The sequence below is a fragment of the Lolium rigidum genome, chromosome 5, assembly GCF_022539505.1.
Source record: "Lolium rigidum isolate FL_2022 chromosome 5, APGP_CSIRO_Lrig_0.1, whole genome shotgun sequence".
Classification (NCBI taxonomy): Eukaryota; Viridiplantae; Streptophyta; class Magnoliopsida; order Poales; family Poaceae; genus Lolium; species Lolium rigidum.
Genome location: NC_061512.1, coordinates 227856996 through 227929084, shown reverse-complemented (window position 1 = coordinate 227929084; position 72089 = coordinate 227856996).

Here is a 72089-nt window from a genome sequence, read left to right as displayed (position 1 = left end):
TACGGTGTCCGCGTTGGTGCGAGCATCTACGCCATGGACTTCATCAACGACAACGCGGGCTGCTTCGCCAACGGCGGCGTCTTCCCAAGAACGGCCGCATCATCGAGTTCGGCGGCCATCGCGTCTACTTCGGCACCGTCCCCGTGCGCCGGCGCCTCTCGCCGGTGCTGGTGGCACCGGACCCGCCAAGATGGCTCATGGCTGGCCGCGCCGCCGGCGGCGTCGAGGTAATGATGACCGGTGTGGCTGGTGCGAGGAAAGGAGGTTGCGGCCGAAGGTGCCGGTCGCGCGGTTTCGACCCGTGCGGCTAAGCCACCGGCCGGAGCGCGGCGCGAGCGCAGCGGGAGCATCATCCGCGCCACCGGAGACACCGCCCGGGCGGCGATGAACGTCCTCGCCACCCCCATCGCGCAGAACATCGATCCGGCAGCGGCTCGAGGCGGAGGCTGGAGGCGCAGCGCCGAAGATGCCTGGAGAGCGGCAAGGACATCGTCGGGGCGCAGCGCGAGCTGAACCTAACCGTACGTGAGTATAACGCTGCCCATGGCTTTGCTTACGTTAGCGCGCATGCTGCTAGGATGCCGGAAAACCGGCTAAAGCTCGCAACCTAGATCAAGATTTGCGCAAAGAGATTCTTACCGGCAAGAGCGCCTGCGCATCCGTTAGTATCGTGGAAAAGCCTAAGTATAGCAGCCCGGATAAAACTATAAAAGCTGCTAAGGCCGGCTGTAGAGCCGTGCGAGTCGCTTTCCGGAGAGGCTTTGGTAAAGCAGACAAGAGCGTGTTAGAGAGCTGCTGGAAACCATTGAGCAGCAAAATGCTGAGCAGCTGGCCAAGCTGAACAAGGCAGCGGCCTCAAAATCCGCGCGTTCAACAAAGAATGCCGGTAGCAAATCCCATGGGCAGGCTTCGTCCCCCCATCCGGATAAAAGGAGAGAAAAAGAAGTGAATGCGCGGCAGAATGATCGTGTACGATCCGGTTCTTGCCGGAAAGCAACAAGCCGGGCAACACGATGCCGGTAGAAAAAGCCAAGGGGCGAAGCGAGGCTACGCCAGAGGCTATGCCGGAAACAATCATGCCGGTAGATATGAGACCGGGCAAAACTATCGAGCTGCAAGGGCAGCGTACGAGGAGGAGGAAATAGATCCCCCAAGGTATCGGCAGGCAAGGGCCGCGGTACCGGAATGTCACGATGAAGCCGATTCAACGAGACCGGCGAGCATACCGGAACCCATTGGGAGAACGCCCGGGAGAGAGATACTTACCGGAACGGGATGCGAGGCACCGTCCGGATAGAGTATACTTGTCGAGAAATGATCGAGGAGGAAGGTCCTCCGGGTCCAAAGTGTTTTGGCCCAAGGATCATGAAAGAAAAACCACCCGGTTCGCAACTTTATGTTGCCCCGTGACACAAAGACGTATGACGGCACCACGAAGCCGGAAGATTGGCTCGCGGATTACGTGACCGCGGTATACGTTGCGGGCGGTGGAGGAACCGTAGCGAGGAGGAGGAAACCGGCGTTGGGCCGTGAGGATCATACCATCGTTTTTGGTTGGACCGGCAAGAATCTGGCTAAACAACTTGCCGGCAGGAAGCATAAATGGCTGGCTGGATTTTGAGGAGGCCTTTGTGAGCAATTTCAGCAGCACCTATCAGAGGCCAAACAGGCCGCAGCAACTTGCTCTGTGCGTGCAGCGCCCGAACGAAACAGACCGGGATTATCTAGCCCGGTGGAACACCACAAGGAACTCCTGTGAGGGGGTGATCGAGGCACAAGCCATTGCTTGGTTTAGCAGTGGATGCAGAAGAGGTTCACCGTTGTGGCAAAAGTTGCGGCGCAACATGCCGACAACGTTAGCAGGAGATGATACGTGTGGCGGATAGCTATGCGTTGGGAGACCCAACGCAACCGGCGAGTGCAACCGGAGCCGGAACAGCTGCGCCACGAACAACACCGGGACAACCGGAATAACAAAAGAAGGGAAGATTTTCCCGGATCGAAGGTACGGTCCGCAGCAAGTTGCTGCTGTGCAGGAAAACTTTGAGGCCAGCGACAGCCAGAGGCAAAAAACCGGATCGCAGCCATGGGCGGGTCCTAAGAAACAATGGGTGGAAAAGAAACCCTGGGTCCAGAAGAAGAACTGGCAAGAACCCGCGAAATACACCATGGAAGCTGCCATGGATCAACCTTGCCGGTGGCACACGCCGAATCCGAGCACATCCGTCAAACCATCCGACGAAGGATTGTACCTGGACCAAGTACTTGATGCAAAAGGAACAGGTGAAAGATGCGCGGCCACCGCAAGACATGCCGCGGCAGCAACAACAGCTACCGCCACCACCACCACTTACCGGGGCAAACGCCTTACCGGTGCAGCCGGACCGGCAAGCAGTATCCGAGCAAGTTAACCGGGTGGAGCAAAATGATAACCAGCCACCTCCACCGGCACCTTTAGGCCGGAATGTTTACGAAGATCCGCATCCGTGCTGTGTTGTCTTTGTCACCGAGCCAACAGACCGGCAAAGTGTACACCGGCGCTCCATGGAGGTCAATGCTCGTGATGCCGGCGGTTCCCAAGTACATGATGTGGTCCAATCAGGAAATTACCTGGTCATCCAAGGATCACCCAAAGATCATGCCGAATCCGGGTGGATATGCTCTTGTTGTGGACCCGATCATGAAAGGGCCGCAAACTCGAGTGAAGTTCAGCAAGGTGCTCGATAGACAATGGCAAGTAGCATCAACATCATGTACAAGCACACCATGCAAACGCTGGGCATAACAGAAAACATGCTTCAGCCAACGCGCACAACGTTCCATGGGATCGTCCCTGGCTTGTCCTGTGCCCCGATAGGAAAAGTTCGGGTGGACGTGGCATTTGGAGGACGTGACAATTGCCGGGTGGAAAATCTGGAGTTTGAGGTGGTGGATCCGGGACGAGTCCCTACCATGCATTGCTCGGGGAGACCGGCGTTGGCTGCTTTCATGGCCACCACTCATACGGCTTACCTCAAGATGAAGATGCCGGCACCTCGTGGGCCATTGACTCGTGGTGGGAAACTATAAGATCTCACCGGAAATCGCATCTGCCGGATCAAACCTAGCGAGAATCGCCGGTGATCGCGGAGGAAAAGAAAAGAATGCGGACAGTACATTGCGTCGGCTCAATCCTCACAAATGAGTTTGGCGGCAATGAGTGAAAACATGGGCACACCGGCATTCAAGCCAACCAATGAAACAAAGAACATTGTGCCTGGATCCGGCTACCCGCAGCGCACCGTTCGTATCGGCGCCGGCCTTGATCAAGCATAGGAAAGCGCGCTCGTCAGCTTCCTCCGTGAGAATCGGAATATCTTTGCCTGGTCAACTGATGATTTGGTAGGTGTTCCGAGGGAGCTGGCTGAGCACTCTCTAAACGTCCGGAAAGATGCCAAGCCGGTGCGGCAACCACTGCGTCGGTTCGCTGAAGACAGAAGAAAGATCATAGGAGAAGAAGTAACCAAGCTGCTTGTTGCCGGATTCATTGTGGAGGTCACGCACACAGAGTGGCTGGCCAATCCGGTAATGGTTGAAAAGAAGAAAGATGAGAACCTGGAGGCAAAAGCTCCGAAGGTGTGGCGCATGTGCATCGACTACACCAACCTGAACAAGGCTTGCCCAAGAGATCCTTTTCCTTTGCCACGAATCGATCAAGTGATTGATTCAACTGCTGGGTGTGAGTTGTTGTCCTTCCTGGATGCCTATTCCGGTTTCCACCAAATTCCCTTAAAAAAGGAAGATCAAATAAAAACTGCGTTCATTACCCCGCACGGGGCTTATTGCTATGTCACTATGCCTTTTGGGTTGCGCAACGCTGGTGCGACGTACCAGCGCTGTATGCAAAAATGCTTGTTTGATCAAATTGGAAAAAATGTGCAAGTCTATGTGGATGACATCGTGATAAAAACTAAGGTAAAAAACACTTTAATCGATGACATCCGGCAAACATTCGATAACCTAAGGCGGTTCCGGATGAAACTCAATCCGGCAAAATGTACCTTTGGTGTCCCCGCCGGCAAGTCTGCTCGGTTTCCTGGTTTCAAGCCGGGGCATAGAGGTTAATCCGGTAAAGATCCGGGCGATAGAAAGAATGGCTATCCCTCGAGAGTTAAAAGATGTGCAAAAGTTTACCGGAAGCTTGGCATCGCTGAGCCGGTTTGTAAGCAGGTTGGGAGAAAAAGCTCTGCCACTCTATGCTCTCATGAAGAAATCTGACACGTTCGTCTGGACCCCTCAGGCAGACGCAGCGTTTAAGGAGCTAAAAACGATGCTAGCCACAGCACCCATACTGGCTTCACCTCTAGAAAGGGAGCCTATGCTGTTATACATAGCAGCAACAAACCGGGTTGTGAGTGTAGTGGTTGTGGTTGAAAGAGAAGAGGAAGAAAAAACCGTCCAGAGGCCGGTATACTACTTGAGCGAGGTGCTCTCCCTCTCAAAACAAAACTACCCTCACTTCCAGAAAATGACTTATGGCGTGTACATGGCCGCCACAAAACTCAAGCACTACTTTGAGGAGCACCCCATGAAGGTGGTGAGTGAAGCACCAATTTCCGACATCATGTGCAACAAAGATGCCAGCGGCCGGATTGCAAAATGGGCGATCCAGATATCACCGTACGTGCCGGTATATGAAAGAAGAGATGCCATAAAATCACAGGCTTTGGCTGATTTCCTTGTTGATTGGGCGGAGATGCAATACAAACCGCCAGATCAGAGGATAGAATACTGGAAGATGCACTTTGATGGATCTAAGCTCAAGGAAGGTCTAGGTGCCGGTGTGGTGCTTACTTCACCAAAAGGAGACCACCTCCGGTATGTTTTGCAAGTACATTTCAGGGCATCGAACAATGTCGCTGAATATGAAGCTTTGATCCATGGGCTTAAGGTCGCAAAAGAAATCGGTGCACACCGGATCATTTGCTATGGCGATTCGGACCTTGTGGTACAGCAGTGCTCAGGAGATTGGGATGCAAAAGACGCCAACATGGCCTCGTACCGGTTTCACGTGCAAAAGATTGCCGGATTCTTCGAAGGATGTGAGTTTCACCATGTGCCGCGAGCAGAAAATGAAGCCGCGGATGCTTTGTCCAAGTTGGGCTCATCTAGGCAAGAAATTCCTCCCGGATAGCTTTGGCTCACCTAAGAGTGCCATCGATCAAGCCGAGCCCGGAATCGAATCAATTTTTGTACCGAAGTCACACGTAGTACCCATGGATATCGATGAAGGGAACCCGGGGACTGCTCCGGCAAGCTCGGGGACTGCTCCGGTAGGCTCGGGGACTGCTGTACCCATACCGGAAGAAACGATGCTGGTAGATAGCATGGAGATAGATGCACCGGTGTTTTTGGTTCGAGAAATACCATCATGGGTTAAACCTATTAAGGAATTCCTGATCGACGGCACCTTGCCAGCCGACGAAAATGAATCAAGGAGGATACAAAGAAGGTCCAAAGCTTACACATTCATCAATGGTGAGGTGTACAAGAGAAGCGTTACCGGTGTCCTTCAAAGATGTGTGGAACCGGAGGAAGGAAAAGAAATGCTTGAGGAAATTCACCAAGGAGAATGTGGGCATCATGCTTCATCAAGGGCTTTGGTAGCAAAAGTATTCCGGCATGGGTTCTATTGGCCCATTGCTTTGGAGGACGCTGAGGATTTGGTAAGAAAATGCAACGGCTGCCAGAGGTACGCCAAGCAAAACCATACCCCGACATCCGGTTTAAAGACAATACCGCTAACATGGCCATTCGCTGTTTGGTGCCTTGACATGGTTGGACCATTCAAAATCGCAAGAAGCGAGCATGACTCACATCTTGGTCATGGTGGATAAGTTCACCAAGTGGCTGGAAGTAAAACCTATCGCAAAGTGTGATGGGCATACAGCTGTGAAATTCTTGAAAGATGTCATTTTGCGGTATGGATACCCGCACGAGCATCATCATCGATAACGGAACCAACTTTGCTCAAGGTGAGTTCAAAAGGTTCTGTGAAGAAAAGAACATCCGGTTGGATTTGTGCTCAGTGGCACATCCACAGGGCAATGGCCAAGTAGAAAGAATGAATGCCTTGGTGCTTTCCGGTATCAAGCCTAGACTCATTGATGCGGTGGAAAAGTCACGGGATGTTGGCTTCGATGAGCTACCATCGCATCTGTGGAGTATAAGAACAACTCCAAACCGGTCTACCGGATACACTCCCTTCTTCATGGTTTATGGAGCGAAGCGGTGATACCAACCGATATCATCCATGATTCACCAAGGGTACAGCTCTATACCGAGCAAGAGGTCAAAGAGGCCGAGAAAACGATGTGGACTTGCTAGAAGAAGCAAGAGAGCTGGCTTTGGCAAGAACAGCCATTTACCGACAGAAACCTAAGACGCTATCATAACCGGAAGGTTAACCCAAGAGTTTTCCGGGAAGGAGATCTTGTGCTTCGCCTGGTGCAGCGCACTGAAGGCCGGCATAAGCTTTTGCCACCGTGGGAAGGTCCCTTCATTGTAAGCAAGGTGCTTCACAATGATGCATACTACTTGATAGATGCACAGGAATGGAAGAAAGGAAAGGCGGACGAGTCCGGCGAGGAGAGCAAGCGTCCATGGAACGTAGCTCGTTGCGTCCTTTCTACTCTTGAAGTGGTGGTGTAAGAAGTTCCTTTTTGTACCTTATATGCTATGAATAAAAGATGCCGGAACCTTGAGTGAATCTCGGGGACTACCCCAACTTAAGTTGCATGTAACTTGTCTATTTTTTCAGTTTACCGGTTGCTTATTGAATGTTTTTTCTTTCCGGTTTAGTAGTGTGCTAAATCCTACCGGAGTCTTCGACTCTGCTGCTGTCCGCAAACCGGCTTCATGGCAAGCAAGATAAACCGGTAGGGGATAAGCACATGAACTGCGAAAAGGGAAAGCGAGGAAAGAACAATCTCGAAAAATTTAATTAACCCCGGTTAAACCGGTTTTTTGCAAAATTTCAAAGTTATTTCTAAGTTCAAGAAGATGCTTGTTTGGTGAAAGAACCTTGTGCTCATACGCCAAAGAACGCCCAGAGAAGGCAGGCAGAGCCAAGGCAAAAGAACCAAGTATGCATCAAATTGGATGCGGAAGCAATTGAGAAATCTTTGCAGTGCAGGATAAAAGCGGAACCAAAAGCAAAATATGTTAAGGCAAACTCATAAGTACTTAGCTACCGGTATAACTTACCGGCAGGAAATGTTGTAGCACAACCACAGGCAAACTTAAGTTTTACATCATAAGCCCCGGCATTCCGGGCGAATTTAACTGAGATATTGTCTTAAAGCAACAGGACCAACGGATATAATGAGCAAACACTTCAAAGGAAATCATCATGCAGCAGGGGCTTCCGGAGGAGCATCGCCGGCACCAAGCATCGCCCAGGACCTCTTCTTCGGCTTCACCCTCCTCCTCGTCGAGATAATCCGTGACGCCGTGGAGGGGAGGGATGAAGGTGCGCATGTCGGCATACTCCGCGATGCGGTACGCGCGATCCCCGCCGCTTGGCGGAGAGGATCGGGTCCAGATCCGTTCTGCGCCTTCGCGCACGCCGAAGGGCGTCCGGATTGAGCTCCGGTACCAGGGAGCGAGGCGACGCGGAGGGCGGAGTCCGCTCCGGCGCGGGCGGCGGAGCACCGCCACTCGCGGATCCTCCTGCCGGCACCTTTCGGACGGTCGTTGATGAGGGAGAAGGTGTCCGGCACCTCCTCGCCGAGGCCATAAAGTCCTGTATAGCTGGGTAGCTACATCGTGGATGTCCGAAAGATTGCGGTCTATGCAGCGCATATGGGACACCCGCGCGTTAAGCGCGACCGGATGGTCCTTGGGCGTCCATGGCACGGTAAGATCCGCTTGGCCTTTGTCCCCTGCGCCGCGCGTCGACCTTCTTGACGGCATACCTCTGCGAGTCCGGAAAGAGGCCTGTGCAAAGAAAGAAAAGCTTAAGGAAAAGAGTCCGGAAGAAAAAGAGACCGGAAGAAAAAAGAGACCGGAAGAAAAAGAGACCGGAGAGAAAAGAATCCGGAAGAAGAGAGACCGGACGGAAAGATAGCGGAAACAAAAATGGGGTCGAAGGAAAAAAGGCTCGTATGCAGTAGTCAAAGTGTAAAAGAAAACAACTTACGGAGGGCAAGTGTGTCGGTCTGCAGGATCAGCTGATCGCACTCCTTGTGCCCCTCCTCCAGCCGCGCGGCCTTCTCCTCGACACCCTTCCGGGCCTTGGCCATCTCCTCCAGCTCTGCCCGCAACACCACAGTGGCATTGCAGGCATTCTCCAGAGCTTCGTCCAACTTGGCCGCTGCGGTCACTTCAGCGGCCTTGAGGGCCTTGGCGTGGTCAAGCCCCGACTGAATCAACCGAGACTTGAGCTCCCGGTAGGCTGGTCTTGAGGGCGTTTAGCTCCTCCCTGGTGCTGCCGGCTGAGCTCATCCTTCTCCCCTGTAACCGGAAAAATGAGTGTTAGCAAGGTTACACTAGTAAAACTGAAAAGAAACCAAGTTCAAAGGAGAAAGGAAAAAATAGTACGTTGGGCCGTGGCGAGCTGCTCCTTGAGAGCATCGATGGAAGCTTCCGGGATCACCGTTGAACGAAAATTGTAAATATCACAAGGAAAAGAGGTTTCCGGTAGCAAAGATGCCGGTGAAACGAAAAACTTACCTTGGCACTTGTCATGTGCCTCAGCGAGCTCCCGGTGCTCCCATAAAAGCTCCTCGAAGAGGGCCTTCCGAGTGTCAGCGGTGACCTGTTCAAGAAAAAGAAGAAATAAGGTAAAATTTTGCGCTAAGAACAAAGTTCTTAACCCGAAACTCGGGGATCGGCGAGTGCCGGTTTTGCGTTTCTAAGTTAAGTTTTGCGCTAAGAACAAAGTTCTTAACCCGAAACTCGGGATCTGGCGATGCCGGTTTTGCGCATTTCTAAGGTAAATTATGTGTTAAGAAGAAGATGTTTAACCCGAAACTCGGGATCGGCAATGCTCGGTTTTGCGCTAAAAACTTAAGTTAAGTTTTGCGCTAAGAGCTGCGCTCTCACCACAAAACTCGGGGACTGGGAAGATAGACAAGAGAGAAACCGGCATGAAACTAAGGAAAAGATAAAGCAGAACCGGAAACGAAGAAACCGGCAAAGGTTGAAAGTTAATAGAACATACCGTCAGATTGTTCGTGGAATCGTACCACGCGCTGTCAAGCTCTTTTACGGCAGCCCGGAGCCGCATGAAGTGCTCCTCAGAACACCGATCCCCGACAGGATCAGGTGCCGGCAGCCGATCCTTGCCCATGCCGCGGGTCGCCGGAGTGATGTCCGCGGCGTTCCACTTTGGGCATACGGCGGGAGGTGCCCCGAGGTCCCGGCCTTGGCGCTGAAACTCCGTAATGCGGCCGAGGAGGCCGGTGGCCTTCATGCTCGGCGCTTTTGGCAGCCTTGGAGACGTGCAGCACCAAGGGCTGCCGGCCGCCCGAAGGGGCGCGGAGGCCGTCGCCTTCCCCTTGATGAGCTTGGAGGGCTTGGGCGGCGGCGCGGTAGAAGAGGCCCCGGAAGTCTTAGCCGGCGGCGCGCCGAGAGCGGCCTTGGAGGGCTGGGCGCGAGGAGCCTCGAGGCGGAGGCATGAGGATGGTGCGTGGAGAAGGGGAGCGCTAGGAGCGTCACCCGTCTTGGAGCCTTCCGGCACGGAAGATTCCGGCGCGGAAGTTGTCTTTTCGAGGACGGGAGGAGCAAAAGGCTCCGCCCGCCCGGCAGCTTCTTCTTCTCCGGCGCCGGTGTTGCTGGCGCCGGTGTCTTGGTGTTCCGGGAGGAAGGAAAGATCCTCCTCCGTGCGGTGACCTGACAGTGAAGGGGCCGCACGCCCCGAATTTGTTGCGCCCCCCGAAAGAGAGGCAGAGGTGTTGCCGGCACCAGATGGTGCCGGGCTTGAACGAGGAGGAGGGGTTGAGGTCCTTGCGGATCCCTCAGAGCCCGATGGCCTTGGGCCAAGCTTGAGAGCGGGGCTGAGAAAAAGAAAAAAGACAAGTGGTTGAGAAGAAGCAACCGGAAAAAGAACTTAGCAAAAAAGGAGGCAAGCCGGAAAATGAAATTACCCGGAAGCGGTTGGCATCGCTTTGCGCCCGTAGCGGCGCACGCCCACTTCTTTCTCCCCCACGGGCTCCGTCCGGAAGCGCTTGGAGGGAGGAGCATGGCTGGAGCCGGCAGTAGATGCCGGCTGCTTGTTCTTCTGGCCCTGGGCCATGAGTTTGTCCACAAACTCAGTGCCGGCCTCGGCGCGCGAGGGCGGCACGCGCTCGTGGATCTGTGAGTTGGATATGGCTAAGAAGCAATTCGCAAGAAAGCGATAATGGCAAAGTATAAGAAGCCGGAAAAGAAAATACCTCGAGCACAACCAGCTCCTCCGGATTTCCGGTGGGCTCCCGGCGGGTCCCGGCCAAGGCGCGCAGCCGGAGTCTTCCCCATCTTCGGATCCTTCCAAAAGATGTAGGGATCCGGGTCGAAGGAGTCAAAGGCACGCTTCCGGAGAGGTCCTCGCGGCTCTGCACTGGATAGAGGGGAAGCGGTCCCCGGCTCCGAAACAAGGTAAAAAAGATGGTTAGCAAAAGCGGAAACTTACCGGCAAAGACAACCCCAAATTGCGCAATCTCTTACTTCTTGGGTCGGACGGTTAGAGAACCGAGGGAAGGAGGCCCCATTCCCACGCAAAAGGCATAGCAGTTTGACAAATCTGCTTGGCCTTGAGAACAACGTCTTTCTTGCTCGAGAGCGCGGCCTGTGATCTTGGTAGGATCGCTCGGGCCATACATCTCGCTCATCCTATGTGCGCGGCGCTTCGGAGGAAGCACCGGCGCGATATGAAAGTCCGGATGATATCGTCGAACAGATGTTGGTCTCCTTCTTCGGAGAGGCCAAGAAACGCACTACCCGGTTGGTTTCGGCGTGTTCCGTCCTTGGGTTGTAGCTCCAGTTGGTTCCTACTGGGGGCCCCGCTTGATATGGAGGGAGATTGATGCGATCGGCGCGGCCGGTGTTCTTCACGTAAAGAAAGTTCCTTGCCGGGTGCGGCAAGACTCGAGGCCGGAAAGCTTAAGAAAAGTGCTCCCTTGGCGGGAGCCGACGATGCGGAGCCGCATCTGCACGGGCGGCTTGGGCTTGGGGATCTCCTTGCCCCGGACGGAGTTGATCCGCGAGGTTGAAGAAACGGGCAAACGTCTCACGAGTGGGACGAATGCCGATGTAAGCCTCCATGAAGGTGGCATAACAAGAAAGATAGAAAAGGGCGTTGCCAGGAAGGTGGTGAGGTTGGAGATCGTAGAAATCCAGGAAATCCCGGAAAAAAGTAGAGGCAGGAAGGCCGAAGCCGCGCTCAAAGTGAGCGAGAAAAACAACATGCTCGTCGTCTTCCGGATCCGGTTCGATCTCGTTATCCGGAATCCGGCGGAGCAACTCCTTCCGGAATCCTCCGAGACCGGTACAGCCAATCGATCTCAAACTCGGTAACGTAGGAGCCCATCCGGGCTCCGCGGGTGGTTGGGGAAGGCTCCTCGCCGGAAGATTGGCTGGAGCTGCTAGAGGCTTGACCGAGCCATCGGCCTCTTGGCTACCGGAAGCTTGGCTAAAGCTACCGGATTCTAGGTGGCCGCCGGACTCTTGGGGTCACCGGGATTCCTGGCTGGTTGCCGGAATCGGTTTCCATTGGATCTGAGGCCGTAGATTCACCGGGAGAAGGTCTACGGCGCTTGAGAGAAAGAGAAGAAGAGGATGCAGAGGAAGATCCCTCGTCAGACATCGCAAGGATGGGCGGAGAAACAGGAATCCCAAACTTCAACCCCGTGTGAAGATCTACGAGTAAGAAGAAAACCAAAGAAAAGGAGCAAATAAGAACACCAAAGGCTCAAGATCTGGAAAGCAAGCGAACGGCGAGTAAAGCGAAATTGATACCAACCTTGAGCGGCGCGGACGCTGAGGGGAGTGTTTGCTGGCGGTGGAGCGGCTCTGCGGTCGCCGGCGAGCTCCGCCGATGGCGAAGCGGAAAAGCTCGCGAAGAAGCACAAATGCGGCGGACGCGAGGAAGGTGCTGCCAAAGAACTCCGCACGGCGAAGTTCGGCGGAGGGGCGGCGTAAGTTCGCCGGGCGCCGGAGCTTGAACGGGCGACGGCGGACGGAGAGCGGCGGAGGCGCAGAGGCGTGGAGCTCTGTGCGCGAAGGAGGAGAATGCGAAGAAGATGAAGGGGAACGGGCGGTTGTGCTTATATAAGAGAGAGAAAGTGGGCAGCGAACCGCTGGCCCACGGTGGTTCGCCTCGCGGCCCGTGACGGTTCGCACCTTGGGCTGCCACGTGGCGAACGGGTACACGCGCGAGAACAGTGGCCACACGTAGGCGCACATGGGATCCCGAAGAGGTAGTGGGATCCGCTGCGGTGCATTAAATGCGCGCGCGGGAGTCGAAACGATGTGACAGCGGACACTGGCGCGTCGATTACGGTGCGCATGTCAGCGACAGGCGCGGGGCCCGATATATTCTCGACTTCGCCGAGGAAGGAGCAAAGACACGTGGTGCCGGAAAAAAGAGATGCCGGAACGAGCCTTGCAAAGAGAAGAAAAGGAACAAGGGTAAAGGTGCCGGAACTAAGCTCAAGAGATGAGTGACTAAACCGGTATCTTAGAAAGATGAAAACTCTGGCATGGTCCGTAGGATAGAATCCTCCGGGCTATACCAGCTTCGGGGACTAATGTTGGGGGGATAACCCCCGGTATGCCAAAGGCATGCCAAACCGGATGGTTTGAGCCATCGAGATACCGGTTTAATGTTCTTGCCGGAAGCCTAGTAGGAATCCGGGAGAGCAAGGCTAAGCCGGTATCCCCAAAGGGTATGCCGGGACCCGGTATAAAAGATACCGGAAAGGAGAGCCTGTCGGCGGGACTGGTCAAAGATTCTCTTCGCAGCAAGAAGACAAGGATGAGCTAAGCCAAGTAACTTTATTCGAGCCACCGGCGCCAAAGAGAGAGGTGACGGAGAAAGAAGCCGGGGACGTCGGCTTCTATGATAAAAGAAGGCCCCGGTGTCATCTATGATTAAAGTAGCTTTGTACGAGTAGCCGATTAAAGTAGCTTTGTACGGTAACTCTGTAAAGTAGTTTGTCCAGTCAAAGATGCCATTAGGGTTTCTTGCAGTGTAAGCCACCCTCTCCCCTATATAAGGAGAGGGGGCAGCCCATCTTCACGGGCAAGTAGGTACGCGTGTATGTAGGAAGGAAAAGCCTGTAACTTGTATGAATCTATGAACATGGTGATCTAGAGGGAGTTCTTCCTTGTGTCTTTCTTCTTCAACCTCTGGCCTTGGCCAAGTTCTTGAGGAAACCATCCGGAATCTCTTCCCACCTGATCGCAAACCCTCCCCCGAATCCTCTTGCGTCCATTCGGCCCCAATCTAAGCCATCCTATGGCATCTGCTCGTTCACCACGACGACATTCTCAGACTACCAAAATATATCACTATATTTCCTTTATGAAGGGTATTCTGCAGTTTTTGTCGGCATGCATACCATCTTTTTTAGCGGCGCAGACAGTGCAACAAAAATAAAATAAGACGCATATCTACTGAATATGAACTCAATGTTGACATAATATATCTAAAAGCTATCTATTTGTATTAAGTGATAGAAAAAACCATAATTGGTTATAAATAATTTTTTATTTAATCTAAAAAATCCATATCACGATGTTAAGAAATACTCTGGAACACCTGAACGTTCTGTCCCCTCTCTCAACTTCAGTTAGTGCTAACCTCCTATGCAATTTCAAGCATGGAAGAAAATATACAAATACATGAAGTTAAAAACCTAGTAGAAAATGGAAAGGATGATAAAAATAGAGGCTTCCGACCGGAGAGAAGCCCGCTGAGGAAGGATAACACCACGTCAACTTCAGACACTACCAGAATACTCAGTAGACTGCAGCATAGCAAGGTTTTCATATCCACCTAAACCAGATGCAACCGGCATGGCACGGCTGGTTGCCGAAGTCTGCCGACAGGGTACACACACCACGCTTGTGGGCAGCTTCAGTTGGTTCATCCTCTTCTCCCACGCCTGCAGCATTACCGTCTTCAGCAGGTAATTCTTCATGATGCCAGGTTCATGTTTCTCATTACCGTCTTCAGTGCGCATTTTACGAAACAAGTCAAAATGAGATCGTTATTCTGCTGTAGGTGCTTGTGCCAAATCTACATCAAGTTCATGAGAAGGTCACGGTGGTAGGTGGTGCTCTAATATTTCCAATGAATAACATATATATATGCACATGTTGTCCACGGTAAGCTAATAGATTCAGACCAACACATATATGTATGCATATGTGTGTCTAAAAAAATAGAGCTTGATTTATACACGATGCAGAGCAACATACATGCCAGATAAATCAGGATTGAGACCTGAGACCCTGACAATGTGTGTAATTTACTATCTGAACAAAATGCCAAAATGGAGAATTAAAACAGAACTTATTCCAGATCACAAACCAGGAAACAACATCGAATACATTTTTCTTTCTCAACACTGATCATTCTACTGTAAATTAGAACAAGTTATAGTAGAGTAGAAAGAGAGACATAGCAAAGAGAACTAATTTAGTAGTAATGCCATAAGTTCAGAGCATTACCTGTAGCATGTAAAGCAGATCAAGTATGATTAATTAAATTATTATTCATGTAGAAAAAGAAGCCTGCATCTGCATGAACAAGAAAAATAAAATTCAGAGCAGTGCACAAAGTTCTTCCAAATTCTCACATTCAGAAATATGGATGCATTCACTTGTCAACCAAGCAAACTGTAATATATCAATTTTTACTCATAGATAACAAAACAGGGAATGACGTTGCAAATGTTTTCTGACACCCAAATATGTATGAGTGCTCAGTAAGGTTCCTACTAATACACAAGCAAATGCAACAATACAGAAGTCCTAACTGTGAGTTAATGCAAAACACATCTCATGGTACCTGGAAATCACATTGATTGTAAAATTTAGCAAACTGCCCAAAGTTGCTTCACATTCTCACATTCAGAAATACACGGATGCATTTATCTGTCGACCAAGCAAAACGTAATATATCAATTTCACTCATAGATAATGAAATCATTCATTATAGCTTTCGCAGTGCCAAAGTCAATTAGTTTCAGAGATCTCCTCACAAGCACAAAATTGGCAGGCTTCAGATCGGAGTGTACTATCCATTTCCTCTATGTATCGTATTCTTCAAGCATTTATAAAAACAAAAAAAGGAAAGTTGAGAATGTGCTTGAATGTTTGAAATTCAGAATACAAATATTGTGTTTCAGCATATTAATAATGCAGGTGCCAGATCTTGCAAATAATAAATAAATGCAGATACCTTTAGTGCATGGTCAGAAGATGCCGACATAATCAAATATTGATAGCTCTTTCAGTCAAGGCATACCGAACTATCGATCAACTAACATAAAAATTTAACAGGAAGTTTCTATCTGTTTCACACAGACCCAAAAGTTTCACACAATCACTGCCGCCATATGTACACATCAAAGACAAATGGATGTTCGTTAGTGCATGCTTGTTCAATACGACGCCCTTCTACGCTATATCCAATTACCACCAAACAAGAGAATTATAATAGCACAAATTTTAAAACAAAGTTTCTATCTGGTTCAATATATTGGTAGCCTATCTGGGAAAGATGCATAACATAAACTTCGTGTTAAATTTTTCCAATGCTAGAGATGTAAAGTTTCTCTCATTTTGAATTGTTGCTGTTAGAAGTTGGAAATCAAGGGAAGACAGCAAACCTAGTTACAGGCAATGAAATGGTTAAATGCACTGGGGCATAGTGAAGCAATAGTTGTGTAAAGCAGGAAACGATAATTCGCAGAGCAACCAAAAAAGTTCAAATATGCAGTCTGATTAAATGAATAGAAAATGCCAATATAAGTGTTTAGCTAAAAAGAGATAAAAAAATAGAAACACACAATGGCGTTGGACCATGAACTTACAAAGTCTTTCTCCTGACACAGCCATGTAGCCTACTGTGAAGCACATACTTACTACTAATATAAGAACACATGAGTGCTAAACCAGGAATTGACCGAGGTATCTTTCCTGCCTAAACATACCACATGGTGAAGCAAACTACATAGCTAAGTAGCTGGCAATAGAGCGAACCAAAAGCGCATAGAGCTAGTGTCAATGAAGGGCGTCATCCAGACAAGATGCACAAGAGAACTGTTGTACACTGGTTCAGATGTACATGACTACTACAAAAGGGAGGGACATAACCCTCAAATCCCCTGGTAGATAGACAACAGGTAGCAAACAGCTACCAAAGGACGTCGTCGTCTAGTGGCAGCAATCCTGAAAATGGAACCATGAGGAAATAAACGGTAAATCGCATGTTGCAATAGCCAGATGGTAAGTATCACTATTAACATACAACAAACTGCTGATCTATCTCTCTCAATGTCCCGATGGCTAGTGTTGTGTACACTGAGCCATGTTGTATATAATGAAGCAAGATAATTTTCAGGAAACAGTAATATTAAATATCAACTACCATGCTATGTATAATTACTTCAGTCGTGCTCCCTTGCCTCTGCATTACTTTGTTTGCTAAATTCAATCACCGTTCTGAATACTATGTGTAATGTGAGGCTACTTATCACCAGCCGGCAAGTACCTTCAGCGCCTTCCAAGACAATTCACAGCTTATGAATTTATGATTTGTTCCACCCTCGAAAAAAATCGAAAGCGACATATTGTGCTTCCATTTGAAAACTAAAATGCATGCCTCACTTTTCTCCTTGAAAACTAAACACACAAAAATTTCCATCTTTCTCCTTGATAACTAAAATACATGTCTGATCTTACCCCATCCTTATTAGTACAGAACCTCGAAACCTGAATAAAAATGTGCAACTATAGCTAAATCTTCGTGACCTCAAAATGCACGAGTATTTGCAGTTTAAGGCATATGTAGAATCTGCAGTATTAATTATTAATGTTGCATGAAGAATAAAGCGATTTATGGATCAATCAGTCAATTGGAAGAAACTCTCTTATATTGGAATTTCATTTTGAAGGAGGAAACAATAGAAGCTGGCCGTAGGTATTTGAATATTAGATCTATTTATTCACCTATTAACATGTTGAAGCTATATGGAAATCAGTTTATTAAAAGGCATACATAATATATATATATATATATATATATATGATGTACCTTGATATGATAAACTACCGAGAGCATTTCCCATCACAGGTTCTGTTGTGTCTCTGTCATACAGGAAAACAAATTCAGTCATCTCAGTCGGGCATGGAAGAAGAACACCATCAGCCTTCTTTGAGCTCATGATAGACCATAAACTGCGAGCAAATTATATAGGAAAAAATGAGTCTTAACTAAATGCTAAAGCAAAGCTACTGAAATTCTAATAGAAACCTGACATAGTCAATATCTCTGGTAAGATAAATTATATGCTTGACACTATGGAAAACATATTTACATAGCACATCAACATGGCAGACTTGGCGAAAGGCACAGCTCGGCGCCCTATCCTACGATTATTATCCCAATGTAAAAGCTGTGGGGAATGCTAATCCAAACTTTTGATTGCAAAAGTGCGAACTCGCGAATAAATGTATAAAATACATGTCAATAGAATTGTTAACCAGGCTGATAAATTCTGTGCATCAACCCTTATTTTAAAGAAGAAGAAAATATTCTAAGAAGGAAGCATTAATAAGCATGCTAGTGTTAAGAGGCGGGTTGTTCAAACCATACAAAGAACATATCATCCAATCCTAGCTTGCAATTATAATCCCAACGTAAAATTGCAAGGGCCAGGAATGATAACCCAAACATTACCCAGAATCAAATCAATCTGAATTGCAGTGCAAAAACCTCCTCTTCAGGTCATGAAACAAAGCATTGACAATATTGAAAATGGACATGCTTCGAGGATAAATAGATAAAGAAAAGGAGCTTAGAAAGGGACCTGAGAACGCACAACATCAGTAACCATATAAGTCATATGGCTAGAATCACCAAATTGAATAATTTGGACTTATATAAATTTAAACTCCTCTCCTAGTAAATCCTTCGGTAACCATTAGTTACTGTATATGCTAACACTTTTCCTGCTGATCAATAACATGTCAGTACAACAAATCACCAAAGAAGAATGAAAAACACATTGCCCCAGTAATGTAAGAAATAAACTGATCAATTTGCATGAACTACTACAACAATAAGCAGTCCACAATTATTCGGTAGAACAAGAAATTTATCACATCAAAGAACACAAATAGAGTGGCTTAAAAAGAAAATAAAATCCATTTGCATGAACTACTACAATAAAATAAACTGATCAATTCATCAATCCCAACACAACACATTAGCAAGAATGTTTAAGATGTACCTTCCAGATTGATACATCTATTTCACTGGATCCTGATTTCATTGGGGAACCAGGGCTTTTGGAGCTATTGTTGGAACCTTCGGGCCATCCAAACTCTAGCTATTCAAAATATAAATAAATTACAAAGGATGAAATCATGTAGAGGAGCTCGTGCAAGAGGGGTTCAACCTGTAGGGAGGAGGAAGGAGACGACCAATGGTTGATGTTGTCGCTGGCGCTATCCCATGGCAGAAACGCAAGACAAGGGCGAAGATTGTGCAGTTCCGGGTCTCAGCGGCATGTAAGGTTGTGCAGAGGAGTCAGGGCAGATGCAGCAGGATGTTGGGGCTCAAGGCCATGTAGCGGAGGCTGGGGACGGAGGCGATGAGAGGAGATGAGGAGGCCACGAGGAGGAGGGAGCAGCACACTGGCAGAGCCCTCCCTCCATGTGCTTGTCGACGGCCTGGCCAGTCCTCCCCGCGATGTGACAATACTAACCTTCTGGTCTACCTGCAGTGAATTGAGCAGCGGGAATTACTAAATCGAAGGAAATTCAGAGGATGGACTTAAGTGATAACTGCATTGACAAACCGCTGAACCGTTAGAAATAATAGTACACCTGATTAATATAGAAAAATGAGGATGACTCATAGTCATTCATACAGAAAAATGAGGATGACTCGTAGATAGATGAAGGAAGTTGATGTGCAAAGCATTCAAATTCCGGCTAATTTATGTTGTAATACAACCTAAGGAAAACACTGTAAGGGTGTTCTCCCCTGAACAATGTTTCGATGCTAAAAAAGTGTATGTATTGTCTGAAATACCCCAAGCTCTGGTAGCCGCTCTGGCTGTTGGTCTATTAGGGGTCGTTGGAGTGGTGAACCTCTGTAAAATATTTACTATATAAGTAATGAATGACAACTACTATATTGGATTTCTTTTTCCACTATTTCCTATAGATCAAAAGTTAGTTATATTTACTTAATGTGCTATATGCAGAACAAAACATCGACATGGCTTGTACAAAAATAAATGCATCAACCACTTGGCCTGCAAAACCTAGAGCAGAATACACACAACAATTCTCAAGATTAAATAAGAAAACCAATGACATCAAGAAATTGAGATGATAGTACTTTCCTGCCATCGTAAAAGACCCAAGTGTGCACCTCGGCTACCAACCTCATCCCGCTGCTATTCTTTTAGATAGTCTTGCTAAACATTAAGCTACAAAGGGAGAAAATAACAGTGGTATCAATACAGCTAAAAATCAAGACTAATAATGCTTATAGAAATAAGAACCAGAGAAAGCAACAATTGAAGACAAACGTGCAATTACATGTAACATCTGTGAGCTTGTCATACTCAAAACTAATCTTGAGAACCAAAAAAATTCCACTACCTAACTTGGCATAACACCACATCAAAATCCTCCTTGGAGGTTTGGACACAATGCCTATACTCAAAATGCAAGAATTAGCCATAGTTGTTTGCTTTTCATAAGAAATATGAATAAATAGAAAACTCCTCGCTATTGTAGCTCATACCGTGTCCAACACACAAGTCCGATGCCATGCCGCCCATGCGCGATAGCAGCTATCCTAACAGAGCTAAAATAAATAGGCATAAAGAAACACAATGAAGTCCCTCATAAGCAGATTATTGTTGAGGAGCTAATTTCATTTATTCTCTATAATAGATAATGGTTTACTAACAGTCCTAGGCCATAGATATTTTGGTAAACTCATGGTTCTAGAAAATATGTATTCACCAACAAAGAATGTACTATCAAACACAAGGAGAACCCACATAACCCGGAAATATTTCTCGGATCATGAATAGTACATAACATCATGAAACATACAATGACATTTTCTGTGCTTTCTATACTGAAGGTATATTCAGTTACTAACAATAAGCACCAATTAACCCATTGCTCAGGTTAAACTTGATTGTGTTCACAAGAGATAAATCACCTTGGTCTTCTTCTCCACCATACTCTTTAGCTAGAATCTACTCTTCTTTCTCAGTACTGCGCACAGTGTGTTCAGGAAAACAATCAATTAGCAATTGAAAATTAGAGTGCTTTACTCAAGATAAAAATACCAGTACGCCAGAGGATAAAAACTTTGAAGCACCTAAATAACAGACACACAGTCGCAAACCATCCTAAACCCAAGGGGTGCAGATTGTGTACATAAAATTTCAAACTGATATAGCACATATAAATTAGGTCTGGGGAGTCTTAATCTGTCATTTTATTTTTAGGAAAAAACTATTGGAAGCCTTAGTTAGTACCAGCACGTAAAATTTGCAATGGATTCCATAAAGCTCGTATGAACTCCCAGAAGTCAAAGTCTCAAATGAGCAGCACATATTACTTGAAACTTAGATCCAATTGACAAACCAGATTTAACTTACCAAAGCCATGGAAGTAGTAGTACTGATCAAGATTTTTTTGGGGGAAGACAACTGAGGCTGGTAAATCAGATCGGTACCGAGAGATTATTGCAGATCGGATCGGGCCAGGGAGCATGTGATCCAACCTCCAGGATCGCCTATTGTCGCGGCCGTGTTCCAGGGCTCCACACCTCTGCTTCGTATCCTGCTCTGCTGCTTGTTCGCGCTTGAGGAAGAATACAGGAAACCAGAGAGTATTACCTCGCATGACCTCAAGATTGCTCACGCCCTGCTCCTCGCCGGTCTCCTCCACCTCCTGCCCAGCTCCAACCCAAGAACGACCTCACACGACAAGGAGTGAGAAGGGCGAGTCCGGCGACGACGAAGGTGCGGGGCGGCCGGTGCAGCTCTGCCGCGTCCTCCTCTCGCCGAAGAGGCGCTGGCGGACGCCATCTCCAGGCGCGTGATCGTCGCCGCAGTCGCCCAGGCGCGCGCTCGCCTTCACCGCCGGCGTCTCCAGGCGTGCGGTCGGCTCCGTCACCCAGGCTCGCCGCTACCATGTTTCTTCCCGGTTTGAGGCCGATGGCGCTCGCCGGAGAGGAAACCGGCGGCGGCTCGCCGGAAGAGAAGACCGGCAGCGGGGGCGGGAGTGGGGAAGAGGCGGCTGCGGGATTGGGGCGGGCGCGGAGCGGAGGCGGCGGCTGGGAGAGGAGGAGGCCGCCAAACGAGAGGGGATTGGGGAGAAGAGGAGGCGTGCGAGGGATTGGTGGAGCGCTAGCGAGCGCCGGGCCGAGCGGGCTTTTACGACCCATGGATAAAATGCGGGTCTACGGGAGGGCCTCACGCCCTGGACGAAACGGCCGGCCGAGATTGCGCCACGTCACCTCGATCGGACGGCCGAAAATTCAAAGCGCTGTGAGAGCCCCATGGGGGTGCCACAATTATACCTTTAGATGTCATAGGTCTCAATTAGCTATTATTACCTCTAATTGTTGAATTGAATATCATAAAAAGGATGATTGCCGTACATACAGAAGATTTTTTAATAGGAAAAGACACACCATATTAAAGATGAGGAGTTTGTCCAAATTCGATAAGATTGACAATGGCACAGATGAATTAACCTAGCCCAAGATCGATATTAAAGATGAGGGGTTTGTCCACCATGTTAAAGTTAAGTGAGTGTTAAACCGAAATCGATCGCATGCAAGATGGCATCATCATCAATGGAGCGCTGATGTCGGCCGCCTCTCCAAGGACCGCGCGCATGCAGAAGCAAAACTGTAAGGGTATTTTACCCTTATCCATTATTTTGGTAACAATGACACCGTGCTAGAGTATTTGACCTAATATGTTTACAAGGATTATCTCAGGTATTAGGTAAAGAGGCATAAATGGTGTATCAAAGGAACAATAAGGCTAAAGGAGACCCCCCACTTCAACAACAATCGAAAAGGGGTCTACAGGAGAAATCCGGTCGGTCACCCGGTTGGACCGGGCCACAGACCGGATGGTCCGGCGCACGGTCCGGTCGACCGGTCGCCAACCGGGCGCCAACCGGGCTGCAAGTCGACGCTGGAAGAATCCGGTTGCCGCCCGATCAGCCGGGCTACAGACCGGCGAGTCCGGCGCACGGTCCGGTCGACCGGGCGCCAACCGGGCGCCAACCGGGCAGAGCCCCTGGACGAAGAAAACGTGGATCCGGCCCAGCATCCGGTCGCAACCGGCTGGTCCGGTCACTGGTCCGGTCTGACCGGATCCCAGACCGGACGGTCCGGTCACTGGTCCGGTTGACCGGGTTTGACGAGAAGAAAGCTGAGGTGGCAAGTGACCAACGGCCATATTTCGAAGTACACTATAAATAGGCCTTCTCCTACCTCTGAACGGTTAGGCAACATACTATAAGCTGTTCTTGAGCTCTCTCTCTCTTACTCCATTGCTAGAAACACCAAAAGCCTCAGATCTCCCTCCTCCTCCACCCAAACTCAAATCCCTCCGGGGAATCACTAGAGGAGGACCCGATCTACTGTTCTACCAAGCCAAATCTCATTCCCCCTTGTATTCATCAAGAAGCTTGCTTCCTAGGGTTCCTTGGAAACCCTAGGTGGGCAAGAGGAGTCCGGAAGCATCCGGGCTGTGGATTTGCTCCGGGCAAGATTGTGAAGGTTTGGAGGCTACCTCAAAGTCTACCACAAGTGAGTGAGCTATTCCTTCGTGGGATAGGCTCCGGAGAATAGGGTAAGCCTTCGTGGCGTGGGGAATCCTTCGTGGGACCTCCACCCCTCCAAACGTGACGTACCTTGTTGCAAAGCAAGGGAACACGGGAATACATCCTCGTCTCCGCGTGCTATCGGTTATCTCTAACCGAACTCCTTACTTGTGATTTAGCCGCTCGTGAGAGCCTTCGTGCTCGAGTGAGTTGTATCCTCATATAGGTTGCTTCACCTAGTTTGCATTAGGCTCACCTTTATATTCCGCAAAGCCTAATATTGCAAAGAAAGAATTAAAATTTGTAGAAACCTATTCACCCCCCTCTAGGTTTACCATCTCTATACTTTCAATTGGTATCGAGCCTCGGACTCTTATTAAGGGCTTCACCGCCTTAAGAGTGAGATGGAAAAACTATTCGAGGGTCTAGATGAAGACTCTAACCTTTCGGTTAAAGAGATGAAATCTAGATTCTTGGCATATGATGCCGAGAAGAAGAAAAAGGAGGATGAACTACAAAGCCAAATGGCGGAGATGACCGCTATGCTTAAGAACTTGACTAGTGGGTCTCCTAGAGGGGCTTCGGCCTCTCTAGGGAGTTTCCATGAAGTCAAGCATGACTATCCCAAAAACACTTCACCCATGCCTCATATAAACCATAGTGGGAACGTTCCCCATTTTGATGGAACTCACTTTCCTTTCTGGAAATCTTCTATGGAATCTCATATTCGCAGCTGCAGCGTGGAGTTGTGGGAGATCATTGTTCATGGATACCGGGAGCCACAAGATCCCATACGGTTGACCTCCACCGAATTCTACAACCGTCAACTCAACGCCTCCGCCCGTGACAAGATTAGGAGTGGCATCAACCGCAAGCTCCTTGATCAAGTCAATGACATAGAGTCCGCTAAAGAGTTGTGGGATCGAATCGTAGTACTCCAAGAGGGAACCGATTTGATCCAATCCGCTCTTTATGAGACCGCAAAGCAAGAGGCTCATCAATTCATGATTCGAGATGGAGAGTCCATGGCCGATGCCTATGCAAGGCTTGGCGCTCTTAGAGTAAGGGTCAAGGGACTTGGAGTTGAGAAGTACAACGACGGCTTCGAGATGAATGAAGCATTCATAAAGTCCAAGGTGATTGCTATGATTGCCGTCAAGCAAGAAGACACCAACCTTGCACTCAACTTGCAAATCATGACCAAGAGTGCCGATCTAAACTCCGATGATCTAGTCTCCTATGTGGCCACCAATGAAAACATGGCCAAAGCGGGAAAGAGGCTTATGGCAATGAACCGTGTTGATGAAGCCTCGCACAACCATGAAGCGTCACACAACCTTGCTCTTAAAGCTAGAGCGGACAATGGAAGAGAAGAAGACTATGAAATTGGAGAAGATGAAGAGATGACTTCAACTAGTGACATTGCTACCGACTTTGCCTTCTTTGCCAAGAAGTACAAGGCAAAGTTCCCAATGCTCCTCAATGACAAGAAGAAGAAGAGAACTTGCTACAAACTGTGATGAAGATAGCCACTTTGCAAATGAGTGCCCTTATGAGAAAAGGGTAGACAAGCCAAAGTTCATCAAAGGGGTCAAGCCAAGATTGGAGCCAAACCCAATCAACGATCGATACAAGAAGAACAAGGGAAGAGCTTTTGTTGGGGCCGAGTACTTGTCCGATGAAGAAGAGGAAGATGAGGAGAAGGAGGCCGGAGTGGCCGGTTTGGCTTTCTCTAAGCCCGGGTCACTCTTCACATATGACTACTCCAAAGATTACCCCACGGAGAATGATGTGGGATCGTCCTTCATGGCAAGGACAACTCAAGATGATGACTCCGATGACTCTCCCTCCTCTACAATCATCGGCTCTTGTCTTATGGCAAGAGAAACCAAGGTAATGGAACCTCCACCTTCTCTATCTAGTGTTCTTGATGATGAAACTGAAAATCAAGAAGAGTTAATCGTGCTTAAGGAGCTTTACAATGTTAGATGCACCCTTCGTGGTGAAGCTCTTGTCAAGTTTGATTTCTTGATGGACTCTCTCAAAGAAAAGGATGAGTCCCTTGAGGAATTAGAATATCAATTGAATGAAAAAGAATGGAGATTCAATCTCCTAAGACAAGAGCTAAAAACCGAAAGGTGCATATCTCAAGGGCTTAAGCAACAAATTGAAACTTATGAACTTGATAAAGTCAAGGACCTAGAAACTATTGATAGGGCTCAATATTTGGCCCAAGAGCTCAATGACTCAAAGAAGGAGCTTGAAGTTGCTCATGCTTCTCTCACTAGGGATCTTGACCACCTTGAAAGAGCTAACAAGCTTGTTAAGGATGAGCTCAAGAAACTTGGAAAGAACTATGATCTTCTTCAAGAAACCTACAAGAAGGCTCTTGGATCAATGAAGGATCCCATTGTTGTAGAAAAGCATGCTAGTTCCTCCACTTCCTTTACTAGTGAGCATGCTAAGCTTGTTGAAGAACATGTTCGTTTACAAGAGGAACTCTCTTTGCATGTTGAGACCAATGCTTATCTTGAATCCTTGGTGACTAAATATGGTCTCAACTATCACCCTAATGAATCTTCTTGTGAGCAAGCATCTATTCTTGAGGAAAATGTTAGGTTAACAAAGGAACTTGCAAAGTTCACCACCGCCAAGAACAAGATGGGATTGGATGACCTCTTGAGTAAGCAAAGGTCAAACAATCAAAAGTTTGGACTTGGATATACTCCCAAGTCCAACAAGAAGAACAACCACAAGAAGGAGAAGCCCGCTCAAGATAAGAACAAGAAGGTTACTAATGATGGCAAAGCCTCAAAGGGCAAAGCCACTAGTGGTGACCGCACGGGGCCAAACAATCACTATGCTTTATTTGTTGATTATTATGGTGATGTTTATGCTAGCTATGTTGGTCCTCGTAATGGCTATGCTTATAGAGAGTACTCAATTTGGGTACCAAAAGATATTGTTGCCATTACAAAGGAACCCATTAATCGATGGGTTCCTAAATCCTCTACTTGATTTTGTAGGGGTATTCCTCAGGTGGTCCAAAATGGGTGTTTGATAGTGGATGCACCAATCATATGACCGGAGGAAGAGGTGTGCTTGATCAATTCATTGAAGATATCAACAAGAAGTCAAGCATCACCTTTGGTGACAATTCAAAGGGAAAGGTACTTGGGTATGGCAAGGTGGCAATCTCTAAGGACTTGTGCCTTGAGACGGTCATGCTTGTTGAATCCCTTGGCTATAACTTACTCTCTATATATCATCTTGCCGATGCCGGTTACAATTCATACTTTACTAATTATTGTGTGAAAGTCTTTAGGAGTGACAATCTCAAATTGGTCCTCATTGGATATGTGGAGAACAACCTTTACGTGGTTGACCTCTCGAAAGAGAGCTCCTCTCCCTCCACATGTCTAATGGCGGCCAAGCATGACGAAGGATGGTTGTGGCATCGCCGCCTTGGTCATGTTAACATGAGAAATCTTAAACAACTCCTAAAGGGTGAGCACATTGTGGGACTAACCGGCATTTCTTTTGAGAAAGATCGTGTTTGCAGTGCATGTGTAGCCGGAAAGCAACTCAAGAAGAAACATCCTATCAAGAGTATCGTCACCACATCTAGGCCTTTGGAGCTCCTTCATTTGGATCTCTTTGGGCCATCACATTATGATACTCTTGGTGGGAGCAAGTATGGACTTGTCATTGTTGATGATTACTCAAGATACTCTTGGGTCTTTCTCCTTAAGTCTAAGGACAAGACTCATAGAGAGTTCATCACCTTCGCCAAGAAAGCTCAACGTACATATGAATCCGATATCAAGGCGATTAGGACCGACAATAGCACCGAGTTCAAGAACTACACCATGCAAGAGTTTGTTGATGATGAGGGCATCAAACATGATTTTTCGGCGCCATACACCCCTCAACAAAATGGTGTTGTTGAAAGGAAGAACCGGACTATCATCGAGATGGCAAGAACCATGTTGAGTGAATTCAACTCACCCCACAACTTTTGGGGAGAAGCCTGATACGTCTCAAACGTATCTATAATTTCTTATGTTCCATGCTACTTTTATGATGATACTCACATGTTTTATACACATTATATGTCATTATTATGCATTTTCCGGTACTAACCTATTAACGAGATGCCGAAGAGCCGATTCTGTTGTTCTGTCGTTTTTGGTTTCGAAATCCTAGTAAGGAAATATTCTCGGAATTGGACGAAATCAACGCCCAGGGTCCTATTTTTGGACGAAGCTTCCAGAACACCTGAGGGGAAAGGAAGTGGGGCCACGAGGCGGCCACACGCCAGGGCGGCGCGGCCCAGGCCCTGGCCGCGCCAGCCTATGGTGTGGGCCCCTCGGGCACCCCCCTGACCTATCTCCTCCGCCTACTTAAAGCCTTCATCGAGAAACCCCCAGTACCGAGAGCCACGATACGAGAAAACCTACTGAGACGCCGCCGCCGCCAATCCCATCTCGGGGGATTCTGGAGATCACCTCCGGCACCCTGCCGGAGAGGGGAATCATCTCCCGGAGGACTCTACACCGCCATGGTCGCCTCCGGATTGATGAGTGAGTAGTTCACCCCCGGACTATGGGTCCATAGCAGTAGCTAGATGGTTGTCTTCTCCCCATTGTGCTTCATTGTCCGATCTTGTGAGCTGCCTATCATGATCAAGATCATCTATCCGTAATGCTACATGTGTGTTTGTTGGGATCCGATGAATAGAGAATACTATGTTATGTTGATTATCAATCTATCTATGTGTTGTTTATGATCTTGCATGCTCTCCGTTGCTAGTAGAGGCTCGGCCAAGTCATTGCTTGTAACTCCAAGATGGAGTATTTATGCTCGATAGTGGGTTCATGTCTCCGTGAATGCGGGGAGTGACGAAGCAACCTCTAAGATTATGGATGTGCTTGTTGCCACTAGGGATAAAACATTGATGCTATGTTCGAGGATATAGTTATCGATTACATTACGCACCATACTTAATGCAATTGTCCGTTGTTTACAACTTAATACCGGAAGGGGTTCGGATGATAACCCGAAAGTGGACTTTTTAGGCATAGATGCATGCTGGATAGCGGTCTATGTACTTTGTCGTAATGCCCAATTAAATCTCACAATACTCATCATGTCATGTATGTGCATTGTCATGCCCTCTCTATTTGTCAATTGCCCAACTGTAATTTGTTTACCCAATATGCTATTTCTTATGGGAGAGACACCTCTAGTGAGCTGTGGACCCCGATCCATTCTTTTACATCGAATACAATCTATCGCAATATTGTTTTACTCGTTCTCCGCAAACAATCAACATCCACACTATACATTTAATCCTTTGTTACAGCAAGCCGGTGAGATTGACAACCTCACTCGTTTCGTTGGGGCAAAGTACTTTGGTTGTGTTGTGCAGGTTCCACGTTGGCGCCGGAATCCCTGGTGTTGCGCCGCACTACACTCCGTCACCAACAACCTTCAACGTGCTTCTTGGCTCCTACTGGTTCGATTAAACCTTGGTTTCTTACTGAGGGAAAACTTGCTGTTGTACACATCATACCTTCCTCTTGGGGTTCCCAACGGACGAGTGCTTTACCGTCACAAGGAAGCTACAACTCCCACGTCAACAGCTTTGTCCTGGGTAGCAAAGCCATCTCTACGGCCGTCCACTACTCCAACCGGCTCTTTCTTCGTCCCCTCCACAACAAAACTCCATACGAGCTCCTTACCGGTAACAAGCCTAATGTCATGTACATTCGTGTCTTTGGATGCAAATGCCTTGTTAAGAACAACAAAGGAAAGCTTGGTAAATTTGAAACTAGAACCATAGAGGGTATATTTGTTGGATATGCGGAGAACTCTCACGCCTATAGATACTACAACCGGTCCACGGGGACTATTGAAGTATCTTGTGACGTGGTGTTCTTGGAGGATAATGGCTCCCAAGTGGAGCAAGTGGTTCCATGTGTTGCAGGTAATAATGATGATCCATCTAGTGCCATCAAGCATATGGGCATTGGACACATCCGGCCCATGGAAGTTCATAATGATGATCAAGATGATGGAGTAGAAGTATCAAGCTCGGCTCAAGTGGAGCCTAGCTCAACTCAAGCCGAACCATCAAGTGCAACTCAAGAACCATCCTCCACTCAAGATGAGTCACATTCCGAAGAACAAGAAGAAAACCCTCATACCACGGAGCAAGACCATGATGATGATCAAGAAACATCCTCAACTCATGATCAAGCTCAAGTGGTCCCTCATGATCGAGTACTAGCAAGAGATGAATTCATTGATCATGAAGGAACCATTCGGAAGATCAAGGCCGCTACAAGGGCAAGTGACATGAAAGTAGATCAAGTCCTTGGTAGCATCTCAAGAGGAGTGGTAACTCGTAGACACCATGCATTACTTATCACTTATTGTCAACATCATGCTTTTGTGTCTAGTTTTGAACCACTCAAGGTACATGAAGCCTTGGTTGATCCGGATTGGATAATTGCCATGCAAGAAGAATTGGAGTGTTTCACTCGTAATGAAGTATGGTCTCTAGTTGAGAGACCCAAGGATCATCGCATCAATGTTATTGGGACCAAATGGGTATTCAAGAACAAGCAAGATGAGAATGGCATTGTCATACGAAACAAAGCAAGGTTAGTGGCGCAAGGGTTTGCCCAAATAGAAGGTATGGATTTTGAGGATACCTTTGCGCCGGTAGCCCGTCTTGAATCTATTCGTCTTTTGCTTGCATTTGCATCTTTCCACAATTTCAAACTATATCAAATGGATGTGAAAAGTGCATTTTTGAATGGTCCCCTAAAAGAAACCGCATATGTGGCTCAACCCCCGGGTTTCGAAGACCCATGCCGACCCAACCACGTGTATTTACTCCATAAGGCACTCTACGGTCTCAAGCAAGCTCCACGTGCTTGGTATGAGTTCCTTAGGGATTTCTTACTACATGATGGGTTTTGCATGGGTACGGTTGATTCCACCCTTTTCACCAAGCGGGTTAAAGGGGGTGGCCTATTTATATGTCAAATATATGTTGATGATATTATCTTTGGTGGAACTAACCCAAATCATAACAAAGCTTTTGAGCTATTGATGACTAGGAAATTTGAGATGTCCATGATGGGAGAGTTGAAGTTCTTCCTAGGCTTCCAAGTGAGGCAACTTGCAAAAGGCACCTTCATCTCTCAAGAAAAGTATGTTAAGGACATGCTCAAGAAATTCAACATGACCAATGCAAGCCCAATGAAGACACCCATGCCCGTAAAGGGGCAACTTGGCTCATGTGACGGTGAGAAGGATGTGGACATAAAGGTATACCGCTCCATGATAGGATCCTTGTTCTACCTTTGTGCCTCTAGGCCGGATATCATGCTAAGTGTAGGGATGTGTGCTCGTTTTCAATCCGCTCCTAAGGAGAGCCATTTAATGGAGGTCAAACGGATTCTAAGATACCTTGTTCTCACTCCTACTCTCGGGCTATGGTATCTAAAGGGGTCAACCTTTGAACTCATTGGCTATTCGGATTCCGATTGGGCCGGTGATAAGGTTGACCGGAAGTCTACCTCCGGGGCTTGCCAATTCCTTGTCCGGTCATTGGTGAGTTGGTCATCCAAGAAACAAAACTCCACCGCCTTATCCACCGCCGAAGCCGAATACATATCCGCGGCATCTTGTTGCACTCAATTGTTATGGATGAAGCAAACCTTGAAAGACTATGGTGTGTCTCTTGGTACGGTGCCTCTTCTTTGTGACAATGAAAGTGCAATTAAGATCTCCAATAACCCGGTTCAACATTGTCGCACCAAACATATTGACATTCGCCATCACTTCCTACGTGATCATGTTGCCAATAAGGATATTGATCTCACTCATGTGGGAACAACCTACCAATTGGCGGATATTTTCACTAAGCCTTTGGATGAAGCCCGGTTTGTTAACTTGAGAAGAGAACTTGGTATTCTTGATCCTAAAAACTTGGATTGATTAACTTCTTGCACTATATTCTTGCATTTATCTTGCTATCTAGCTTAGAGGTATAGAATATATGGGGATAGTCATCTTACCATGTCTTGGTATGATGCATACCTATGTGTGCAACATAAATAGACCCAATGTCATTATATGGACCCAAGCATGTCTCTTCGAGGTCTCCTGACATTTGCGCTTTCACATAGGGGGAGTAATCCCCCGCCCCTCATTGAGCCTTCATTACAACTTGATTTGACTATATAAGGCCAAATGATCTTATTGCAAACATCATTTCCAAAATGACTTATGATTCTTGATATATACTTCGAATCATGCCCATTGTTGCTATTCACATTTTGTTTGGCTTTTCTCTCCAATGGGTATGCCTAGAGAACTTTGTGTTTCCAACCCCATGTCTATGCTCATCTCATCATCATCTATCTATCTATATGTACATGTCATCATTTGAGCACTCACACACGTTTACACCAAGCATAGGGGCAAAAACGAGGCAAAATTAGACAAATCTGGGCTGGCCGGTCCCTGGCCCGGTTGGACCGGGTCCCTGGCCGGATTTTCCGGTTGACCGAGCACCAATCGGGCGCTGGGCCGGATGGGCCGGCGCCAGGTCCGGTCGACCGGGCGCCCGACCGGCCGCGCAGCCTACTATAAATTGGGGAAGGGATACCCCTTGGGGTCATCTTCCCCATTGTTCCCCAGCCTCCATACTCCATGGCCGGCGCCCTGACCTCCTCCAACAAGATCTAGGCCGTTCCCACCACAAGAACCCCCCAAACTCCACCAAAACATAGATCGGGCTCTTTGGGACATCTCCACCGAAGGATTTGAGCCCTCTCAAGCTAGTTTGGGAATTTTTGGTGTTCTTGGTTTTTCAAGCCTACCTTGTGCTCATCTTGTTCTCTTGATCAAGGAGAACAATGTCTTCGGGTAATGTACTCTCCCTTCCTCCCTAATTTCTAGTCCTCTTCACACATTGCTAGTTCTTGACAAGATTTGAGGAGATCTTAGGGTTAGGGTTAGGGTTTGCAAGTCCTCATGCCTTTAGAGTGTCTCACAACACCAATCACATACTCCACTCTATTGCTATATTCTATGTTCAAGTTTTTGAGTTTTTGCATGAATTTGTGGTCGAAAATCTGGGCATCTTCTTACAACTCGACAGATCCGGTTTGCCGCCCGGCGTACGGCCCGGTCAACCGGGCGCCAACCGGCTCGTCCGGTCTGCTGCCCGGTTGGACCGGACTGTGCGCCGGATTGCCCAGTTTTCGCACAATCTCATCAATTCACTTGGATATATGCTATGCTTTTTGGTTTTTCTCTTATTGATGACATGTACACTTACCCCACTGCTATCCTTGCTCTATTCTCTCATTCACAGGAAGTTGGAGTGGTGAACCACGTGGCACTGTTGCCAAGAGAGGACGGACTGCTGAGAATCCACCCCGCCGGTCTAGTAGTCGTGTTCCTCCTGCAGCTCATCAGACTACTGACACCGGCAGCTCGGAGCGGAGAAGATCCAAGTCAGTTGCCGGTAAGAGGAAGGACAAGCAAGCTGTCCAAGAGGATGATGAAGAAGTGCCAGCTTTCAATCTTGGGATTGCACACCGTTACCAGTGGCGGGAAGTGAGGATGGCGGATCCATACCGCTATGAGCAACGGACCTACACGGGTGGGGACAAGTTCTTCTGGACAAAGACACAAGCAACCCTATGACATGGTTTCTATGATACACAAGAATGTATGAAGAATGGGGCTGTTGTGATGCCCAAGGCCATCAATCCTCAAGAGCTTGCCTTACATGAAGCCACAAAGTACCGCTTTGTGGTTGACACGTTGAAGGGTATGGGACTATATGAACTTGTGTGCCTCAAGCCCGATGATGCACAAGAGTTTCCCACCTATTGTCCTCTCCTAGTCCGTCAGTTTCATTGCACTGTCTACTTCCATGAGGATGAGGACCGCACCATGACTTGGATGACTGGCAAGGAGAAGTACTCCTGCACCTACACACAGTTCTGTGCGGCCTTGGGTTGTGGTGATGACCGTTCTCCAAAGTACAGAATCCACTCTCGGTCTAAGATGACTAGGGGTGACATCTCCTTTTGCTACCCCACTAACCCCACAGCTGGGCCACCCACTATCTCCGGGATGTACTACTCATACCTTGTCCTTGCCAAGCTATTCCGTGAGAGCCTCATTAGCAAGTCAGGAGATTCTAGTGAAGTCAGAAACTATCATCTCAATCTGATGTACTATTGCAACCCTGCCAAGATAAGGAAGATTGATGGGTGTGATCTTATCTACTGTGAGCTGAAGCGTGCAGTTATGGACCGCATGACTCCAAACTATACTCAGTATGTTCAGCGGCTCATCAACTACATTGTTCCTGCTCCTCTCAACGTTCTTGATGAAAAGGTCATCATGGAACCATTCAGGTTCCCCACTCAGGATGGACGTGCGGAACTCCCTTCCATGATGCCTTCTGAGCGCCGTTCCAAGGAACGCCATGACCCTGCAGCTAGCTCCAGCTATTCTCGGCGCCCCCAGCGTGGTGCAGCTCGCTTCTTCTCAAGCCTATGGAAAATGTGCAAGCGTACCAGTGATGTTGCACATCAGAGTCTAGCCTTGAGCCAGGAGACAAGGAGGCGACAGAATGAGTTCATGGCTACACGGAATGTTCCTTTTCCTCCTGCTGGTCCTGAGATGGAGTCTGTGATTGCACCTGATTGGGAGATGCCTCCCATTCATGATGAGATGTTCCAGAACTTCGACTTCTCCATGTACGCTCATGGTGGTCCTCCTCCCAGGGCTGCTCGTGCTCCTCCTGCTGATGATATTGAAGAGGATGCCGGTGAGGAAGATGATGACGAGGATGATGATGATGATGGTGGCGAAGGCTCCTATTCCTCTGGGCATGAGTTCTACTGATGGGGGCGGCAGCACCTCTCCTCTTTTCTTCGCCTTTTTGGTGTTCCGATGCCAAAGGGGGAGAAGAGAGTAGAGTCTAGGACCACGGGGTTCCTTGATTCTCACAAGCCATGGGAGTTGCTTTATTTGGATCTTATATGGCTTGTGCTTATTTGTTTCGATTTCTCGAGAATCATTTGCTACTTTGAATAATTTGTGTATGGACGTGTATGGACGACTATGTTTATGCTTATTCACTCTATTAGGATAATCATGCTTTATGCTTATATATCTTGATATACTTGTCCATACCATGCTTGTTTCCTAAAGATATTGGGGGAGCTTCTCATATTACACAAATGGTGCATTTTGCATTCAAACGCAAATTCTCCAAATGCACACATTATGGGGGAGCTGTCATAATATCTTATATGGAATCAAGGTTTAGAGCTTATCATAATATCTATATGTGACTCTAGCTCGGTTTTGTCATCGTATACCAAAAAGGGGGAGATTGTAAGGGTATTTTACCCTTATCCATTATTTTGGTAACAATGACACCGTGCTAGAGTATTTGACCTAATATGTTTACAAGGATTATCTCAGGTATTAGGCAAAGAGGCATAAATGGTGTATCAAAGGAACAATAAGGCTAAAGGAGACCCCCCACTTCAACAACAATCGAAAAGGGGTCTACAGGAGAAATCCGGTCGGTCACCCGGTTGGACCGGGCCACAGACCGGATGGTCCGGCGCATGGTCCGGTCGACCGGTTGCCAACCGGGCGCCAACCGGGCGCCAACCGGGCTGCAAGTCGACGCTGGAAGAATCCGGTTGCCGCCCGGTCATCCGGGCTACAGACCGGCGAGTCCGGCGCACGGTCCGGTCGACCGGGCGCCAACCGGGCGCCAACCGGGCAGAGCCCCTGGACGAAGAAAACGTGGATCCGGCCCAGCATCCGGTCGCAACCGGCTGGTCCGGTCCATCGAGTCCCGGTCTCGACCGGATCCCGGCACCGGACGGTCCGGTCACTGGTCCGGTTGACCGGGTTTGACGAGAAGAAAGTTGAGGTGGCAAGTGACCAACGGCCATATTTCGAAGTACACTATAAATAGGCCTTCTCCTACCTCTGAACGGTTAGGCAACATACTATAAGCTGTTCTTGAGCTCTCTCTCTCTTACTGAAGGAGATATGCCCTAGAGGCAATAATAAAGTGGTTATTATTTATATCTTTATGTTTATGATAAATGTTTATATATCATGCTAGAATTGTATTAACCGAAACATTAGTACATGTGTGATATGTAGACAAACAAGAAGTCCCTAGTATGCCTCTTAAACTAGCTTGTTGATTAATGGATGATTAGTTTCATAATCATGAACATTGGATGTTATTAATAACAAGGTTATGTCATTGTGTGAATGATGTAATGGACACACCCAATTAAGCGTAGCATAAGATCTCGTCATTAAGTTATTTGCTATAAGCTTTCGATACATAGTTACCTAGTCCTTATGACCATGAGATCATGTAAATCACTTATACCGGAAAGGTACTTTGATTACACCAAACACCACTGCGTAAATGGGTGGCTATAAAGGTGGGATTAAGTATCCGGAAAGTATGAGTTGAGGCATATGGATCAACGATGGGATTTGTCCATCCCGATGACTGGATAGATATACTCTGGGCCCTCTCGGTGGAATGTCGTCTAATGTCTTGCAAGCATATGAATGAGTTCATAAGAGACCACATACCACGGTACGAGTAAAGAGTACTTGTCGGGAGACGAGGTTGAACAAGGTATAGAGTGATACCGAAGATCAAACCTCGGACAAGTAAAATATCGCGAGACAAAGGGAATTGGTAATATATGTGTATGGTTCATTCGATCACTAAAGTCATCGTTGAATATGTGGGAGCCATTATGGATCTCCGGATCCCGCTATTGGTTATTGGTCGGAGTGAGTACTCAACCATGTCCGCATAGTTCTCGAACCGTAGGGTGACACACTTAAAGTTGGATGTTGAAATGGTAGTTCTTGAATTATGGAATGAAGTTCGAATATTTGTTCGGAGTCCCGGATGAGATCCCGGACATCACGAGGAGTTCCGGAATGGTCCGGAGAATAAGATTCATATATAGGATGTCATTTTATGTGAAATAAAATGTCGCGGAAGGTTCTATGGAAGGTTCTAGAAGGTTCTAGAAAAGTCCGGAAGAAACCACCAAGGAAGGTGGAGTCCACAAGGGACTCCACCTCCATGGCCGGCCAGCCCTAGTGGGGGTGGAGTCCCAAGTGGACTCCACCATAGGGGGCCGGCCACCCCCACATGGGAGGTGGGAATCCCACCTTTGGGTGGGAGTCCTAGTTGGGCTAGGTTTGCCCCTCCTATGGAAGGTTTTGGTTTCGGGTCTTATTCGAAGACTTGGACACCAACACTTGGGATCCACCTATATAATGAGGGGCCAAGGGAGGGGGCCGGCCACCCCAAGACCATAGCTTGGCCGCCCCCTTGAGTGGCCGGCCACCCCTCCCAAACCCTAGCTTTGCTCCTCCACTTCATATTGTCCGGTTTGCTTAGCGAAGCTCCGCCGGACTTCTACACCGCCACCGACACCACGCCGTCGTGCTGTCGGATTCAAGAGGAGCTACTACTTCCGCTGCCCGCTGGAACGGGGAGGTGGACGTCGTCTTCATCAACAACCGAACGTGTGACCGAGTACGGAGGTGCTGCCCGTTCGTGGCGCCGGAACCGATCATGATCAAGATCTTCTACGCGCTTTTGCAAGCGGCAAGTGATCGTCTACCGCAGCAACAAGAGCCTCATCTTGTAGGCTTTGGAATCTCTTCAAGGGTGAGACTCGATACCCCCTCGTTGCTACCGTCTTCTAGATTGCATCTTGGCTTGGATTGCGTGTTCGCGGTAGGAAAATTTTTGTTTTCTATGCAACGTCATCCTACAGTGGTATCAGAGCCGTGTCTATGCATAGATGGTTGCACGAGTAGAACACAATGGTTTGTGGGCGTTGATGCTCTTGTTATCTTTAGTTTGAGTACTTTGCATCTTTATGGCATAGTGGGATGAAGCGGCTCGGACTAACTTTACATGACCGCGTTCATGAGACTTGTTCCTCGTTCGACATGCAACTTGTATTGCATAAGAGGCTTTGCGGGTGTCTCGTCTCTCCTACTATAGTAAAGATTCAATTTACTCTTCTATTGAAAACATTAGTATCAACGTTGTGGTTCATGTTCGTAGGTAGATTAGATCTCTCTCGAAAACCCTAAACCACGTAAAATATGCAAACCAAATTAGAGACGTCTAACTTGTTTTTGCAGGGTTTGGTGATGTGATATGGCCATGATATGATGATGAATATGTATGAGATGATCATTATTGTATTGTGGCAACTGGCAGGAGCCTTATGGTTGTCTTTAAATTTCATGTTGAGTAGTATTTCAAAGTAGTTGTAATAGTTGCTACATGGAGGACAAACATGAAGACGGTGCCATTGACCTTGGTGCTACGCCGACGATGATGGAGATCATGCCCGAAGATGATGGAGATCATATCCGTGCTTTGGAGATGAAGATCAAAGGCACAAGAACAAAAGGGCCATATCATATCACATATGAACTCGCATGTGATGTTAATCCTTTTTATGCATCTTATTTTGCTTAGATCGCGACGGTAGCATTATAAGATGATCCCTCACTAAAATCTCAAGATAATAAAGTGTTCATCCTTAGTAGCACCGTTATTAAGTCTTATCGTTTCGAAGCATCTCGTGATGATCGGGTGTGATAGATTCGATAAGTACATACAACGGGTGCAAGACAGATTTTGCACATGCGGATACTAAGGTGGCCTTGACGAGCCTAGCATGTACAGACATGGTCTCGGAACACGTGATACCGAAAGGTAGAGCATGAATCATATGGTTGATATGATGAACACTATGAGTGTTCGCCATTGAAATCACACCTTTTCTCGTGATGATCGGGTTTAGGTGCGGTGGATTTGGTTCGTGTGATCACTAAGACAATGCGAGGGATATTGTTTTGAGTGGGAGTTCACCTAGGGTTTTAATTATGTTGAATTAAAATTTGAACTCAATTTGTCATAAACTTAGTCTAAACTATTGCAAATATATGTTGTAGAGATGGCGTCCTCAATCAATTTTAATCGGTTCCTAGAGAAAGAGAAACTTAAGAGCAACGGTAGCAACTTCACCGATCGGTTCCGTCATGTGAGGATCTTCCTCTCCGGCGGAAATCTGCAATTTGTGCTTGATGCACCGCTAGGTGACCCTCCCGCGAAGATGAATCCGATGAAGTAAAAGCTGTTTACGCAACTCGGAAAACTCGGTACTCTCAAGTTCGAGTGTGCCATCCCGTGCGATCCGGAATCCGATCTTCAAAAACGTTTTGAGCACCATGATCCTCATGAGTTGATGAATGAGCCGAAAGCTATATTCGAGACTCATGCGGCAGTGGAATGCTATGAAGCATCGAAACATTTCTTCAATCGTATGATGGAAGAAGGCAGCTCCGTTAGTGAGCACATGCTCGCCATGACCGGGCATGCGAAGAAACTCGGTGACTTGGGAATAGTGATTCCTAACAGATCGGGGATTAATCGTGTCCTTCAATCACCGCCACCAAGTTACAAGAACTTTGTGATGAACTACAATATGCGTAACATGAACAAGGAGTTACCTCGAACTCTTTGGCATGCTAAAAGCCGCTGAGATTGAGATCAAGAAAGAGCACCAAGTGTTGATGGTCAACAAGACCACCAGGTTCCAAGAAACAGGGCAAGTCTAAGGGAAAATTCAAGAAGGGTGGCAAGAAAGCTGCCACGCCTCCTATGAAACCTAAGAACGGCCCTAAGCCCGATGCTCGAGTGCTATTATCGCAAGGAGAAGGGACACTCGGAAGCGTAATTGCTCCAAGTATCCGGCTGATCTAAAGAGCGGCCTTGTCAAGAAGAAGAAAGAAGGTATATCCGATATACATGTTATAGATGTTTATCTCACTAGTTCTCGTTCTAGTACCTGGTATTTGATATCGGTTCGGTTGCTCATATTTGTAACTCGAAACAGGAACTAAAGAATAAAAGACAACTGCTGAAAGATGAAGTGACGATGCGCGTTGGAAACGGATCCAAGGTCAATGTGATCGCAGTCGGGACACTTCCTCTACATCTACCTTCGGGATTAGTTTTAAGCCTAAATAATTGTTATTATGTACCGCGTTGAGCATGAACATTATATCCGGATCTTGTTTAATGCAAGACGGTTATTCATTCAAGTCCGAGAATAATGGTTGTTCTATTTTTATGAATAATATCTTTTATGGTCGAGCACCACAAAAGAATGGCTTATTTCGTTAGATCTCGATAGTAGTGATACACATATACATAACATTGATGCTAAGCGAATTAAACTAAATGATAATTCTACTTATATGTGGCACTGTCGTCTTGGTCATATTGGAGTGAAACGCATGAAGAAACTCCATACTGATGGATTACTTGAATCACTTGACTTTGAGTCACTTGATAGATGCGAAGCATGTCTAATGGGAAAAATGACAAAGACTCCATTCTCTGGTATGATGGAGCGAGCTACTGACTTATTGGAAATCATACATACCGATGTATGTGGACCAATGAGCGTAGCATCGCGCGGTGGTTATCGTTATGTTCTAACCTTCACAGATGATCCGAGTAGATATGGGTATATCTATTTCATGAAACATAAATCCGAAACTTTCGAGAAGTTTAAGGAATTTCAAAGTGAAGTAGAAAATCAACGTAACAAGAAGATCAAATTTCTACGATCCGATCGTGGAGGTGAATATCCGAGTTATGAGTTTGGCATGCATTTAAAGAAATGCGGAATACTTTCACAATTGACACCGCCAGGAACACCTCAACGAAACGGTGTGTCCGAACGTCGTAATCGAACTCTCTTAGATATGGTTCGTAGTATGATGTCTCTTACCGATTTGCCGTTATCATTTTGGAGTTATGCATTAGAGACAGACCGCATTCACTTTAAATAGAGCACCATCAAAATCCGTAGAAACGACACCGTATGAATTATGGTTTAATAAGAAACCTAAGCTCGTCGTTCCCGAAAGTTTGGGGTTGCGAAGCCTATGTAAAGAAGTTACAACCGGACAAGCTAGAACCCAAAGCGGAGAAATGCGTCTTCATAGGTTATCCTAAGGAAACTATAGGATACACTTTCTATCACGGATCCGAAGGCAAAATCTTTGTTGCTAAGAACGGAACCTTTCTTGAGAAAGAATTTCTCACTAAAGAAGTGACTTGGAAGAAAAGTAGAACTCGATGAGATTGATGAATCTATACTCGTTGATCGAGTAGCGCGATGACGGAAGTTGTACCTGTACCGCCTACACCGGCAAGCAGAGGAAGCTAATGATAATGATCATGAAACTTCGAACGAGGAAACTACCGAACCTCGCGGATCGACAAGGGAACGTGCCACTCCCGATTGGTATGATCCTTGTCTAAATGTCATGATTGTGGATAACAATGATGAGGACCCTGCGACGTATGAAGAAGCGATGATGAGCCCAGATTCCAACAAATGGCAAGAAGCCATGAAATCCGAAATGGGATCCATGTATGATAACAAAGTATGGACTTTGGTAGACTTACCCGATAGCCGAAAGGCCATCGAAAATAAATGGATCTTCAAGAGAAAAACGGATGCCGATGGTAATATTACTCGTCTATAAAGCTCGACTTGTCGCAAAGGGTTTCCGACAAATTCAAGGAGTTGACTACGATGAGACTTTCTCACTCGTAGCGAAGCTAAAATCAGTGAGGATTTTGTTAGCAATAGCTGCATTTTTCGATTATGAGATTTGGCAGATGGATGTCAAAACGGCGTTCCTTAATGGAGACATTGAGGAAGAGTTGTATATGGTACAACCCAAAGGTTTTGTCGATCCTAAAAATGCTGACAAAGTATGCAAACTTCAGCGTTCAATCTATGGACTGAAGCAAGCATCGAGAAGTTGGAACCGACGCTTTGATAAGGTGATCAAAGACTTCGGGTTTATACAGTGTCATGGAGAGGCCTCGTATTTACAAGAAAGTGAGTGGGAGCTCCGTAGCATTCCCGATATTATATGTAGATGACATATTATTGATCGGGAATGATATAGAACTATTAAGCGAGTGTTAAGGGTTATTTGAATAATAGTTTTTCAATGAAAGACCTTGGTGAAGCATCGTATATATTAGGCATCAAGATTTATAGAGATAGATCAAGACGTCTAATAGGGCTATCACAGAGTACATATCTCGGACAAGATTCTAAAGAAGTTTAGAATGGACGAAAGTAAGAAAGGGTTCTTACCTATGTTACCGGGCAAGGTATTGAGTAAAACTCAAGGACCGGCTACGACAGAAGAAAGAGAAAGGATGTGTAACATCCCCTATGCCTCGGCGATAGGATCTATCATGTATGCCATGCTATGTACTAGACCGGATATAGCACATGCTCGTTAGTTTGACTAGCGAGATATCAAAGTGATCCGGGAATGGAACATCGGACAGCGGTCAAGAATATCCCGAAATACTTGAAAAGAACTAAGGATATGTTTCTTTGTTATGGAGGTGACCAAGAGCTCGTTGTAAACGGTTACACCGATGCAAGTTGGAACACCGATCCCGATGACTCTAAGTCACAATCCGGGTACGTGTTTATATTGAATGGTGCTGCAGATAAGGCCGGGCAAGCTCGAGCGGTGCACGGTGGCGAAGTCTTCAACGGAATCGAAGTACATAGCGGCTTCGGAGGCTTCATCGGAAGCGGTATGGATGAAGAGGTTCATTGTAGAGCTCGGTGTGGTTCCGAGTGCATTGGACCCATTAATCATTTATCGTGATAACATGGGTGCCATCGCCAATGCACAAGAGCCAAGGTCACACAAGAGGCCGAAGCATATCAAGCTGCGTTACCACTCGATTCGCGAGTACATCGAAGATGGAGAAGTAAAGATTTGCAAAGTACACACCGATCCGAATGTAGCGGATCCGTTGACTAAAGCTCTCCCTAGGGCAAAGCATGACCAACACCGGAATGCCATGGGTGTTAGGTATATTACAATGTAATCTAGATTATTGACTCTAGTGCAAGTGGGAGGTCGAAGGAGATATGCCCTAGAGGCAATAATAAAGTGGTTATTATTTATATCTTTATGTTTATGATAAATGTTTATATATCATGCTAGAATTGTATTAACCGAAACATTAGTACATGTGTGATATGTAGACAAACAAGAAGTCCCTAGTATGCCTCTTAAACTAGCTTGTTGATTAATGGATGATTAGTTTCATAATCATGAACATTGGATGTTATTAATAACAAGGTTATGTCATTGTGTGAATGATGTAATGGACACACCCAATTAAGCGTAGCATAAGATCTCGTCATTAAGTTATTTGCTATAAGCTTTCGATACATAGTTACCTAGTCCTTATGACCATGAGATCATGTAAATCACTTATACCGGAAAGGTACTTTGATTACACCAAACACCACTGCGTAAATGGGTGGCTATAAAGGTGGGATTAAGTATCCGGAAAGTATGAGTTGAGGCATATGGATCAACGGTGGGATTTGTCCATCCCGATGACGGATAGATATACTCCGGGCCCTCTCGGTGGAATGTCGTCTAATGTCTTGCAAGCATATGAATGAGTTCATAAGAGACCACATACCACGGTACGAGTAAAGAGTACTTGTCAGGAGACGAGGTTGAACAAGGTATAGAGTGATACCGAAGATCAAACCTCGGACAAGTAAAATATCGCGAGACAAAGGGAATTGGTAATATATGTGTATGGTTCATTCGATCACTAAAGTCATCGTTGAATATGTGGGAGCCATTATGGATCTCCGGATCCCGCTATTGGTTATTGGTCGGAGTGAGTACTCAACCATGTCCGCATAGTTCTCGAGCCAGTAGGGTGACACACTTAAAGTTGGATGTTGAAATGGTAGTTCTTGAATTATGGAATGAAGTTCGAATATTTGTTCGGAGTCCCGGATGAGATCCCGGACATCACGAGGAGTTCGGAATGGTCCAGGAGAATAAGATTCATATATAGGATGTCATTTTATGTGAAATAAAATGTCGCGGAAGGTTCTATGGAAGGTTCTAGAAGGTTCTAGAAAAGTCCGGAAGAAACCACCAAGGAAGGTGGAGTCCACAAGGGACTCCACCTCCATGGCCGGCCAGCCCTAGTGGGGGTGGAGTCCCAAGTGGACTCCACCATAGGGGGCCGGCCACCCCACATGGGAGGTGGGAATCCCACCTTTGGGTGGGAGTCCTAGTTGGGCTAGGTTTGCCCCCTCCTATGGAAGGTTTTGGTTTCGGGTCTTATTCGAAGACTTGGACACCAACACTTGGGATCCACCTATATAATGAGGGGCCAAGGGAGGGGCCGGCCACCCCAAGACCATAGCTTGGCCGCCCCCTTGAGTGGCCGGCCACCCCTCCCAAACCCTAGCTTTGCTCCTCCACTTCATATTGTCCGGTTTGCTTAGCGAAGCTCCGCCGGACTTCTACACCGCCACCGACACCACGCCGTCGTGCTCGTCGGATTCAAGAGGAGCTACTACTTCCGCTGCCCGCCGGAACGGGGAGGTGGACGTCGTCTTCATCAACAACCGAACGTGTGACCGAGTACGGAGGTGCCGCCCGTTCGTGGCGCCGGAACCGATCGTGATCAAGATCTTCTACGCGCTTTTGCAAGCGGCAAGTGATCGTCTACCGCAGACAACAAGAGCCTCATCTTGTAGGCTTTGGAATCTCTTCAAGGGTGAGACTCGATACCCCCTCGTTGCTACCGTCTTCTAGATTGCATCTTGGCTTGGATTGCGTGTTCGCGGTAGGAAAATTTTTGTTTTCTATGCAACGTCATCCTACACTTACTCCATTGCTAGAAACACCAAAAGCCTCAGATCTCCCTCCTCCTCCACCCAAACTCAAATCCCTCCGGGGAATCACTAGAGGAGGACCCGATCTACTGTTCTACCAAACCAAATCTCATTCCCCCTTGTATTCATCAAGAAGCTTGCTTCCTAGGGTTCCTTGGAAACCCTAGGTGGGCAAGAGGAGTCCGAAAGCATCCGGGCTGTGGATTTGCTCCGGGAAAGATTGTGAAGGTTTGGAGGCTACCTCAAAGTCTACCACAAGTGAGTGAGCTATTCCTTCGTGGGATAGGCTCCGGAGAATAGGGTGAGCCTTCGTGGCGTGGGGAATCCTTCGTGGGACCTCCACCCCTCCAAACGTGACGTACCTTGTTGCAAAGCAAGGGAACACGGGAATACATCCTCGTCTCCGCGTGCTATCGGTTATCTCTAACCGAACTCCTTACTTGTGATTTAACCGCTCGTGAGAGCCTTCGTGCTCGAGTGAGTTGTATCCTCATATAGGTTGCTTCACCTAGTTTGCATTAGGCTCACCTTTATATTCCGCAAAGCCTAATATTGCAAAGAAAGAATTAAAATTTGTAGAAACCTATTCACCCCCCTCTAGGTTTACCATCTCTATACTTTCAAAACCCATCCCTGTCGTGGTCCTCCCCAGCCAGAAGCCGTGGACCAGAGCGAACTTGGCCGGGCTTGCGGATGGGGATCATCCCATATCCTCGCCACTATTGGAAATGAACGGCAACGATTTGTAACATTAAGTGTTCGTAGAGCATGGATGCATGTGTGCTAGTAGTATGCTAGATCGGGCCGCCGGTGGTGGATCGTGAGCACGCATAGCATGGCCTCTACTCTACACGGTTTATACGAGAAGAGGAAGTTGGTGACGAGATCCATCCAAAATTCCTCGTACCAACCATGGGCGGAGCTACATGGGGATATGGGTGTACAAATATACACCCATTATTTTGAAAAAAAAAAAGCTTGAATAAATGTGTATAGTTCAAATATATAGAGCAATCTACATCAAATAAATTAGAAAGCATGACTAAACTATGATTTTATACAAGTGTGTACACCTATTATTTGGATGCTCCCTCCGTCCATGGTACCAACTAGCCATTATGCTCTCGGACATGTAGGTGGGACAGGTCTGCGGGACAGCATGCCTTCTCTTCTTTTGACTAGTCAAGCGTGATATGGTAAGTACGCACTTGCCAAAGCTAAGGTCCCAATTAGGCCTCGTTACAGTCAGGTACACAGGGACCTTGTTTGAGTGTCGGGGCGTTAATCAAGCTAGCCGTACTAGAGTACGAGCTAGGTGCAGAAGAAAAGGATGAAAAGCTATTGTAAAGCGCTCAGGGACTCCGGATGAGTGAAAAGCGGGGAAGGGGCCGCTCTGTCGGCGACTGGAAACACGAACCCCATTTAAAATCTCTCCCATCCCTCGTATCTCTCTCGCCGCCGTCACCACCCCGCCGGCTTGTTGCCCAGATTCCGCCACCCCTCCTCCCCCATCTGCCTATATTCCGCCTTCTTTCGACGACGGCCGCCTTCATTGCTATGCGCCAGGAGATTCGAGACTCTACAATGCATCAGCAGCTGCAAGATGATATGGTGGAGCACATATGGACGCTCCGAGGCAACGCCAACACCGACGCCAACTATTCTGTCATAATTTGTTTCAAAAATTGTGAAATTGTGTGCTTCATTTGTTTCAGCACTTGTTAAACATTGTACTGATTATCGCCGAATTTGTTTCAGCAATTTTCGGACTCTTGCTCGCCGAACTTGTTAAATTTTATGTCGAATTTGTTTGAAATATGTCAAATGGTCGAGGTTGGGGGTTTCCTGCCGGGGTGACGGCTGGAACTTCGGTGCTCCCCAGGCGAAATTTTCGTCCAATCCGAACGAAAATTCACCGAATTTAGACGTGGGGAGCGCCAACAAGTGGGGATGCTCTAAGATCCCAATTAGGCCTCGTTACAGACTTACAGTCACGTACACAGGGACCTTGTTTGAGTGTCGGGGCGTTAATCAAGCTAGCTGGACTAGAGTACGAGCTAGGTGCAGAAGAAAAAGATGAAAAGCTATTGTACACTAACACGGTTTACTTTTGTAACGAACCATGCATCGATCTCCCAGCAGCAGCAGAGCCCATCGATCGATGGACGACGTCGACGTCGACGTTGACAACGTAGTATCCGTGGAGCCACGGCCGCACAATCTCGCTTTGTCGAACCTGTGTGTGGCTGGGATTGGACGCACGCCAGCTTCCCGGGACAGTCAGTGAAAGTTAAAAAGTCCCAGCACGGCCGGTGTATCGGCGGTGGCGGCGAAGAAGTCGATGATGTTACCGGCCGCCGGGCCCTTCAAATCTATGGCCAGATCTTTCTTTCCGGCGTGACGTCACCTGTGGGTAGAGCGGAGCGCCGAGCGTGCAACGGTGCAAGGAGATGCTACGGCCTACCGCTATTCACCCCGGCTTGTTCACGTGAGGCTACCTGAACCGGAAGATCCTCTACACCGAGCAAATCGGTGTATAGTGATCGCCGCACACCCTCTGCAGGGATGGACCTGCCCATATATCGCCTATTAGTCTTTTCCTATGTTGTTGGTTTTTCGTTTTTTTCAGTTTTACAGCTCATAAAGTCACAGCACAAATAAGCCATCTAGACAAAGAACAAGAAAATCTTATATGCCTTGAATTCTCTTAGAAAGTTGCCATCCATCCTAGCTGAAACTGGTCCGAACAACCACCATCGAACAATTGCAGCCAATATTCGTAGGTTCCCGCAGCTACGCATGAAAATGATAAGACAATATTTGGATTGAAGGAGCCACCCTGTGTATTATTACGGAATTCAAGAGTTATAATATATTAGTTTTACAGCTCATGGATCACGTAAAGTCACACCACAAATAAGTCACCGAAACAAAGAACAAGAAAATCCTCTAGGCCTGGAATTCGCTTAGAATGTTGTCGTCCACCCTGGCTGAAACAAGTCTAAATGTCCGCCATCGAATGATTGCATCCAATATCCATAGGTCTCCGCTACTTCACGGGAAGAAGGGGAGACCATATTTGGATTGAAAAAGACCCCCTTGTATAACCTGCAAAAAAATCTGTTTTTACCTTCCTATTAAACACACCATCGTTTCAATAATTTCATATTGCCCAAACTAAAGCACGAACTCACACACGAATTCGAGCTTTTGTTGTTTTGTCTATGTCATTGAAGCCAATTTCCAACCAAATTCGTTAAATTAGATGGAGGAGGGATGTTATACCTAAAGTGGACAACTCTACAAACTAGGCGTGCAAAAGAACATGAGATAAAAAAGGTGGTTATAGTTTACGGAGAATCACAAAACACACTTTTAGTACATCCATTTAATCGCCTTTTCGCCAGGTTATTCTTAGTCAGAAGCACTTTTGTTATAAATGAATCACATGAAAATCCTTATCTCCAATGGAACCTTAATTCTCCACAAGTATGTTGAAGATCCAATATCTGGCTTTAATTGGTTGTGACTGGCAACAACCTTGTTGAAGGCATTGTTTTAAGAGTAGTAACTGTCGATGAAAATCTAAGATTTTTGATTGGGCGACAACGGTGCTTGTGCATTGTTCTCTTCTTGGAGGCGCCGTTTTTGGAGAGCCTGAAATTCAGATGTTGCCTAGGTGGTGGTTGTATTGTTATTGCTAGAGTTGGAATACTGTAGCGGGACTATTATTTCTTACTTTCTTTTTATCTTTTTTAGTTGTGTGCATCTGTATTGTTATTAGAGTATTGCGTTGTTGCAGAGGCTGAGTCTATTTGGTATCTCCTAATATTAATATATTCATTTTATCAAAAACAAGTATTTTGAAGAAGGCGGCCATATCTTGTTAGATCAGGTTCGAACAAGGATGATGATTGCTCTGTTGCCTCGTGTTATACTAGTCATTTGTGAGTAACTTTGAAAGGGTGAAGTCGAAAGGAAGTCCGATGGTAGATGAATATTCTCCGCAATTGGGTCGCATTATACCTGTTGGTACCGTGAAGGGAAAGTTGACAACAGTCCTAGGAAGGGTAAGGTGGAAACGGAACACTGAAACTTTATGTGAGCAGTGCCAAAAAACACGCATCAACTCTAATTCTTGATGTTGGTGGATTCCAGAATTAGCTTGCGCTGGATTTTCTTCTTTTACAATGTTTTACTCTTATCTACCCGCATTCTGAGAAATGGATTGATAGCTGATGATCTTTTCGTAAATAGGCAGCAGTGACTTTTGAGATTCAGAGAGCCCAGTTGGCAGGAAGAGTGTTATTATCAAAAGTTCAGACTTGAAAATCTCTTGTCTTTCATTTCACAATTCACACAAAGCTTTGTTTTCTGCTTGTCCGTTTTACATAGCATCTCTTTCATTTCATAATTCATACTGAATCTTGTTGTTCATGACACCTAAGTCGGTGCAAGTGGAGAGTAGCTTCTACCATGGAGTACATCAAAGAAGATTTGCTCATAGCTGCCATGTTTCCGGTACGGAGGGTACGGGGGACGGAAACGGGGGACGGGAATCGGAGGATGAAAAAAATAGGAAACACTAGGGGTACACATCTCTAGATCGAATCTTATACGTCGGGGACGTGAACCGAGTCATTTCGGTACGGTGAACCCGGTACGGTAATATGGTACGGGAAACGTGAAAGAAAATGAAATCTTGGAAGAATAAGATAAAATCAAATCCATGGAAGAAAGCGAAATCCCAATTCCCATCAGACCTTTCTATGAGATTCTTACCTAGATTTTCCTTCGACTTCTCCAATTTTTCGTGGCTCTGCTCCAAGAATTCCATGGGATGGGAGTACTTATAGAAGATGGGAGAAGAAATCGAACGAAATCAGGGATTCTTGCTGCCTCCATTGATGCAGAATTGAAGATGGGGAAGGGAACGAGGAGTCAATTGGGAGAGGAAAAGGTAGAGCGGCTCGGGACTCTAGCTTTGGAGTATATACGATTTGGGGAAGAGGAATTTTTGTCTCACCGTTCTCCACCAAATCGATGAACCTAGAACGATCAAGAAACGTGAATCCGCTGCGATTTTGACTGAATCGCGGGGCGTTTCCGAATCCGTTTCCAGTTCATCGAATCCGGTACGAGGGACGGACCACCGTACCCCGAATCCGGCTGCTATGGATTTGCTTGCACAGAATCTGGACCTTTGACTCGCATATCTCTGTGAGTAGTGTAAAGTGCAAATTGACGACAGTCCTAGGAAGCGTAAGGTGAGAGCTATATCTGAGTAGTGCCCAGGGGTAAGTCGGGCGTCGGATGGTAGTGGATCCCTGAATCAGCTTGTGCTGGATTGCCTCCCTAAACTCTTATATCTGTTTGATATCTCAAATTGAATTGGTCTGGCAGTTGGTCATAAACTCGTATACAACTTGAGGAACTTTTGTGGGGAACAAGCCACGGTGTCTTTTCAAATTCAAGAGCCAAGTTTTACCGGCTTGTTGCCCTTGTTAGAGTTTTACATAGTATTACCTTCATCCTAAAAGTAAGTGTCTTGGTTTTGCCTAGATACAAATACAAAAACTGAGACACCTATTTGAGGATGGAGGGAGTATTGGTTTTTCACGTCATACTTTCTCTTTCAAGTCACGTTTTTTGCACGTCATACTGACTTCATATTTTCAACTTGTGCAATTCAGAAGCGTGGCTTCATTGGCTCCATTTTCTCTGTTTTTGCTAGTATTCAGAAAGATGGTCCCTTTGGTCCTGTCATGAAGTCGGCGCGAGTGCATAGTATATCTTGCCATGGAGTACATCAAAGAAGATTGTTCTTGACAGAATCTACAGAACTTTTCACATGGAGGATCCCCATGGTGGAGGTATTATTGAACGATTGTGCAGGCACTGCGCCTCCTGCGTCTGGCTGAATCACCATCATCCAGATCGGGTTGACAGTTTTCCCAATCAAGCCTGGCAAACCTGATGTATCTTCACGTGGCCAGCTCCCTCCTCTTGGTGCTGTCAAAGTTCGACACTGCAGTACATTGTATCCCGGAGTGATGCGGTGCATGTAGTGCTGCCGGCGGAGGCTTTTCGTGCCCGAATGCAGTAGAGTCGTGCGCTGCCTGTAGGCGCCGACTTTTAACTGGATTCCACTGTTGTAGACTTGCAGTAGTAGTGGTTTGCTTCATCATCCCCATTCGTGGTTCGTCCTGCCTCAGCCGTAACACGGCGACCATGCCGTTTGTATACGCTGCGCGCGCTTCGTCGACTCTTATCAAGGCGGTACCATCTGTCTATTTGGGACCAAACTTATCGTTATCCGATTACGATGCTTTGGCAAGACTGGCAGGTGCAATGGGATCCCTGCGCTGACCATCTAGCGCCTGGTTAGCTCAGGACAAGAGATCATTGTCGTGTAATTGGCGCTGACGATAAACCCGTGACTTAGCAGTAGGCAGTAGCAGAGTATTACATGGAAGTACAATTCTTCTGAAAAGAGTGGAAGTAGAATCCTTCGTCTTGTTGCTTAATTTAGTTGTTCGCTCCGCGGCTTAATTGGAAAAGCAATATGCTCATACACCAAACCGGCGCGTAGGCCTTGCTTAACTATACTTTCACGGGATTGAACAGCCTACCAACATCCACCCACGCCCCACTACGGTCGAGTGGTGCATGTTAGGCCATCTCCAACGTCCCGCGGCCCCGTGTTCGAATGAGCCGCGACGGACAAGATCGCGACCCAACGCGTCCACGCATCCTAAATGCGGATGGCCACGGTATCCGAAACGACCCAAATCTGACACAAATTTGGATCAGATTTGCTTGGCCGGGGATGCACACGGCGTTCTCGCGCATCCGCCTGCTCGCCTGCTTGTCTCCCTGGGCCTAGCTATCGGTGAGGAGCGCTTGTCTTATTAAATGGACGCGGATCGAGGTGATCCCGCCATGAACAGTACCTCGGGTCGGGCTCGGTGCGGAATCGCCTAGGAGTCGCGAGAGCATCATGCCTTTGGCCTCTATGCTAGCCTATATCGTGTTCCTCAATTGACTTTTTTTTCTGGGTAAGAAATGGAACACAGTTGAGTCACTCCAAATTCTCGTGTTTTCACTAGCCATGAGATTTTGGAGGACCTAACTTCAGAAAAGAAACATTATATTTACATATAAAAATTATGTATATGATAACAGACGGTCAATTGTTCCCTACTTGGCTCCTTATCAAACATTTTCTCAAGAAGTGAGCTTATGACAGTTGGCTAGAGAAGTAGATGTAGAAACCGGATTTTGGTTCTTATTACTCCCTCCAATCCATAATAAATGCCGTTGTTTTAATTCGAATTGATCAAACTTAATCTAAAACCATGGCACTTTTAATGGATCGGAGGAAGTATTTAAAAATAAAACTTGATGTGGGGTCTTCCGAATCGCGTTCCTTTGAACAAAAGAACTACTTCCACTGGAATATAATTTTCATCACCCTTCTTCAATTCTTGTCTGAAGGTGGAAGCGAGCGCATTCAAGACGGAGCTGGCGATGGTACAGAGGAAGCAGTATCAGACGGCATTGTCCATGATTTACTGTTTTGGACATAAGTAAATATAAGGTATGTACTGAATAAAAATCCTAGAATATACAATATGATCTGAGTGCATGTTTTTGGCGTTCAACAACTAGCTCGATCTCTTCATACGCATACTTTGCTCTTTGGCTTGAGGAGGGTTTGGACTTTTAAGGAAGACAATAAACACCAACCGAGTTTTTGGGCCCACAAATCCATAGCCGTGGAAAAAAAATGATAGGCACAGTCTTCTCTATTTGTCATGACCACTGTATGTAAATGTATATATGTATCAATGTACGTATATTCCATCCCTGCGCGCACCGGCGTATGTGGTCCTCCACGGCCGGAAGCCGCATGTACGTACGTACGGTACGGAGTACTACGCAGGGACCATAGCGAACATGGCCGGCCTCGGCTGATGATGGCAATGATTCTCGTAGGGTGTGTTTGCACTTCTTGGTTCGCATGTATCGTGCTGTTTTTTTGTACCGTTTGATTTTCTGGACTTCTCTGCTTTGTCGCATCGCACGGGTTTCAAAGCATCCCCGCGACAGGTTCAGAAGAACGTCCAGTTTAACAGTTTTTCTAGGTACATGTCCCGGCGAGACGAAAATCGACAACACCGTTCGCGCGTACGCTCAACTTCGGCATGGCGGGAGAAGCCAAAATTCTGGCGGCGTTGCACGGCAAAGGTAGGGGTAACCTCCCTCTTCGATTACCCTCTCCATTAGCCTTCTCCCAAAAAATTTCTTTCCCTAATTTTCGCTCTTGCGGCGGCTGCAGCGATCCAGATTAGGCAGCGCATCTCCTTCGGTCTCCGGCGCCGGACCAGGGTCCTCGTTTCCAATCACGGTGGAGCCTGTGGACATCTGCGGTGGAATTCGGCCATGTCCAACGCCCGCCATGGCGGAGGTAAGGAGCTAATTTTTTTACAGGATTGCGTTGGAACTATTGATGATACTCATGTGACTGCAAATGTACGGAGATTAATGTATGCAACATTCCATGGGACGAAGCACTACACCAAACAGAACGTGCTAGCAGCTGTGCATTTCGATATGAGGTTCACATGCGTGCTTGCTGGGTGGGAGGTTTCAGCTCATGATGCAAGTATCCTGGCCGACACCCTGTCAAGGCCTGATGGGTTCAAATCCCTGATGGTAAGTTCTATCTTGGAGATGCTGGATATGCATGCCGACCTGGTATTCTATCTACCTTCAGGAAAACAAGGTACCACCTCAATAAGTTCTCTCCCAAGCACCGACATCAGAATGCGAAAGAGTTGTTAAATCTGAGACACTCAAGCCTTAGAGTCACCATTGAGAGGGTATTTGCTCCATTGAAGAACAGGTTTAAGGTCCTTCACCAGAAACCGTTCCACACTTTTGACATTCAAGTAAAGCTGGTCATTGCTTGCTGCATTCTTCACAATTGGATCCTAGGTTGGGGCGAGGATGAGGTCTTTGAAGAGGTTGTTAGTTTTGATGAAGTAGAGATCGGCCATGGTGTGGAGGCAGGCGACAATGATGCCTGGAAGGAGAAGAGGCATGAGTGAACAGACGCAATGTGGGAAGCCTAGAGGCAACACCACGATCTGAGAAGAAGTGAAGAAGCGAAAAAGAAGTGAAGGAGAACAAGAACCCCCTTTATTCCCTGTTTTTCGAACCCTAATTTGATCCACGTATGTTGAACTATCCTGTGATGATAAATTTCCATTCGTAATAGCTAGGGAGCTATGAACTACCATTCGTACTATTTAGGGCTGATTTCGTGAACTGCTAGGTTCGTTAGTCTGCAATTGTCATGAACTAGTTTCTTTGTGATGGGATGTGATAGCTTAATAAGGTTATCAGTTGTAGAGAAGAGGTGATCTTAGACATGTCTGGATGGTACCAAACATGCTTAATCTCATCTCCATCGAGATTTTAGGTTGGCTGCAGACAAAAAAAAGCCTTTTTTGGCCCAAACAATGTATCCGACCTACTAAACAACAGGCAAAATTTTAACCCGTGCCTTGTTCCGAACTTGCAATTATGCTTGCACCACTGCGTCTGTGAGGCATGATTTGGACCTAGACTACCAAACGCGCCGTAACTTTCGGTATGTAGTGGATCGATTTGAGGATCCACGGAATGTCTGCTGGAGCTAGACCGGTGAGCAGGCATGGCCTCCCCAGCACTCCACACGGTTTTATGAGCAGGAGGTGGGTGACCGGATTGAAGGTACCATCTGCTCCCTCTACGGTACACGTAGTTCAGCGTCGATTAAAATCAGATCGAAGCATGGGCGGATCCACCATCCCTCCAGCCCGGGCGGTCGCCCGGGCTTGGCGGCGGCGGCACGCCTAGTATCATGTGATGTTCTATAGCATTTTGTCTCAAAAAATGGCATGGTAGGTATGTTTGCCCAGGCTTCTAGAAACTTCTAGGTCCGCCCATGGATCCAAGGTAGTAGCATCCATTATGCATGCTCTCAAGCTCTTTTTGTCTTGTCAAGCGTGGTACTTAGGAGACAAAGTTAAGGGTCCAATTAAGCCTTGTTATTACCCAGGGACCTATGTTCTGTGCCGGAACCTTAATTAAGGCAGCAGGACCAATGTAGGGGCTAACGTAGGCGGAAAATCACTTTTTAATTTCGGAGCATATGCTCTTGATATCTAAGAAAACATTTTAAATTTTCAAAGATAATCTAAACAAAAACTTGGCGCGTATATCTCTATGCACGCCAAGTTTGGCGGAAAATTGAAAAAATTTATGTCGTGTGTACAAAAGATAAAGAAAACTTTATTTGAGCACAAACAATTGTCTTTTTTACAAGCGACAAAAAAAAATTGGGTTTTTTTCCACAAAGCGGCTTTATGAGCACATATAACGTCTCAAGCTGTAAACGTCAATTTTCTGTTCAGAACTTTTTAACCTTTTAATCTATGTTTAAAAGTCATTTTCAAAAACACTAATCATATGCTCTCGGGTGAAAAAAAAAGGCCTCATCCAAGCAGATCATGTGTTCACGACAAAAGTTGACCTGATGATTACTGAATAGTAACACGGTTTACTTTCGTAAACCATCGATCTCCAGCAGAAGAGCCCATCGATCGATGGACGACGTTAACGTTGACGTTGACAATGTATAATATTGTGATCGAGAGAGGGCTGTGCTCCGGTGTCCCCCCTGGCGAACGACGTTCAGTTGGTAAACATGCGTTTGGTTCGTGACCAGAAAATATGGATGATCCCATCCCAAAAGCTGAATATTTATGAGAAAAGCTGGACCATATGATCCGTGAATTTCATGACTAAACTCACTAGCCGCCTGAGAATCCATGGTCGTCGACGCGACTCCGACACCTGCCACCATCGTATGTGTGGCTCCCTAACTCAGCGGCGGCCACCATGTCACGGCGAGCGGTGAGCTTGCTTTTCCGCGTGGCTCCCCAGTTCGACATCGGTGGCCTCCAGGGCGCGGTAAGCGGCGGGCTTGATTTTCAACGTGGCTCCCTAGCTCGGCGGCGGCGGCCTTCATGGCGTGGCGAGCAACGAGTTTGCTATGTCTGCGCCACACCCAGTCGACAGAAACGGCCTCGCTAAATATGTGCGGGTAGTGATCTTGCTAGGCACGGGTAGGCGGCCGCCCGCTAGGTCCGGCCTCCACCACAAAGGAAAAAGGATCCGTTAATTACATATTATCCGGTGTGTTAATGGCATATTTATCCTTTTCTATTAATCGTTAATTAAACATATTTTATCACATCCCATCCCGTACATGTTCGCTCATGAACCATCCCATCCCGTACATGTTAGATCCTAGCCGTCTAAATAGAACAAAGTTTAGAAGGGGGGACACCGGAGCAATAGCGATCCAGAGATCGGTGGAGCCACGGCCGCACATGCCTGCTTCGTCTCCCGCGAGAACGAACCTCTCTGTGGCTAGCATTGCTCGCGCGCGTTAGCCTAGCTTCCCTTTCCGGGAAGGCTAGGCAAAGAAAAGAAAAAAGACGAGGCACGGCCGTTGAGCCGGCGCGCGGTGGCGGCGTAAAGCGACCGCCCGCCCGTCGCGGCAAGAGCTCGCTGATGTTACTGGCCGCCGGGCCCTTAAAATCTATGGCCAGATCTCTCCGGCTTGATGTCACCTCTGACGACCTTTCTCGTCTCTAGTGGATCGCTCGCATGCCTCTAGCTACCTACGTACCGACCGTGCAAGGAGATGGTATGGGCTAGCTGCTTGCCGAATGAACCGAGAGCAGGCCTGATTACGCAGCGTTTTCATTCAGTTATGCATTTTTCATTCAGTTCTGGACAGTAGCTTCGCTCCTGCAGCACGCTGCAATGTGCATGCAAGTGTTGTGTTGCAGGATGCTCGCCATGGACGTTCGGTACTCCTGTTATACGGCCGGCACCCGTGACGGATGTGTTGCAGACGTGACCGGGATCCACACAATTTGAGATGCCCTCTGCCCCTCTCTCTATCTCTCTCTTCTGCCGGCTGGACTAGGTACTGCCCATGATCGAATGTTCCAGAACGCCATTCACGTGACGGGGGTTTTGCTTATCAATTAATCTAGCTACATACGGAGTACTTATCAAAAAATCTGGCTTGATAGTTATCACAAAGATCTAGCTACATACTTCCATTATTTTGGACACTAGGACACAATCGAGCTGGAATTTTGACATGCCCAACATAATTGAGTTTTTCTTTCATGGTATGAAATGGACCACAATTGAATCTCTCTGAATTCTTGTATTTCCAGTAACCATGAGATTTTTGAGGCCCAACTTTGAATCTTCCATTCGCCAAAAGAAACAATTGTTTTCATGTAAAATATCGTATGTTAACGGACAATCAATTGTTCTCTATTTAGCTCCTAACATGAGTTTCGCCTAGAAGTCAGCCTACCACACAGTTGGCTAGGGGATTAGATGTACGTACAAGACACCTAGGTTCATGTGCTCGACGACACCTATTATTGATCACCGGGAGTATTAAAAATAAAACTTGCTGTGGGGTCTTTCGAGCCGTGTTCCTTTAAAAAGGAACGTTTGTCACCGGAATATCTGTTTCGTCACCCTTCTTGTCCAAAGGTGGAAGCGACCGTATTCAAGAAGGAGCCAGCGATGAAACATAGGAATGGTGCGTGCATGTCTCGTCTACAGCATTGCTCATTGATCTTTGTTTTAAACGGAATCAAAAGCTTGGCCTCACTCATTAAGCAAGAAGAGAGTTTTTGACATTTACAAAGATCAAGAGAGCTCCCAACCCACAAGAAAAAGTAATATAGTTAGACTCCTGCTTACAAAAGCAAAATGAGAAATGAACCGAGGGAAGGCCTGATTATCCAGCATTTCTTTCAGTTATATAGGGAGTAGCTTCACTGTTTCAGCACGCTGCATGCAAGTGTTGTGTTGCAGGTTCGCTGCTGAGCTATGCATATGATTTGTGTGGTGGTTCGGTAGTCCTGTAATATGGCCGGCACTCGTGACGGATGGATTGCAAACGTGACCGGGATCGACACAATTTGAGATGCGTGCATTTCGTTCCCCGTGTACGTTCACATTGAGATATTTCTCCCTTTGTTCAGCCAGCCGGCCGGACTACTGCTGATGATCGAGAACGACGAGCACCGTGCGCATGTATGTCGAATGCAGCATGTTGGCCAATGGGCCATTAGCGTGACGTGGGTTTTGCTTATCAATCTAGTTAGTGTTACGTCCTCAATAAAAAAAATCTAGTTAGTGTTACCTCCGTTCCCAAATATAACCCTTTTTTGAAAGCTAGTTTAGCTTTTCCTTAAAAGCTTATATTTTAAAACGGAGGTAGTAGACTCTTATCAAGAAAGAATCTAGTTGGAAAGTAGTACTTCCGTAATTTTTTATGCTGGAAAAGATCAAGGGTTTTTAAATTTGTTAAACGATGTAAAGTCTAACCTAATATTATTGTTGTTAATATTTTTCTAAAAGTTTCGCTAAAGTATACTTAGCTTGACATAAAGCTTATTGGTCATATGTAAGGATATAGATGGATATGATAATTTCCGCGCCGAAATCGATCATGAATCCATTTTAAGGCATATATCTGATTTCAAAGAATCCATCGGATAAGAATATCCGATTTCAAAGTGGTGTTCCAGATACCGTATAGGATATGGTATAACAAATAGCATTTTGGACGCTAGAAATGTTCATGGCATATGGTTCAAAAAGGTTGTATATAATTGTCTCAAAAAAGGATACGCAAAAAAATCCTATGAAAAATATATAATGACATTTCTATATTGTTTCTAGTACAATTTCATTGTGCTACCGAATGCATCTCCTCCTGTCTTCATATTTTGGTGCTTTATTCCATTTAAGTTTATGACACTTTCCCCATTTGGAAATAAGTACATGGATTTTTCTAAGTTTGTATGTATCTACACATAAAAATACGTCTAAAAGATTTTAAGGAATGAAAATTAAATCGTACAACTAGCATTGCCGATTTTAACAAAAAAAAATCAGACTTGGGCTTACTCCCTTTGTTCATAATTTTCTTTTGTTCTGAAATTTGTCAAAGTAAAAAAAAAGGGTTTGACTAAATACATAGGAAAATAATATCAACAACTGTAATAAAAATACATAAACATGAAAACATATTTAATAATTGCTCCAATAATTAATGTTAATTCCATATTATAGATGCTGATGTTTTAGGCAGATAAATATTTTCTCTAACTTACAAACCCTGGTTTAGAGCAAATCCATGACACGGTGTATTGAAAACGGATTGAGTAGGTCCAAGAGCCGGCAAGCAAATGCAATAGTTGGACTCCCAGTACAAATACAAAAATAATACTACCTCCGCGTCGATGAATAAGTCTTATATGTTTTTTAAAAAAAATGTAACGCTTAACCTAACATTATTGTTGTTAGTATTTTCAAAGAGTTTGGGTACAGTTTACCTGGCTTGACTTAAAACTTGTGGATCATATGTAGGGTTATAAATGAATAGGATAATTTCTGCACCGAAACCGATCCTGATTCCGTTACAAGGTATCTATATCTAATTTTAAAGAATTCAAGGGATAAGTATATCCCATTCCGAAGTGGTGGCATGGGTATCGTTTAGAATATGGTATAGCAAAATAGCATGAGGATGTGGATTATCTGAAATTTAATTATACTAATCTAGAATTTTAAAATTGGGTAATAGTTTGAGTCAAATACAAGGCCTATCTTACAAGGTTTGTAAGTTATTGAGTTACCAAATTAATTTTGGCGAGTGTTTAGCCCAATTTTTTTGCACCGCTAGACTAATGTTTTACCTATTTAGCTTTTATACATGCTATCGCGCCAATGCTTTAGTCTTAGTGTTAATTGTGTGTTTTTTCTTAACTACACAAGACAAAAAAAGTTAAATCACTCTCTGGATTTGCAATAGTTATAGTTATCAATCGGTGAGAGCATATATCAGACTATTTTTGTTTTCGGTCTGCTGACTCATTTCCAATTCGAATCTGAGATATCCACATTCTAATCCAAAACTGGAAAATGTCTGCTTGGATTCAAATCCGAGAAAACAATGGTACGAGTAAAAGTCCAATCCCATCCGATTCATTTAGGCCCCTAGTCATATGCCATCAAGTATGCACGATTTGTTGCTTGGGCGTTGGGTGTGGCCTTGCGCAGGTGTACTGTACGCACGCAGGCTCTGCCGCAAGACAAAGGCAGTCGCGGCGAATCGAGGCAGGTACACGGTGAGAAAGTCGTAGGAAAGGAGCGACGAGAAGTATGGCGGATGCCGCCGCCGTCACTGGTTTTTTCCCAGGAAACTGCGCGACATGCCGACATCCCGGAACTGGAATACGGCCAGACTCACCCCTCACGATTCACTGCCGTCGCTTTCAGGTTCAGGCCGTCACATCTCTTTGGTCTTTCCCCGGCCATGTCTGCGCACGCAACGCAACAGATGGAGCCATGGATAGCTCTAGCCGATCGGCGGCGGCCGTAGCCGGCACCGCAGAGACGCGCCGCCGACCAGCCACGGCTAGACCGGCCGAGGAGCCCACGTGTACCCGTGAGCGCAGAAACAGCCGTGCCACGCAACCAGCGGCGGGAGACAGGTAAGCCGCCACGCGCGCAAGGCGCCCGCGGTTTTCGAGAGGCAGATTAGAACGAGATCGCGGCAGGGCAGAGGATCAGGAGACACCGAGACAGCGACTGCCGATAATAAAAATGAGGGCGGAAAAGACCACATTTGGACGAACCCTCTGTTCCTTGTTAAATGGATCTGCGTCTGCCGCTTCCATCGTTCGGCTATGCTGTCAGGAAACCAAACAGATCGACCTCACCATTTTGCAGATTAGAGTATTTCCACCTTCAATCCACGTCCGAATTGCTTGTTTGGGGAGGCTCTCGCGCGGTGCCGTCTTTAGGGCGGTGCCGTTCCCGGCGGTCTCGCCCCAATATAAACTCAAAAATTTAAAATTTGATTTAAATTTGTTACATTTTGTATAGTTTCGATTGATATTCATCTAAATTCATTTTAAAATCTGTTGGCGGCCACAGCGGCCACCGCGGTAGTAATACTTGAAATATCGGTGATCAGATTCGTCGACCTCGCCAGGCTCGTCCTTCATGGAACGGCTCGGTCCAGCATCGTCATTGTCGCCCGTGAGGTCGACGATGGGCGTGCCGGATTCTCCGATCCACGCCGCAACCGCCATGACATCCTCGATGTTCCCCTCCCACGCCTTATGATCATTCAACGAGTCCATCCACGCCGCGATGTAGCCCAGCGTATCGAGGGGGGGGGGGTTGTTGTTACACGCGTCGGACCTATGCTGACAGAGGTGCACTGCCACCCTGCCACCGTCGATCTCCTTCTCCAGCTTCGGCTCCCACTTCGGTGGCGCAGGATACTGCCGTCGAGCTCGAATTGCCACGCATCCCGGATCGCGGTGCCTAGCGAGGGTTGCGCCTCGCCGCTAGCATCGATAAATCCTCCTACACCTCGCGTTTGATCGACGGTGTGGAGCGCACTGGCCTGGACAACGACGAACGGGACCACGAGGAGTTGGACGCCGCCACTGAGAAGCCACTGTGCCGGTGGAGACGACGATGTCGACCGTGGCATCTCTAACCTGGGATCACTACACACGATCCCCTAGAGGACGGCCTCAAGGGTGCGGCCGCTGGGCATTCCCACAATAGGTGGCTCGCCGCCACATTCTTCTGCGTCAACAACCCGATGAGGCCAGTAAGATCTTCTCGCCGCACATCGAACAAGTCCACCCACTAGGCGTTGCTGCACGTGGGCGCCCAGGTTGGGTCCGCACGCTCCTCCTCTGATAGGCTACGACTGTGGTCGTTGATCTACTGCCACCAGAGCTCGCTTCCTACCCTAGGCGTCGGTGTGGTGTTGACGCCATTTCCAACCATCTTCCACCCGCCATCGCGAGGCAGGCTGAAAGGATCGTATGCCGCACCTAGAGGGGGGGGTGAATAGGTGCTAACCAATTTTTAGTTCTTTTTCAAATTAGGCTTGACACGAAAGGTAAATTCTCTAGATATGCAACTATGTGAATTTACCTATATGACAAGGATATCAACTAAGCAAGGTATAGCTACGCAATAGTAGATAGAGTGGGATAGAAGTAACCGAGAGTGTAGCACGCGATGACACGGAGATGATTCCCGTAGTTCCCTTCCTTTGCAAGAAGGTACGTCTACGTTTGGAGGAGTGTGGTTGCTACGCAAGCCAAACCAACAGCCACGAAGGCTTCACTCGGATCTCCTGTGAGCAACGCCACGAAGGCCTAGCCCACTTCCACTAAGGGATTTCCTCGAGGCGGAAACCGGGCCTTTACAAAGTTCTTGGGGCACACATCCACAACCAAATTGGAGGCTCCCAAATCTGTAACAATACAACAATCAACAACAATACATCAACAACAAATCAACTAGGGAACCGAATAGGAACACTAGCATGAGATCCCTCAAACAAGAGAGGGGGAAATGAAGAACGCTTCGGTGAGGATGTAGATCGGTGTCTTCTCCTTCGAATCCCCAAAGATCAAGAGCTTTGGTTGGGGGAGGAAGGAGATCTTGCAAATCTTGACTTTCTTGAGGTGGCTCTAATGGAGGTGGCTTGGCAGATTTCTTGTGTAATGATTGAGCAAGCAACCAAGGTAGAAGAAGGGGGGTATAAATACCCCCCCTCGAAATTGAGCCGTTGCTGCTTCCGGGGGGCCGGATAATCCGGTGTAAGTAGGGCCGGATAATCCGCCCCCCCGGATAATCCGGCCTACAGAACAAAAGTGTGACATTGTCCGGCCAATTATCCGGCCCATGTACTGATTCACATTTCTTCCAGTCCTTAGCCAAAAACGAGGGGCCGGATATTTCCAAAATATCCGGCCCGGATAATCCGGCCCTGGTACAATACCGGGACATTATCCGGCCAAATGTCCGGCCCCCCTACTGAGCTGCTTTTCCTCGAAGACTTAGCCAAAATCAGGGGGCCGGATATTTCAAGAATATCCGGCCCGGATTATCCGGCTCGGCCAAACTTTTCTGTTAACTTTTGACGAGACCGACCAAATCCAACACACGCAAATATGAAACTATGTAATCCCTGTACCACTTAATCAAACATTAGTGTATCCCATATATTGACATCAAACACACAAAACAAAATGCAAGAGATGTTCTTTCAATCTCCCCCTTTTTGGTGTTTGATGACAATATACGGATTTGCCAAGGAAACACAATAGAGACAAGCATGATGGCGAGACATAGAGGCACTCCCCCTACATGTGTGCATATAAGTAATTTGCATTTGAATACAAATACACAACACATAGGAGTATGGTGCCTCAACATAAGAGATATCCAACATGAGCTCTAACAAAAGACATTGACACATATGAAGTTGAGATAGGAAGCAAGAAATCATACCCATGTGTAGATATATAATGCGGAGATATAGCATCACACACAATGTAATATCCTTGATCTCAACAAATAGAAATCCGAAAACCATAACAATGTCTCACACCACATAGCACATAGTTTTGAAAGGCACACAAACAAACCAAATAGTTCAACTAAAAGGGGAACACAAGAAATATAAGAATGATAAACGCGTATGCTTGTGCCCAAACCATGCAAATCCCGGAGAATCCTAATAGAACACTTCTCCCCCTTTGGCATCGAGACGCCAAAAAGGGGACAAGCGCGATGCTACACGTCCCATGAGAATCACTCGGAGGCATCACCATCATCGGACTCGTATGGCACTTCCTCTTCTTCTTCTTCCTCATCAGTGTCAGGTGCATCCGGAGAGCGGCGAGAGGTGTTGGACCTTTGAAGACAATCATCAAGATCACTCCATGGAACCTGTGCTGAGTGCCAACTACTGTAACCCTGGTGAGCTGGAGGCTGAGGCGGGGGTCCTTGATCACCACTAAGCTTGTGAAGAATAACCGCCTGAGTATGCTTAATCTCAGAACGCTCTCGGCTAGCTGCATAGTTCTCCTTATGGATCTCAACATTCATGCAAAGGATATAGCGCTGGAACCAACTAAGCCGGGTCACTTGCTTCCTCAAAGCTGGGACATCTTGATGACGGGCAGGAGCAAAACCACTAGAGCGAGCATCACCCATGAAGGAGTCAGGAGCAGGAACAGCTGAAGAGACTGGCTTAACCTTGTAGGGCTTCTTAACATGGTGCTTCACCAACGGGTACCCACTCAAATCTTCACCAACCACAGCCACAGTGTTGTTGATGAGAAGCTGGATGTAGGGAGCATAGGGTATGGAGGTCCGAGAGACCATGGCATCATGGATCTCATGGAAAATAAAATCCATGATATCAAGAGTGAAGTTCCGGTCCTCATTTGCATCACGAGCACACTGATAGCTGAGGTGCATAAGGTTCACAAGGACTCCCCGGAGAGCATCATTGTTACCACCACTTGGGCAAATGGTTGACCGAAAGAACCGAAGCAGCTGATTATAAATGGTAAGCAGCCCCTTAGTATAACCAATTTTCCCTGCTGAGGTATAGAGCTGTGCAAGAGCATTCTTATCTATCGGTTGTGGTCCATGAAGACGACGACCCCCCTCAACGGGAACTCCAAGAAAACCAAGCAAGCGGCGAAGAGTGGCACACTGCAGTGAGAGGAGCCAGTCATCCATTCCATAGTGTGTTCCTCATCTTTCTTGATCGCCAAAGTGGCAAAGAATTGCTTCACCAAATCTGGGCTATAGTCACATTGAATCTTCATGATGTCATGCAAACCCAACCTTCCAGCTACCCAGATGGCATCTTCAAAGTGATCGTTTTCAGCCAGAATGTCCACATCAATAGCTTGCATGGGTCTCAGCTTCTTCATGGGCTCATATATGTCCTTGTAGATGAATTCCTGCTCAATGCACCAGAATCTCCTGCCCTCAATCTCTTCATCCCTTGGGACATCTTCATACCAGTTGTTCATGCGAATGGCGGAATAGGAGACTGGGTCCATGGTCTTGTAGTTCTCCCTCACTTCCTTGTTCTTCCGCCTTGAGGAGACGGACTTGCGAGGTGCATTGGGTGCAAACTCGTCACTTGAACGATCATGCCTTGAGCGTCTCCGACTACCCCGAGAAGCACCACCTGTGAGAAGCAAAGGCGGGTAGCAAAGGAAAGGTAATGCTCATAAGTCATGTAAGATACGAGTAATACACTCGAGAAGCATGCAAATAAGTCGGTACAAATCTAGACATGATAGATTGAAGCAAACTGCAGCGGCGATGAAGCTCCGAGCCGGATAATCCGGGGTCCACTGGGGCGGATAATCCGGCCGGGCCGGATAATCCGGCCGGCTCGGGGCGGATAATCCGGCCCTTCGAGATGTGCTAGATTTCCAATCAAAAACATGTCTAAGACTAGATCGGCCTCATAGCATGCAAGAGGAGTACACTACACACGATTTGGAACAACTAGACACCAATTCCACCAAGGAAATAGCACATATAAAACACAACATCTAGGGATAGAGATTGTGAATCATACCCACATCCATTGTGGAAACCGCTTGGAGGAGAAGGTAGCTAGGGAGGAGATCCACCCGATCCACCCAAGAACTTCGAGAGGGGGCGGATGGAGCGTCTCCGGCGAGGAGGAGGAGATCCGGCGGCCTTGAGAGGAGAAAGAGGAGAGAGGCGCGTGGGGGCAAGTTCTGAACCGTTTTGCCCCTTGCGCCCTCGACCTCAACCCTTTCAAGGTACGCCGAGGCCGGATAATCCGGCCCTATCTTAGGGCGGATAATCCGGCCGGGCCGGATATTCGGGGTGGCACAGGGCCGGATTATCCGGGGTTCTGGAAAATTCCAGAATCACCGGGAATCCGGCCCATCTTTCGTTGGTTATTTGCAAGACCATATATGACTTAATAAAGCATCATGTCACATATAAGGTGCAAATTTACCAATAAGATGGAGCACCCTAGATCATCCGAGCGAAAAACCTCAAACTCCAAGTTTTTACCAAACATGACAAATGAGCAAGATGGAAGTGGCTTATTGGAGAGATTAGGCTTAGGTTTAGAGGGTTCAAACTGTTAATGGTACATGATCACTCAAGTTTGCAAGATATGAGCAAATAAGGCCAAACTTGAGTGATTTCCCATAAGAACATGGAGTTGTCAAATAAGAGGCAATAAGATCCAAATAACTCCAACTCTTCACAAAGAAGAGTGTGGTGGCCTAGACCACCATATATGAGTGTTGTGGCATGGCACCGCGAAGATATATCTTGGGTCCAAACCACTACTCATCATTGAAGCTCACATATCAACATATGATATAAAGAGAATGATTTCTTAATGTTGGCATTATGGGGGGAGGGATAGCTCAATAATTTAAACCGCACTCCCCTATTTCCATGCCCACATCTAAACCAAATAAAGTTTTGAGACGAAAGTGTGTTTGCAAGATGGTCAAGCTATACTCCTTGAATCAATGATATTTAGCTCATTCCTCAAATAAGAGAACCTTGCTTCATCAAGAGGCTTCGTGAATATATCGGCAAGTTGATCTTTGGTAGGAACATAGATAAGCTCAATATCACCCCGGGCAACATGATCCCTAATGAAATGATTCCGGATCTCAATATGCTTCGTTCTTGAATGTTGCACCGGATTATAGGCAATCTTGATGGCACTTTCATTGTCACATAATAGAGGCACTTTGTCACAAATGACACCGTATTCCTTTAAAGTTTGCCTCATCCATAACAATTGAGTGCATCCACTTGCGGCGGCAACATATTCGGCTTCGGCGGTGGAGAGAGATATACAATTTTGCTTCTTAGAAGACCAACACACCAAGGACCTACCAAGGAATTGGCAAGCCCCGGAAGTTGATTTCCTATCATCCTTGTCACCCGCCCAATCCGCATCGGTATAACCATTGAGAATAAAACTTGAGCCTTTGGGGTACCAAATACCATATCTTGGGGTATCAACCAAATATCGAAAGATTCTTTTGAGAGCCATCATGTGGCTCTCTTTAGGAGAAGCTTGATACCTTGCACACACACCAACACTCAACACTATGTCCGGTCTAGATGCACAAAGGTAAAGCAAGGATCCAATCATGGAGCGATATACCTTTTGATCCACCTCTTTACCATTGGGATCTAGTGCAAGATGACATTTGGTAACCATAGGAGTGGCCACACCCTTCATCTCGGTCATCTTGAACCTCTTGAGCATGTCTTGGAGATATTTTGCTTGGTTGATGAAGGTTCCTTCCCTCAATTGCTTGATCTCAAAACCAAGGAAGAACTTCATCTCTCCCATCATAGACATCTCAAACCTATCGGTCATAAGCTTTGAAAATTCATCATTGAAAGCTTTGTTAGTAGATCCAAATATAATATCATCAACATATAATTGGCAAACGAAAAGCTCCCCATTGACCCTCTTAGTAAAAAGAGTGGGGTCGATTAGCCCAACATCAAACCCACGGTCTACCAACAATTCCTTAAGGTGCTCGTACCAAGCTCTAGGAGCTTGTTTGAGACCATAAAGTGCTTTATCAAGCTTGTAGACATGGTTAGGAAAGTTGAGATCCTCGAACCCGGGGGTTGCTTAACATAAACCTCTTCATGCAAAGGACCATTAAGAAAAGCACTTTTCACATCCATTTGTTGTAACTTAAAGTTATTATGCGAAGCATAAGCAAGAAGGATACGGATGGACTCAAGGCGAGCCACGGGAGCATAGGTTTCTCCAAAGTCAATACCCTCCACTTGAGAGAACCCTTGAGCCACCAATCTTGCCTTGTTCCTCACAACATTTCCAAACTCATCTTGCTTGTTCTTGAAAATCCATTTAGTGCCTATAACATTGCGGCACTCCTTAGGCTTCTTTACTAGAGTCCACACTTTGTTGCGCTTGAAGTTGTTGAGTTCTTCATGCATAGCTTCCAACCAATCCGAATCTTCAAGGGCTTCAAATACTTTCTTGGGTTCCACTAAGGAGATATAAGCATGATGATGGCTAAAGTTCGCCAATTGCCTTCTTGTGGAAACCTTTGCCCTAACATCACCAAGAACCTTGTCATGAGTGTGTCCACGTAGCTCGAGGTTCCTATCTCTTCTTGCTAGACGACGGGCCTCGATCTCCTCCTTGGTCTTTCTAGGCCTTGGAGGTGTCACTTGATCAACTTGATCATTTGGGTCCCCGTCTTGACCTTGAACTTGAGCTTCCTCAATTGCTTGGGGTTGCTCAATCTCATGTGCTTGATCTTGAACAATGTTCGGAGAAGGGCAAGAGTTGATTGGTTCCTCATTGGAGGCATTGTGAGTGATAGGTTGATCTTGACCTTGATCTTGTCCTTGATCTTGCACATAAGAGGGAGAGTCTTGTTCTTGTTCTTGGGTTGGTGCATCATTTGCTTCACTAGGTAAGGTTTGTTGATGTTGAGAAGATGAGGGCTCCACCGTGGTAGAGCATAGTTCTTCCCGAGACGCCACACCGTGTCCCTCAATGGGGCGGAAAAATCCCACACCCATTCTTACTATGGCATCTTGAGGTATTTCATCACCTGCACAAACATCAACTTGCCCCACTTGGGAGCCATCATTTTCTTCGAACTTCACACTACAAGATTCAATGATAATCCCGGAGGATACATCAAAGATTCTATAAGTGTGAGATTCGGCACCGTAACCAACAAATATACCCTCCAAAGCTTTAGGAGCGAATTTAGATAAACGAACTCCTTTGATTTTGTAGAAACACTTACACCCGAACACCTTGAAGTATGAGATATTAGGCTTGTTCCCGGTGAGTATTTCATATGGAGTCTTGTTCAAGCCCTTGCGGAGATAGAGCCGGTTGGAGGAGTGACAAGCGGTGGAGATGGCTTCGGCCCAAAAGTTATAGCGGGATTTATACTCCGCCATCATAGACCTTGCCATATCCATAAGAGTCCGGTTCTTCCTCTCCGCAACACCATTTTGTTGAGGGGTGTAAGCAGCGGAATATTGATGACGAATCCCCTCATCACTAAGAAAATCATTGAGTGTGTAGTTCTTGAACTCGGAGCCGTTGTCACTTCTTATTGCCATAATGAGGAGGTTGTGTTGGCGTTGCACCTCGGTAGCAAAGTCAATGAATATTTGTTGAGTCTCATCTTTCGTCTTGAGAAAGTAGACCCAAGTGTATCTTGAGTAGTCATCGACAATCACCAAGCAATGTTTCTTCGCACCAAGACTTGCATGAGTAACGGGACCAAAGAGATCCACATGAAGGAGCTCCAAGATCCTCTTGGAAGAGATAATGGTCTTGCTTGGATGCGGAGAGTCGTGCATTTTGCCTTCAACACAAGCCCTACAAACACGATCTTTGGCAAAAGACACATTTTCCATTAGTCCCACAATATGGTTCCCCTTGTGAAGACTTTGCAAAGTTCTCATGTTGACATGGGCTAGGCGGCGATGCCACAACCAACCCACGTCCGCCTTTCCGAATAGGCACATCGCACTTGACGTGGTCGTCCCCGAAAAGTCCACCACATACAAGTTGTGTTCGCGATACCCAACGAATGCGACTTTTAGAGTCTTGCTCCACAAGAGGACCACAATATCATTATCAATAAAGACGGCGAAACCCATCTTGCCAAGGGCGGAAACGGAAAGCAAATTGTAACCAAGGGTTTTGACAAGCATGACATCCATAAGAGTAATGTTGTGTGCAACCACAACCTTGCCAAAACCCAATACCTCGGATGTAGAATTATCGCCAAAGGAGACGGTGATATCATTAATGTTAGGCCTCAACTCCTTGACGAGGTTCTTGCCGCCGGTCATATGACTTGTACATCCACTATCAAGTACCCATTTTGAACCTCCTGCGGCATAGTCCTACATGAGATCAATTCTTGGATTTAGGTACCCATTTTGCAACGGGTCCTCTTTTGTTAGCAACAAGGGTCTTTGGGACCCAAATAGACCAAGCAACATAACCATCATATGGGCCAACATATTTAGCATAAACATCACCATAATAATCTTTAAATAAAACATAGTGAGGGTTAGCAATTCCCGCATCATCATCATTCATGGTTTTGCCCTTGGAGGCTTCACCATTAGTGACGACTTTCTTCTTTTCTTGTGCGGGCTTGGCCTTTTGCTTGTTTGCCTTCTTTGCCTTGGCATTAAAACCAAGGCCCTCCTTCCCATTGTTTGATCTTTGCTTACTCAAAAGATCATCCAAAGAAAGTTTACTTTGGGGAGAGGAGGCCTTAGCAAGTTCATCCTTCAACCTAGCATTTTCCTCAACAATGTTTGCATGATCACATAGAGGAGTAGAGGAACTAGGCACATCATATGAAGCAAGCCTAATTTGAAGTTGCTCAAACGACTTGGATAGGAGAGTGTATTCACTCTTCAAAGCTTTGTGAGCTTTGTCTAGTTCATCTAGATCCTTCACAAGTTTCTCATGATCAACCCCAAATTGGGCCTTTTCCTTTGTAAACACTTTATTCTTAGCCCTAGCAAGATCTCTAGCTTTAGTGAGCTTGTTAATTTTATCTTGAGGCTCTTCAATATTTTCTAACCTCTCTTCAAGAGAAGATATGGTTTCTTGACATTCCTCAAGAGCATTTTTAAGAGCATGGATTTCGAGAGAGTCTTCTCTCTCTATTTGACCCTTTTTCTCAAGCATAGCACTTTGTTGAGCTAAACGAATCATGAGGTTTGAAACATGCTTTTTAGTGTTACCTTGTAGGTTGAGAATGAAATCATCAAAATCTAGCATTTCTTGTTTCACTTTTAGACTAGCATCATCAACCCCTAGTTCACTAGATATGTTAGGGATAGAGGGGTTAGGAGATGATACCTCGGAGGATTTAGCCATGAGGCAACTTTCTTCCTCCACAACGATGACCTCATTGGGGGATTCACTTGGTGATGAAGAGTTAGTGGAGAGGGAGGCAAGAGCAATCAATCCATTGAAGGATGCATCTTCTTCATCATCAACATCATCATCTCCGGAGGTATACTCTTCTTGAGTTGATAGCACGATAGATGTGTCCAAGGAGGACCTTGCCATGAAGCAATGTGCATTCTTGATAGGAGGGTTCTCATTGGGAGATTCAAAGAGAGATGAAGAGGGTATGTTGGTGGTGACAATGGCGGCCAATTCCTTTGAGCTTTCTTCATCTTCATCACCACTAGAACTTTCAACTTCATCGGAAGAATATTCTTCCCTTGTTACTAGCACAACTCTTGAGGGCCTCTTGCCCTTCTTGGTCTTGTTGTTGTAGAACTTCTTGTTGGGGGCTTTTGAATACTTGCCCTTGGTATCCTTGCTCTTGTCCTTGGGAATGAGCCTTCCATTATGAAGCTCTCTATTTTCATAGGGGCATTCGGCAATGAAGTGGCGCTTGTCATCACAATTGTAGCAAGATCTTGTCTTTGGACCAAAGCTAGTGAAACCACTTTTGTTGTTCCTCTTGATGTTGTCTTCCTTGGCCTTGGAGGGATCAACCCAAAAGGATTTTTCATGGAAGGCCATGTGATCATGGTAGTGGCATTGCAAATCTTCCGGATAGGACATGCTCCAAGATGCCCTATAAGATTCTTGAGGAGTCACATCATCGACGGAGTTGACCACCAAGGCAAGATTGGAACCTTTTGCCATCCCAAGAGCACGATTGCGAGAATCATGAGAGGCTTCCTCAAGCACCTTGAGAGCTTGCATCTCGTGCACGACTTGTTGAGAGGTGAGAGAGGAATAGCATTCCCTCCCCACAAGAGTCTTGACATCGATGGGTACAAATGGCATCATGCATTCAATGTACTTCTCCTTGATCCAAGAGTCATTTATGTGGGTGGCACCAATAAGCCGGAAGGCATTGGCAACGGTGAGAAGTCTTCCATACATGAGTTCATGATCTTCATCCGGTAGCCTCAAGAATCCTTCGGCTTTATTCTTAAGAGCATTATACTTGTTCCTCCTTGTGCTCTCACTTCCAATGCAACTAGCGGCCAAGCCGTCCCAAGCTTCCTTGGCGGTGGTGTAGTTCCGGACACGATGCAATTCCGGAGTCCCCACACTAGTTTGAATCATGTGAAGGGCGGTGTTGTTGAGTTGACTATCAACGACTTCTCTTCTAGTCAACTTGTCGGGGTTGTATGGCTTGAAGCCCTCCAAGATGATTCTCCATAGTTCATTGGAGGCACTACAAACATGAGAGCGGAACTCAAATTGCCAAGTATCGAAATTATCAACGGAAAACTTAGGTGGGTCGCCCCTAATGTTCAAATGAGGCATGGGAACCGGTATATCGGGTGATTGGAAAGGTGGAGGTACTCGATTGTAGCTCTCACTTTCACTAGTTCCCTTGGGAGATGCACTTGTAGCTTTGATAGTGTTTAAGTTGTCACCTTCCACGGGTTTGGTAGATGAGGGTAAGTCCGAAGCCTCTCCATCATCTAACGCACCCGTGTCTTTTACCTCTACACTAGGTGCCTTGGGTAGGGCCGGAGCCAATAGCTCGGCAATCATCTTTTTCATGCTTTCCATTTGGGCTTCCATGGAGGACTTCAATGAATTGAAGTCTTCCACGGAGACCGTACGGGCGGCCCCTACCGAGGGCACATCGTCCGAGCATACTCTTAGGCGGTTAAGCCCGAAATAAGAGCCGAGGCTCTGATACCAATTGAAAGGATCGTATGCCGCACCTAGAGGGGGGGGTGAATAGGTGCTAACCAATTTTTAGTTCTTTTTCAAATTAGGCTTGACACGAAAGGTAAATTCTCTAGATATGCAACTATGTGAATTTACCTATATGACAAGGATATCAACTAAGCAAGGTATAGCTACGCAATAGTAGATAGAGTGGGATAGAGGTAACCGAGAGTGTAGCACGCGATGACACGGAGATGATTCCCGTAGTTCCCTTCCTTTGCAAGAAGGTACGTCTACGTTTGGAGGAGTGTGGTTGCAACGCAAGCCAAACCAACAGACCACGAAGGCTTCACTCGGATCTCCCGTGAGCAACGCCA